The sequence below is a fragment of the Brassica napus genome, chromosome C4, assembly GCF_020379485.1.
Source record: "Brassica napus cultivar Da-Ae chromosome C4, Da-Ae, whole genome shotgun sequence".
NCBI lineage: Eukaryota > Viridiplantae > Streptophyta > Magnoliopsida > Brassicales > Brassicaceae > Brassica > Brassica napus.
The window spans coordinates 10,320,387-10,391,094 of record NC_063447.1 but is presented as its reverse complement, the minus strand read 5'-3'; the positions used below and the strand labels follow the sequence as shown (position 1 = coordinate 10,391,094).

The 70,708-nt window shown below is 37.6% G+C and overlaps 7 protein-coding genes across 13 annotated transcripts; 3 read left to right on the top strand and 4 right to left on the bottom strand.

Annotated features, from left to right (window-relative positions):
- The first annotated feature begins 13,630 nt into the window (after positions 1-13,630).
- Positions 13,631-15,190, top strand: LOC125585780. The gene is made up of 2 exons (XM_048755449.1): positions 13,631-14,332; positions 14,717-15,190. The coding sequence occupies exons 1-2, from the start codon at positions 13,631-13,633 to the stop codon at positions 15,188-15,190; spliced, it is 1,176 nt and encodes a 391-aa protein (XP_048611406.1).
- A 2,602-nt stretch (positions 15,191-17,792) lies between these two features.
- On the bottom strand, positions 17,793-19,866 carry LOC106396602 (nuclear transcription factor Y subunit A-4). 3 transcript variants are annotated; one of them, XM_048753544.1, is made up of 6 exons: positions 19,561-19,866; positions 19,273-19,345; positions 19,064-19,179; positions 18,567-18,650; positions 18,320-18,484; positions 17,793-18,247 (listed from the first exon to the last, which is right to left on the bottom strand). In XM_048753544.1, exons 2-6 carry the CDS (start codon positions 19,298-19,300, stop codon positions 18,050-18,052), a joined length of 591 nt encoding a protein of 196 aa, XP_048609501.1. In that variant the 5' UTR covers positions 19,301-19,345; positions 19,561-19,866; the 3' UTR covers positions 17,793-18,049. The 3 variants fall into 3 exon arrangements, with proteins under 3 accessions (XP_048609501.1, XP_013692494.1, XP_048609502.1); XM_013837040.3 differs by having other exon boundaries at positions 19,611-19,856; XM_048753545.1 differs by having other exon boundaries at positions 19,463-19,849.
- A 546-nt stretch (positions 19,867-20,412) lies between these two features.
- Positions 20,413-24,296, bottom strand: LOC106392368 (RNA polymerase I-specific transcription initiation factor RRN3). Of its 2 annotated transcripts, XM_013833191.3 has the most exons (16): positions 23,892-24,296; positions 23,388-23,555; positions 23,234-23,311; positions 23,076-23,147; positions 22,938-23,009; positions 22,625-22,849; positions 22,420-22,530; positions 22,244-22,348; positions 22,061-22,177; positions 21,910-21,978; positions 21,725-21,828; positions 21,551-21,634; positions 21,357-21,444; positions 21,159-21,272; positions 20,889-21,046; positions 20,413-20,802 (listed from the first exon to the last, which is right to left on the bottom strand). In XM_013833191.3, the coding sequence occupies exons 2-16, from the start codon at positions 23,511-23,513 to the stop codon at positions 20,547-20,549; spliced, it is 1,779 nt and encodes a 592-aa protein (XP_013688645.1). In that variant the 5' UTR covers positions 23,514-23,555; positions 23,892-24,296; the 3' UTR covers positions 20,413-20,546. The 2 variants fall into 2 exon arrangements, with proteins under 2 accessions (XP_013688645.1, XP_013688644.1); XM_013833190.3 differs by lacking the exons at positions 23,388-23,555; positions 23,892-24,296 and having other exon boundaries at positions 23,232-23,306.
- A 174-nt stretch (positions 24,297-24,470) lies between these two features.
- Positions 24,471-26,927, bottom strand: LOC106396411 (tubulin beta chain). Its single transcript, XM_013836794.3, has 3 exons — positions 26,342-26,927; positions 25,618-25,887; positions 24,471-25,340 (listed from the first exon to the last, which is right to left on the bottom strand). Exons 1-3 carry the CDS (start codon positions 26,733-26,735, stop codon positions 24,664-24,666), a joined length of 1,341 nt encoding a protein of 446 aa, XP_013692248.1. The 5' UTR covers positions 26,736-26,927; the 3' UTR covers positions 24,471-24,663.
- A 5,566-nt stretch (positions 26,928-32,493) lies between these two features.
- On the top strand, positions 32,494-36,120 carry LOC106391109 (dihydroceramide fatty acyl 2-hydroxylase FAH1-like). 3 transcript variants are annotated; one of them, XM_048753542.1, is made up of 7 exons: positions 32,494-32,663; positions 33,626-33,694; positions 33,830-33,922; positions 35,071-35,267; positions 35,357-35,462; positions 35,557-35,703; positions 35,780-36,120. In XM_048753542.1, the coding sequence occupies exons 2-7, from the start codon at positions 33,644-33,646 to the stop codon at positions 35,897-35,899; spliced, it is 714 nt and encodes a 237-aa protein (XP_048609499.1). In that variant the 5' UTR covers positions 32,494-32,663; positions 33,626-33,643; the 3' UTR covers positions 35,900-36,120. The 3 variants fall into 3 exon arrangements, with proteins under 3 accessions (XP_048609499.1, XP_013687128.1, XP_048609500.1); XM_013831674.3 differs by having other exon boundaries at positions 32,546-32,668; XM_048753543.1 differs by lacking the exon at positions 32,494-32,663 and adding an exon at positions 32,702-33,340.
- A 1,074-nt stretch (positions 36,121-37,194) lies between these two features.
- On the top strand, positions 37,195-42,433 carry LOC106396239. 2 transcript variants are annotated; one of them, XM_013836584.3, is made up of 9 exons: positions 37,195-37,445; positions 37,552-37,666; positions 37,875-38,981; positions 39,106-39,143; positions 39,393-40,624; positions 40,742-40,872; positions 40,981-41,675; positions 41,774-41,886; positions 41,974-42,433. In XM_013836584.3, the coding sequence occupies exons 1-9, from the start codon at positions 37,392-37,394 to the stop codon at positions 42,284-42,286; spliced, it is 3,798 nt and encodes a 1,265-aa protein (XP_013692038.1). In that variant the 5' UTR covers positions 37,195-37,391; the 3' UTR covers positions 42,287-42,433. The 2 variants fall into 2 exon arrangements, with proteins under 2 accessions (XP_013692038.1, XP_013692039.1); XM_013836585.3 differs by lacking the exon at positions 39,106-39,143 and having other exon boundaries at positions 37,875-39,001.
- A 39-nt stretch (positions 42,434-42,472) lies between these two features.
- Positions 42,473-45,327, bottom strand: LOC106396240 (berberine bridge enzyme-like 15). Its single transcript, XM_013836587.3, is given in 4 exon segments — positions 42,473-43,294; positions 43,548-43,672; positions 43,675-44,033; positions 44,746-45,327. Coding segments are annotated over 4 exon segments (1,596 nt in total). The 5' UTR covers positions 45,237-45,327; the 3' UTR covers positions 42,473-42,673.
- Positions 45,328-70,708: the final 25,381 nt, after the last annotated feature.

Below are 70,708 nucleotides of genomic sequence, written 5' to 3'. Positions count from 1 at the left end.
CTCCAAAAATTGACTATGTTTGTGATAACTGATTTGATAAGCTGTAGCCACCCTGCAAATGAGAGGCTCTTGTTTGACCAGACAAGCATCCTACTGAGAACCTTATCAATTAGTGACTCATAATCGTGCTTGGTGAGGGTCTTAGTAGTCAGAGGAAACCCCAAATATCGAATAGGCAAAGTCCCAACACTGATTCCCTTAGCAACTGCGGTTGTTGTGAGGTCCCCTGAAGTATCTCCAGAAATAAAAATAGTGGATTTCGAAACATTGATATGAAGTCCAGAGACATTAGCAAACTGTTCCATGACCTCCATTATACCATCAAACGAACGAGCTTTACCATCGGAGAAGACAAGGATGTCGTCCGCAAAACTCAGATGAGTGAGTTTAACACCTACACAGTTCGGGTGGTAGCCAAACTTCCCTGCCTCAGCTGCTTGGTTCAACATTTTGGAGAGGACATTGTTGAGTATAACGTACAGATATGGAGATAGAGAACAGCCCTGACGGATTCCACAAGCGCTTGTGAAGAAGCCTTCCAGACTTTTATTGACGGCGACTGAGAACGAGGCTATTGAGATACAAGTTTTGATCCACATGATGAACTGATAAGGTAAATTCATGGCTTTAAGAACAGAGGCGATGAAGGACCATTTGAAAGTGTCAAAGGCTTTTGCAATGTCAAACTTGATGGCGCATCTAGAGGAAGCAGTGGTCTTGTGATATCCATTGACCAATTCAGATGCAAGGAGCACATTTTCTAGGAGGAGATGGCCCTTTATAAATGCACTCTGATTCGGTTTGATAGCTTCTGGAAGGATTTCTTTGAGGCGGCAAGCAAGAATCTTGGAGATCACCTTATACAAGAGATTACAGCATGCTATAAGACGATAATCCTTCATGGACTGAGCTGCTTCAGATTTTGGTATCAGCGAGAGGATGGTAGCATTGATACCCGAAGGCAAGAAGCCAAACAAGAAAGAAATATTGTATTGCTGTAATAAAATCTTTTCCAATAACAGGCCACGCAGCTACATAGAATTCCTTAGTAAGCAAGATCTAGTTTCTTCCCAATCGGGTCTCCCTCTCTTTTGTTCCACCAAGTAAATAATGCTCCAACATAAGCAAGATCAGACAGCTCACAGTCACCTACAGCCTCTTGAAAATCCCTCGTACCACTCTGATATGTGAGATAGTCCATAGCTCTAGAATGCTTCGCTGAAGCAAGTGTGACGTTGAAGTCGCCAATAAGGATCCATGGCATATCATGATAAGAGTACGTCGTACGGGTTCCTCTAAGCTCCTCCCAAAGCTACCTCCTTTCAATCATACAGTTTGAAGCATAAACAGCCGAACAAATAAATTGCTCCCTAGTCTCTGGGATTTGGATTGCACATGTGATAATCTGAGAACTCATGTGCAACTTGGTGACCACCACCTTGTTAGACCAGCAGAACCAAATACGTCCCAATCTATGGTAATCATAGTTTGTTAAAGAATTCCAACCCGGCATTGTAACATTCAAGCACTTGAGATGGTTCTCCTGTTGCACTCTTGTTTCAATGAGACAGCCGAAGGATGGCTTCTCTATATGTATCCAACTGCGGACTGCTTCATGCTTGCACGACATATTGAAGCCGCGCATATTCCATGCAAAAAATGACGTCATAACTTCCTAACGAAAGTTTTTTTGGATGAGGGTGGGATCTGCGCAAACTTGAGATCCTTTGAGCGAGCAAACGTCTTCTTAGTAGACTTCACAGCGTGGGTACCATTCTTCAGACCTCTATGAGCCGCCGTAGCAGATTTTAGCTGACGTTGAATGCTGTCGAGGCCCGTTTGTTCAATGGGATCCACAACTATCTCCCCCTCCTCCGTGTCTGAACCCTCATCAAACTCTTCCTCACCCTCCTCATGTATGTTCGCAAAAGCTTGGAAACGTGAAGGAGAGATAGATATTCCACCTTCTGCTTTATCTTCCACCTCTGCAGACGTTGACTCAACCAGCTGATCTTGCATTTCAGTGACCGCACTCTTACCATTAGCATCAGAACCGAGCTTGTCTGAGACAAGTACTCCAGACTGACCCACTTCAGCCAATTCCGCTTGAACAACCCCAGACTGGCCCACTTCAACCAAACCCGCACCGAGGACAATAGAGTTAAGCATATTATTCACTGCCACTCCATTACGTAGAGAGCATATGGAGTAAATTCCTCCAGCTCCTGCAGTAAATCTGAGACAGGGTTCTTTTTTAAACTCTGCTCTCCCTCCACAACCACAATAGCTAAGTCATAGCCCTTATCTTTTTGCAAAATGCTAATGTTCTTCGCAGAACAATCAGAGCCCTTATGTCCCCATTTACGGCACACTTCACACTTTGGAGGCAGCCATGGATAATTGTCTCCTAACACAACTTCAACTCCAGCTTTATCAATGTAGGTGATTTTATCCACCAGAGGCTTATGGAGATCTACCTCAACAAGGAATCGAGCTACATCGAGACGGGTGCATTTTTCAGTATTCGGGTGAAGCTTGACAAAAGTTCCCACAGCGCGAGCCAAACACTTCAAACCTTTATGCGAGAACATTTGATTTGGAACTCCTTTAAGATCAACCCACATTGGGAGAGCCGGCATATCAGGAGGATTCATGGCTGTTTCCGGAGACCACTCATGAACAACCAAAGGAACATCGGCAACGTGCCAGTACTTACGCTGAATGACCCTCGATCTCATCTAAGGATTATCAATTCGAAAAAGAACCGTCTTTTTCTCAATGAACTGCACATCAATCCGGGAACCAGAGCGAGGAGTAGACCAGATACGGTTTACAGTCGCGTGGATGGAACCGACGTGAGGAGCATCACCCATGAAATAACCCACCACGAAGCTCTTCCAGAGGGGGTTAGGGTCCTCAAAAATCTCATCGGGGATCTTCATTGAAGCAACACCATCAACAACGACAATAACCGGGTGAGTCGTTTTGCCTTGCTTCTTTGTCCAAACCGTTTTGGAGGGAGACGCAGCGGTCTGGAGATCAGAATCACTAAGGGGAGGGACAGCGAGAGGCGGAGGAGAGGAGGCGGAGGCAGGAGACGGAAACTTTGAGGAAGGTGAGCCCGGCGGCTCGTCGCCCAAAACCCTAGGAGAAATCATCGATAAATGCTTTTTTAAAATAATATTATGCAAAGTATTAGCCCTATGTAATAACTAATGACTGGCATTTTACATTCTATCTTCTTGGCTCGAATCCTCTGAAAGGAAGAGAGGTATAGCACCCATGATACATTATACATTATGCAGTCCTCTTTCCTCAAAGGCTTTGGATGCTTTAATAATAAGGGAAGAATAAAAGTATAAATAGAGTTGGTATTTTGAGTTGCTGGAGAAAAAAACAATGTCAAACCTTTTAATTTGACAATATCTATCTTTACAAAATAATAATTGGCTTTATTAATATATATTTTTATTTGTTTGTGGTGCCAACTTTTATTTTAGCAAGAGGCATGGAGCATAAGAGTACCCCACTGGGCCAAGTCCACTTACTCTTGTTCCCATATCACACACTACATACATTGCTTGATTTCCCAAATTTTGAATGTTTTCTTTTCTTTTGTTGGTCTCATTTCCACCATTGATATACCTCTTTTGGAGCTACATATAACAGACATATAAATATGCATACATACAAATGGACGTGTAGCTCTACGCTTGTATTTCGTTTCATGTTTCATTAGTTTCATTTTTGTATGTCTTTTTTTACAGAACACTACAAGAAAACATCGTAATTCTGACGGACATTCTGACGGAAAATGAGATCCTCAGAATATTCCGACGAATTTCCGAGGAAATTCCGAGGAAATCCAAATTTGGGTTTCCTCGGAATATACCGATGAAATACCGAGGAAGGCATATTCCTCGGAAACCACCGACGAATATCCAAGGATATATTATAGCCGTTGGAGAGCCGTTGGGGATTTTAACAATTCCGAGGAAAGAGCCGTTGCTGTCGGTATTCCGTCAGAATTTCCTCGGTACTGTCGGCAGCATTTCATCTATAAATACCCGCACCCCCGCAACCTCTTCATTCACTCCATTTCTTCATCCTCTCACATACTATATTTACACACGAATTTGATTAAAAAAACCATGCCTTCTTCAAATTATTATCGTTCTTGGATCGATCGACCTCATTTGGATCCGAACACGAGATTGATTACGGAAGAATACCAACGAGGTATAACCGAATTCATGGGGTTAGTTCAACAACAACCGGAAGTTGAAACGGGTATGTTAAGATGTCCTTGCTCTAATTGTAAGAATAGAAAGATTATTAAAGAGTGGGATGTTTGAACTCATCTATATTTGAATGGGTTTACACGAAGTTACAAAATTTGGTATCATCATGGAGAAACTGATTATGAATATGATAGTACTAGCGAACCTCAGCATGCGGTTAGGTTAGAAGAACCAATTAGAATGGATGTAGATTATGGTGTAGGTACTGAGCAGATGGTAAATGATCATTTTAGAGGGGAAGATTTACCCAATGCAGAAGCTATGAGATTTTATGATATGTTGGATGCTGGAAAGCAACCCTTGTACGAAGGTTGCAGAGATGGTCATTCAGCTTTATCATCTGCAACAAGACTGATGGGCATTAAAACATATTATAATTTGGCTGAAGGCTGTGTGGATGCGATTGCTGATTTTGTACAAGGCATTCTACCTGAGGATAATGTAGCCCCTGGTTCATACTACGAGGTTCAGAAACTGGTAGCTGATCTTGGTTTATCGTATCAGGTAATAGATGTATGCAGCGATAACTGCATGATTTATTGGAGGGCGGATGAAGAGCGGGTTACATGCAAATTTTGTGGAAATGCTCGTTATAAAGATACGAGTGGAAGAGTTCCAGTGCCATTTAAAAGGATGTGGTATTTGCCTTTGACGGAAAGGTTGCAGAGGTTGTATCAGTCTGAACGCACAGCGCAACCAATGAGATGGCATGCGAAGCATTCAACAAATGGTGAGATTAGACATCCTTCAGATGCAAAAGCGTGGAAGCATTTCCAATCAAAATATCCCGACTTTGCGTATGAGAGAAGAAATGTCTACCTTGGATTGTGTACTGATGGTTTCTGCCCGTTTGGCAAGAGTGGAAGACAGTATTCTCTATGGCCAGTCATTCTCACACCATACAACTTACCGCCAAACTTGTGCTTGCGACGAGAGTTTTTGTTTCTCTCCATTCTCGTTCCCGGACCAGAGCATCCTAAGAGATCATGTAAAGAACTATGGGCTCAAGGTGCTGAAACATACGATGTTTCATGTAAAGAAAACTTTCAAATGCGGGCAGTACTTATGTGGACAATAAGTGATTTTCCAGCATATGGTATGTTATCTGGATGGACAACGCATGGAAGGCTATCATGTTCATATTGTCAAGATGACACAAATGCTTTCCAACTAAAGAATGGAAGGAAAACGTGTTGGTTTGACTGTCACAGAATATTTCTACCACCTGATCATCTATACCGCAGGAGTAAGACTTCGTTTACGAAGAACAAGCAGGTGTTTGATGGTCCACCTGAGGAAGTTAGTGGGAAAGATTCGTTGAAGCAGTTTAGGTATTTTGATGCAGAAATGACGCGAGATGTAGGTGGACATGAAAACATTCGAGTCAGTGCGGTTGGAGAGCTACATAACTGGCACAAAAAGAGTATTTTTTGGGATCTGCCACACTGGAAGGATCATCTGCTGAGGCATAATTTAGATGTCATGCATATTGAGAAGAACTTTTTTGACAATCTTATGAACACGATCCTTAACGTTCAAGGTAAAACAAAGGATAATTTGAAGTCAAGACTGGATTTAGTCGACATATGTGCTCGTTCAGAACTTCATGTTGATGAGAATGGTAGGGCTCCTTTTCCCATATACTGACTTGATGCAGAGGGAAAAGATGCATTCTTTGATTGGATTTCAAACGATGTGGAATTTCCAGACGGTTACGCATCTAATTTGCATAACTGTGTCGACAGAAAGAATGAAAGTTTATCGGCTTGAAGAGTCACGATTGCCATGTAATGATGCAGCGCCTCCTTCCGTTTGCCTTCAAGGAACTATTACCACGGAATGTTCATGAAGCAATTGCAGGGATTAGTGCTTTCTTCCGCGATTTATGCACGAGATCAGTGACTCTTGAAGGTATCAGTGCAACCTTGAGAAGATATTTCCTCCATCATTTTTTGATGTTATGGAGCATCTTGTTATTCACCTGGCAAGAGAATTAGAACTTGGTGGTCCTGTGCAGTATAGATGGATGTATTTGTATGAGCGGTATATGTACCATTTGAAGAAGATGGTGAAAAATTATAGTAGGGTGGAAGGTTCTATAATCGCACAGATGATAAATTCAGAAACTTCAAACTTTGCCGAGTTCTACTTTCCAGCAGAAGTGCAGACCAAAAAAAGAAAACCTGCTCGGCATGATGATAGAGGCGAACATGCAACATATCATGTTACGGTTCCAGACATCTTCACAGATGTTGGACGACTTAGCGGAAAACCAAAGGACCGCCGACTTACTGAGCAGGAGCGCAGTCATTTGCAAACATATTTGCTCACCAACTGCGAAGATGTTCTTCAATATGAGAGGTAAATAAATTAGCTTACAAATTTTTATTTTAACAAGTTGAAATTTGAATCTTAATTAATTATATTATTGTCAACATATGTACAGGATTTTCATGGCAGAAAAGCGGTTCGAATATAGATACGCCATAGAGGAGGAACTTGAAGAACTGAAGCAGAGAGAATTTTCTGGATGGATGCTTACTTATGTGAGTACTTTACACAAATTAAAATATTATTTATCACATATTTATACTAATTCACATATATTGATATAACATATATATGTGCTATTAATAGGTGTCTGCTGGTATGACCAGAGGTGAAACATTTGACGATTGGATACGCGAGATGGTGCGTGGAGCAGAGTATGTTGTGAAGTCATATCCGAGATTTTGTACTCGAGGATATGCATTCACAACTCAAAAGAGGAGACGTTCGAGTACGACTTATGATGCTGGCGTTTGTTCTGCATCTGGAGATGATGTATACTACAAAACATACGGGAGATTATGGAAATCAAGTATCCGGGCATGGTTGGATTGCGCTGTACTGTTTTCTATTATGATTGGTACGACAACACTCCAGATCGAGGTGTGAGAACAGATGCATTTGGTGTTACATCAGTACATTCGAGGCAAAAGTTGCAATATTATGATCCTTTCATTCTTGCTTCTCAGGCCGATCAGGTAATTAAATATACATATATCAATTATTCATAATGATTTATCATCATGTGTATTAATAACACTTATTTACAAATTAAATATTTTTTTAAATGTTACAGGTTTGTTATATCAAGTACCCCCGGGTTAGGAACAAAGATGATCCACGGGTCACTGTTACATCACTCAACCCGAGAGGCCGAGTTCAGGGAAGTTCTGAGCTGGAAGACCCATTACAACCAAGCACATCCGGTAAGTTAAGTACAGCAGAAGATTTAGCTGCAGTTGGCCTTGTAGTCGATTTAACCGACTTTGGAGAGGAAGCCGTCGTTCACGTAGAGGATGAACAAGAGATTGGAGAGTTTCACCAAGATCCATATTCAGATTCATCTGGTGATGATGACTCGGAAACAGAGTAGCATCGCTTTTTTTTTTAATATAAGAATACCGAGGAAATTCCGAGGGATAATAGGATTTAGGGATTTCCTCGGAATTTTCTCGGAATTTCCTCGGAATAGTTCGAGACTTTTCCGACGATTTAAGGCTTTTCTTTTAGGGTTTCTGTTTCCTCGGAAAAGCCTCGGAATATTCCGAGGAAATCCAAGTGTTCCTAGGAATTTCCTTGGAATATTCCGAGGAATTTCCGAGGAAGTAGGGTTTTTAAACCGAAAGCAACGTTTTGCGGTTTGAATAACACTTATATAACCCTTATTAAGTGTCTTAGACTCATTATGAAGTCAAAAATTTGTTCCTTACCCTATAATAAACACTTTTCCGATTGTATGAACGAAATCCCCACAACATAAGAGAACCACTTATACACTTTAATGAACGGTAAAGGGAATACTTACAATTCGTTTTGAAATTTTGTTATTTCATAGTTTATGATCATCTATACAAAGATTCCTCAATGGTATGCATTGCATTTGTATAAAAAATGATATAGGGCAAAAAAATTTGATGTTTTGAAACCCCAAACATGTGTTCCTCGGAATTTTCTCGGAATATTCCGAGGAAATTCTGAGGAACAATATAAACCAATAGAAATACATGCATAGGATATTCTTTTTCCTCGAATTAATGAAATATCCGAGGAAATTCCGACGGATATATTAGTGTCCGTCTGAATTTCCTCGGAATATTTTCATTTAACCGGGCAAACCAGCCACGAAATATTTCGCGAAAATTGAAATTGAAAATACCGAGAAAATTCCGACGGATAGTTTCCGTCGGACCCTAGGTTTTATAAAGACGAAACACTTCTTCTTCCCCATTTCTCTCTTCTTCCTCTCCGGCTCCTCTCCCTCCCCTCCGGCGATCTCCCCCTTCTCTCCCGACGATCTCTCCGGCGAATCCTCTCTAAACCTACACAAATCATGTAAGGACCGTATCCCGCTCTCTTAGGTTCTATTTGTTAGGTTTTTGTGTAGATTTGGTGATTTTAGAAGTTTTTTAAAAGATTTTTGTTAGGGTGATTGGTTAGGATTGTGATTTGGTTGTATAATAGGTTTAGAATTGTGATTAGGTTGGATAATTTGTTGTGTTGAATTGATTTAGAATTGTTTTTTAATTTTTTTTATTATTTTTGTATTTATAAAATCGATTTTTGTATATAAATTCGATTTTTGTATATAAATTCGATTTTTGTATTTTACAAAATGTTTTTTGAATATAAATTCGATTTTTTGGATTTTACAAAACGTTTTTTGTATATAAATTCGATTTTTGGATTTATAAAAGATGATTTCACATTTATAAAAATATTTATATTTATTAAAACTAATTTTGTATTTATAAAACATTTTTTTGATTTATAAACACTATTTTATTATTTTTTGTATTTATAAAAACTATTTTTAAATATTTTTTTCAATTAATATTTATTAAAACTATTTTTAAATATGTTTTTTTTTTTAATTTATATATTTATTATAACTAATTTTAAATATTTTTTCAATTAATATTTCTTAAAACTATTTTTAAATATTTTTTTTTAAATTTATATATTTATTATAACTAATTTTAAATATTTTTTCAATTAATATTTATTAAAACTATTTTTAAATATGTTTTTTTTAATTTACAGGTCTACTGGTGATCAGACCCGGTCTCGATCTCGTCGTGCCTCACCACGAGGTCGTAGTGGTACGGGGAGCCACTCTCAGGGTTCGTCCAGCCACTCTCGGGGGTCGAGCAGCCACTGTCGGGATTCTTCATTTTCCGCTCCGGTTTTTGCTCCCGCCGCTGCACCCCCTCCCGTTGCTGCACCCCTCCTGCTCCTCCAGTCGTTCCGGGAGTGATGACTGTTGCCCAGTTGGTTCAACAGCCCGGTCGTGAGCATCTTCCCTATCTCACTCCGTTTCCAAAGGGACGACGTCAAACATGGTAATTAAAAGTTTTTTTTTCCTTTCATTAAAATTTGATTCATTATTAATAATTTGTTTCTTATATTAGGTTCAACCGATCCGGGAACGAGATTAGCGCATGGATCAAAAATATGATGTACTCGAACCTCTGCAAGGGATATCTGACTTTCTCTCACTTCCCTGCCGAGGACCAGGAGATGTGGTTTCGTAAGTTTGCAGTAAGTATTCTAATTTTTTAACTTATATTTTTAATCTTTAATATAAAATTTCTACAAATTGTGTTTTTTTCAGCAAGAGTTCACCTGGAATCCCGATCACACGAACTTTATCCGTGACGCCTTCGTCCATAAAGTTATGGACAACTATGGGAAGCAGATCTACGAGTGGAAGCAGAAGTGGCTCATCAACCAGGTTCTTTTTAATTTATTAAACAATTTTTTGAATTTATTAAACTATTTTTGGATTTATTAAACTATTTTATATTTTTTTTTATTAAAAGGTCCCGAAGTCGATCAACAGCACGGTCTGGGAGGAGTTGTGTGTGCATTGGGATAAGGACGAGACGAAAGCTAGCTCCGTGACCAACTCCGCCAACCGCAAGAGCGATCGTGGCGGGAAGGACATGTACAAGCACAATATGGGTGCCCAGACTATTGTCACTCTGGGGGATCGCTTGGTAAGTTCAATCTTTTTTTATAAATTATTTAAGTATTTTTATTTTATTTTATGCATTTCTTCTAATTTCTAATGTTTGTTTAACTTTTATTTTTTTCAAGGCGGATCAAAATGATGGCGAACCGGTTGATGATTTCGTCCTAATGAAGACGGCGCATACCAACAAGCACACCGGGGAGATTGATGATGGTGTTGTGAGGGATGTGCTCAGCCTGATCGAAACTCAGAAGGAAGGCGAAGAGACCCGTCTATCTCAGCTTCAAACCGACCTGGACGCCACTTCGACGGCTTCGACCAACTTGTCCCGGATTCGAATCAACGAAATCGTTGAATCGGTATGTTCTTTATATAAAAGTTCAATTCATTTATTTCTTTATTTTCATTTTATCATCTTTTCTATTATTTAAATTTGTTTATTTTCTATTTCAGTCGGTTCCAAAGAAGAATGGACGTTTGGTCGGTTTGGGTCGTCGAGCCCGGTCGGTTCCTCCTTCTGCACCACAGACCTATGTTGATCCAGAAGTGCTGGACCAGTTGAAGGACAAAGATGACCGCATAGCTGCGTTGGAGCAAAAGATGGCGGATCAAGAGGCGGGATGGGAGGCAAAGAGGAGGCAGAACGAGCAAATGATGGAGATGATGAGGAGGATGTACCCGAATGAGCAGTTCCCTTAGTTTCTTTCTTTTTTTAAAAAAACTCTGAATGTTTTATTTTGGTACGTACAACTTTGAATATTATCTAATATGCTTTCTATTTCAATTTTAATTTTATATTTTCGAATTTCAATTAAAAAAAATAAATTTTTAATTTTAAAAAACAAATTATTTTTGGGAATATTCCGAGGAAGTGTATCCCTCGGGATATTCCGACGGATACACTTCCTCGGAATATTCCGATGGCCGTAGTTCCTCGGAATATCCCGACGGATACACTTCCTCGGAATATTCCGACGGCATAGGTTTCTCAGAATATTCCGACGGCCAAAGTTCGTCAGAATATTCCGACGGCCAAAGTTCGTCGGAATATTCCGATACCTCTTTTCTCTCGGAATGTTTCCGAGGACCGTTCCATCGGAAATATCCGAGGAGATACCGACGAAAAGTCCTAGGAAATGTTTTTTCGGAATGTCCTCGGAATCTTTGATTCTCGGTATTCCCTCGGAATTTTCCGAAGAAATTCCGAGGAAATTTTACTTTCCGACGAGAAATTTCCGACGACCATTCTCGTCGGTATGTCTTCGGAATACCGTTATTCCGAGGACATACCGACGATATTTGTCGTCGGAATACCGATGTTTTCTTGTAGTGGAACATGCATCATTTTTCTTTTTATTTGTCAACAATGGTATTTTGAAGTTCGAGGTTAGAGAGATGCCACCAAAGAAAACCCTAATTTCATGGAGCCAAGGTTCGAACAAATTTTTTGAAAATGATATAAAAATACTGATGTGATATTTTTTAATAATTTGATATAAGCACAATGAGTCTAGTTTAGTGTATAATTGAGATTTAGACTGATCAGTAGAATTGAAACTTATTTCACAACCTCAACCCAACATTTGTACTAATGGAACGGCCGAGTTTTCATCTAAATATATGTCATCACTTGACAGATAACATCGAGTGGGAGAATGAAAGTTGATTAGGTGATCCATCGCTAATACCTAATCTCATTATATATTCAGTAAGTACGATGCAAAGTATATACTGGTTGGTCAGAGGTGGATCGAAATCAGATATCAATTTGCGCTGAACACTACTTTTCCATTATGACTCCAAAATTTACTTGGATTTGTAACTTCTAAAATTGTTTTACATAATACTAAAATAAATCTCTTAAAACTATAATAAATGACGTTCTTAGTTAACTATAAATTAGCACGTATTAACTTATTCCGCTAGAATTATTGTTATATAATCTATAAATTGTTATATAATCTATAAAACTATATACAACAACAATCATCAATAATAGCTTATCAAACTTTATATATAAATAACTTGTAAATTGTAATGTAGCTTATAAACTAGATAAGCAACAACAATAAAGCATTCATAATAGCTAATCAAGCTTTATCATGAACTCCAAATATATAACACAAATAAACCGAAAACAAAACATGAGTTTGCTCCATAAATGGGAAATCGACGCAGCAATGATATTGAAATAACATAGTGGAAAGGAAAAGCACAAGTGTCTTTTTACACCATTCTATGGAATGAAATGAAAGTTAAGGAAAAAAAGTCAAATGAAAAGCCTATTTTTGACACAAGTCACAATTGTGTTCTTCTTGCTTTGCTTCAATCTCACATCTCTCTCCCTCCTGTTCCTATTGTGTTCGGAGAGAGACAGGGGTGGAGAGAGGGACCCATGCATGGGCATTATAGAGGTGTAAAGTCAGGCATGGATAGAAAGCAAGTCTCCAAGTTTGATAGGCTGCTCATGCATATATCGTAACGATCATATAATATTCGCAATATGTACATATAATATTTCTGAGTGGGATTAAAGGTTGCGAGGTTAACAAACTGAGCTTATAAAAGAAGTAGCTCAAGTACAATTGCTCCATTACGTCAGATGACATCATTTGATTTGAAGAATCACGAAGAAGATTAGAAGAGAATCGTTTCCATCAAATAAGGGATCCGTTAGTCAGAAGCTTTTAATATTCTATCAATCAAATAATGGAACCCTTAATTCGGCCTTAATTTATATCTCAACCAAATTACATCTACGCATCTACCGCTGATTAATGGTCTCCTCTCACATCTCGGTAAATGATATACCAAGAAGAGATTGCGAGTTGGTTTCGATTTCTACTAGTCTTAACTATACTCTATCTAACAAGAAGAGATTGGGAGTTGGCATCATCATATATATACATCAAAACCAGAATTTTGTTCTTAGCGCTACTTAAACGTCTTTTGTTCAATATAACATAGAATCGAGATGCAGATTGTGCGAAATGGTATGCTGCCTGAGCAATTTAGATAGGAATTAAGAGAAACGTAGCAAAAGCAATATAGTAGACCTTCCATCGTACGTATAGATCCCACACCTCAAAACCAATGAATATGACGGAAATGCATTATACTCTGTTCTCTTTACCGAAATGGTTAAGCAAACTCTAGGAATAAGTAAGGAGGGGGAGTAGGAAAATACCTTGGTCTTCCCGAACACTTCGGGAGAAGGAAGAATGACTTACTTTCCTCCATTGTGGATAGAATGCACCAACGTTCCATTAGCTGGTCCACACAATTCCTTTCCACAGCAGGGAAAGCAACTATGCTGCAGTCTGTACTTTCACTGATCCCTAACTTCGCCATGACTTGCTTCCTACTGCCCGTGAGTCTCTGCAAGCGTATCCAGTATGTCCTCACCAGGTTCTGGTGGGATCAAAAACTAGGAGAAACCAAGATCTGTTGGGTCTCCTGGGAGAAGCTCACGCAACCGAAAAGCCTTGGGGGTCTTGGCTTCTATGATATTCAAGCTTTCAACCAAGCTTTCCTTGCTAAGTTAGCATGGAGATTGATAACAGCTCCAGACTGTCTCTTCTCGCGGATCATCCTCGGTAAATACTGCCACAAGACGTCCTTTCTGAAGGTAGAAACCAATACAAGCATCTCTCACGGATGGAGGGGTATCCTCAAAGGCCGAGACCTTCTCCTCCAACATCTTGGTAAAGTTATTGGCAATGGAGAGACTACGAGTGTCTGGAACGACTCTTGGATCCAACCGAAGAAAAATCTGAAACCCTTTGGCCCAGTCTTCGAACAAGATAAGGATTTGATGGTGGCTGACATCCTCACTAGAGAAACAAAGGAGTGGAATGTGGAACGCATTAACAGGTTGCTCCCGGAACTAGCCTCCTTTATCTTTTCCATCAAACCAAGCGTTCTTGAGAATCGAGACTCCTTCATATGGCCTCTTCAGAAGTCAGGTGTCTACTCGGTTAAATCAGGCTACTTCTCCCTTCAGGAGGCTCAAGTTATTCATTCTAACCTCACCTGGCTCCCAGAGAACTTTAATTGGAAGAAATTTGTATAGAACCCACCGCTTCTCCCCAAGATTAAATTCTTCCTTTGGAAAGCACTTCAGATGGCTCTCCCCACCGGTGAGAATCTCCAGAAGAGAGGCCTCCTAGCACATACTCTCTGCTCACGCTGCGGGGAAGTGGAGTCCATTGATCATATCTTCCTCCATTGTAGTTTCGCTGCTGAAGTTTGGAGTTTCAGCCCGTGGACCACCCAAGTTCAGATCGATGCTCACACAACCTTCCCCACCCTCCTGCAATCGTCCCAAACATGGAAGAACCTTCCCCCCTTTGGGTGCCGGGGTAATCTATTGCCCTGGATCTGTTGGAATCTCTAGATCACCAGGAACAAGCTCCTCTTTGAAAACCGCCTCTCAACTACCACGGAGGTCTTCCACCTATCGATTCGAGCGCTGAAGGAGTGGGAGCAAGCCCAAATCGCAAATCCTACGCTGTCTGGTCCCAGACTGAAGCCTCCCCTGCAACTCTCACCACTCCCGGATTCCACGGTCTTCTGTAATACTGATGCTGCCTGGAAATCAGACTCCGCGGGGATCGCATGGATCTTTACGGATTCATCTTCGACTGTTTTGCAGCAAAAGGCTCTGTCTCTGAACCATGTCTCCTCCCCTTGCATGGCTGAAGCAATCGCCATCAGAGGAGCGCTCCTCAACGCCGCTTCTCTACACTTCACTAACATCTATCTTCGCTCAGATTCACAAGGGCTCATCAAAGCCATCAACCAGAAAGTTTGGACTATCGATCTGTATGGAATCCTTTCAGACATCGACTATCTTGCTTTCTCTCTATAATCTCCGTTTTCTTTTGTTCGTTTTGTGTTTATTTCGCGTACTGCGAATGAACCTGCTGACTGTTTGGCAAAGGCCCATCTTCCTCCTTTTATTGTAACCTAAACATTTGGGCTTCAGGCTCAGGCTTTTTAATTTAAGTATCTGTTGAACAAAAAAAAACTTTGTTCTCTTTACCAATGTGAAACTTTCTTTGCAATTATTCCCGATAATTTGAGTTATATATCTTCACTCACACCAAAGTTATGTACCATACTTTTCTACACACACACGACACCACTTAATTGCATGAGTATGTGACCTAACTTAGAATGCATGGAGCATTAGAGCTTTTGATCGATGCAGTCGACATTTGGATCAAAAATATCTTGTATTCTTGTTATTTATTTTATGTTATTTAACATAATTTTCTTTCTTTATTTTTCTCTGATAAGAAAAAACATATTATTTTCATTTGTCTAATACTTGTCTTTTACAAAAAGTTGTAGTCCAGATTTTATATGTTTTTTTTTTTTTTGATAATCGTAGTGTAATCGCAAAAGTTTTTTAGGCCCAATGACTAATCACTACGAGGCCCGCAGGATCCGCGTTTTTTTAGCAGACATCCCGGGTAGCCAAAGAGAATCAAACCCATGGCGGTACTCAGATTTTATATCTTATTTATTTAAGGTTTTCAATTTTATGGCTCACTAGTTTATATGAATTTTTTATGTCCACCAAATCCCTCAGTAAATTATTACATATTTATGTCATATTTTGGAATTTTGCTAAAGAACATCATATCATAAGTTTGACATGATTAGTGAGCAAATTGATATATCTATTTATAGAACTTAATATCGTGATTGTCAATATTTTCCTTAACATAGAGACTCGAGAAGGAAACACATGTGTCATTATTCTTTCTTTGTGTGTTCAAAGTGTCATTATTCATTACACTATTACTTTAGTTTTGATTAAAAAGTCTTTGAAAATTTCAACTGTCTAACTTCAAAGAGAGTAGTAACTAAAAGCGCAATAAGCCAACAACCCAAACCTTCAGTCAGAAGCTGTCTGAAAACAAAGCAATGCTTTTAAGGAACCTTATTAAATCAAAATTTATAAATAAATACTATATAGAAAAGGAGCAAGACAACAAAACATGACTTGAGAAATATAAATTGTCTGGAAATGAAATGATTAGGCTTAGTGCATACATAGTAAAGTGACAAATTAAGAAAAAACATTCTACCTAACGGATGTGGTAGAACAAAAGATTCAAATTAAGAATGAACATTAAAGTCTTACTTGAACTTGTTTTATTCAAACACAGTTCCATCGAACTAAATAAAATAATTGTTCTCAAAAACTAGTCAATTTTATTCTAAAAACCATTTAATCTTTAGTTTTTGGTTTTAAAGTACCGTATTTGTCTTGTTTTTGATTTTAGATTTGCTTAACTAATTTAAAAGTTTAGATATTGGACCTCGAATGGTAAAAACAATTCAACTGGTGCAGATCAAACCGTTTATTTCAATTTTAAATAGTAAAAACGTAATATATATATATATATATATATATATATATATATATATATATATATATATATATATATTTAAATGATAAATTACCATTAAAAAAACAAAATACACGCATAATATATAATATATAAATAACAATAAATATTGCACTAAACCATTTTATTTTGATTTTAGAATCAAAACATGAAAAAACAATAACAATTAATGAAATACATCTCTCTTCTATTAGTATTAAATATTTTAAATACAATATTATATATATATATATATATATATATATTTACATAATACATATTATAATTAAAACACACATTATGTAAATATAATAGTTTAAGTAAATGTAAAAATTATATCATGAAAATAAAAAAGGGAACTAAAAAGACAATAATAATTTTATATTGTTAAAGTTGTAAGTAAAATATAATAAAAATATTATAGTTGTAAAATCAGATAAATATATTTTAAAATTAATTATTTGTAACATAATCATTTATTAACCAAGAAAAAAAAAGGAAGAACTACATGAAAAAATGGAAAAATATTGAATTACACGTAAATCTTTCACCAAATACATTTTAAAAACAGGAAAAAAAACTTAATAGTGAGTTTAATAAGGGAGAAATGTGCATATGGTTTGCACTTCTCCCACTACACGATTCTAATCCTTAGGGCATCTCCAACACCACTCTATTTTTTACTCTAAAATAGAGTTTAAAGTAAAAATGCTTCAATGGTTCTCTATTTCTCACTCTATAATAGAGTAAACAATAGGTTTACTCCAAATATAGAGTAATTTGTTTTTTTGTTCTATCACTCTATTTTCTTTTTTAAAATAGAGTATCATTGGAACAAACTCAAGATATATTATAGAGTTATTCTGTTTTAGAGTAAAAACAGAGCAAACCATTGGAGATAGTTTTAGAAACCATAAACTATTGCATATACCAAAAACTAAACCTGCAAAACTCATGTTTCCTTTTCTTTTTGTGCCTGCAACGGATTAATAATGCATAGTAACCATTCAAACTCTAAATTTAATCCTCAATCAAAGTCAAAACCATAGCAAACAAAGTTAAGAACATTGGTTAAGTTTTCCAAAACATCAATTCATTGCCAAAGAAGATTGTTTTGGTACAGACAATACATTCAATCACACTATTAATTTCCTTTCTCAGTTTTATTTCTAAACACTAAAACAAAACCACCACCCTATCTGCTCCAAGCAATAATAAACCTATACACAGTCTACAGAGAGTGTCCAAAACAATAAAAACAATATTCCACTGATACAAACATCCACCCAAAATATAAAACTAAACTTGTTGTTGTGCATGAACTTTACTCAAGATCTACTGACATTAGGACCCATGGCTGCTTTCTCAGACCTGATGCTAGAACTTGCTTCTGAAGTGTTCTCATCAGAGGTTGCCTCCTCCTCTTCCTTACGCTCTCCATTCTTCTTCTTGGCATTGAGAAACCGGCCTCCACATCCTCTAGGTCGGTTTATCGCATGCAAATGCCGAGACTCATGCATATATGGCTGAAAACACATGTAGATAAGAACAAATATCAGAGAAGGAACCAACCAAACAAATCACAGGTTTTACTTCACCTTCTTTGACTTGATGGCTCTGTTCCGAGCCTCAAGTTTTGCCCTGGATTGCCTACGCCTGAGTATACCGTGGTATTGCTTTGCGTTAACAAACACAGGCTCCTCGACTGCATCACACTGTAATGGAACCACTTGTTGATGCATTCCCATTAACTGCATTTGGACCTGAAAAAATAAAAACTTACAAAAGTGTAAAACAAAAGCTTCAGAAGGCAAGACATCGATGCTGAGGGGTACTAATACATACCCCAGGATATGGATGTGGAAGATAGGCTTGATGTGCAAAGACGCTTCTGTAGTAAGGATCTGGATACGGGTAGAGCCCATGCGCCTTCAAAACAAATACCTTAGCATCTCAAAAATCTCAACTAGAAAAGGTTGAAAAGCTTAGCAATGCTTGAGATTCAGTACTATTCAATTGCATCTGAGGGCTGTAGTGTAAAGCAATCAATGTTTACAACAGGACGAAAGAAATCAAAACAATCCTGTCTGTATTATTACCTCAATTTTTTTTATTTTTTTGACATTGCAAGTATCAAAGCTAAAGCTTGTAGCATATAGATGAGTGATGTTGTTAACTGTTATATGACAAAAGGCAGGAGAATCACTTGAAACTAAACCAAACAGCACATAACAGAAAAGCAAGATCACACAAAAGACTAAACCAAAGATCACATAGCAGAAGCAATATCACTTAGTCCGGCACAAATACTAGAGATTTAGTTTAGGGATGAGGGAAGTCACAATCGGTTCTGAGTAGACGGAGCTTGTATCTATAGATTCAGAACATGGTCCTGAAGGAACCGGTGGTGGAGTTTGGGAATCTGGACGTTCTTGCTTCTTATGACTTTCATTGTTATCTGGCAAATCAACATACCCCACCAAGAATCAGCTCACGAAAAGAAACAAAACAAAACCAGAGCATAAGAGAACTAGGAAGAAAGAAACAAAACCAGAGAGCTCATGCACTGAAGAAGTCATGTCTCATGAGACTGTCCTTATCTCTCAAAGCTCCAATGAACCAAACTGTAACAACAACAAAGCACAACAAAGTCAGTACACGAATGAATCTCTTGGAAGCTAAAAGCTTGAGAATTTAATCGCAACCCATCAAGCTAAACCCAAAAGGGTACCAATCTTAACCTCTAGTTTCACAGCAAAAGCTTATCCAAGAAGCAGTACAAGAACACCAAAGCTAGAATTTTTAAAAAATCGTGGTGGGAAAACAACAAAAGAATTACCTGGATTTTATAATAAAATTGTTTAAGCTGATGCAATCTCTGGATCTTACCCTCACAAAATCGATAAAGGTCTCTCCTTTTTCTTTTGGTTCTTAAAGAAAGAGACGAAATGACAAACAGATGGTCTGCCGTTTCAAAGATTAACCTTTACACTTCAGAGCGTTCTTCTACACCATTGATAGACACCATGCCGTTTTGACACTCTCACTGGATAGGTCAACTCTGGAAACTACGAAACATATGGAGTGAGAGAGACGATACGTAACGCTGTGTAATGAAATAAACCCAAGGCAATTGCCATTAGGACAAGTGGCGAACGGAAGAGACAGCCACTAGTAGGTAAGGGCGGGCAGATCTTGAATAGTTGCCCGAATATCTTCTCATTTTGTTCATCTCCACTAGTTTCACTCGGCCCCATCTCTGCCCGTTGCCCTAGTCTCTAGCATACACCTTTCGCTTTGTGCGAGTCATCAATCATGGAAGCTTCCGGTACGGTTCGGTTTAGGATTTGTTCTAATTTGAGGTACATTAAACCAGGTGTGGTATTCAGTATCTCACTTCAACTAGTATTTACATTAGTAGCATCATATAATAATTAGATATTTGGTCCTTTTTCTTGATAAATTTGCAATTGTAATCATTTTCTTGAATTTAGTTAAAAGGCTCGAACGATATTGTTATTCTTTCTTTGTCTTTTCAGAATCAAATGTACGTTCTTGATATCTTGTTGCAGAATATTTGGTTATGGTACTTGTCATAAACTGAAAAATGTGTAATGCGATGTTTGATATCACTGAGTCTTTTTCATCTTAGAATACTATTGGATTACACATTTCCTGATTCAAAAACATCTTCTAACCAAAGGCAAATATATTGAACTGTTATCTTAGAATACAATTGTTTCCATATATTATAAATTCTAAGTCTATTGGAATAACTGTTAAATATCGCTACAAAATTGCATATAGAGACCCTCTCCAACAAACTTAAAAGGATTGAGGACTAATGGAAGGTCTGATTAAGGAAGACATTTTCAAAAGCCTATCTCTTTCCATCTCGTTCATGAAAGAATGCTTAGGCGTTATGGACATCTTGTCTATGACATGATCAACATCATCTTCCTCCTCTTCACCGCTCTCCTCATCTCCGTTCACAATGATCTCAGCATCTTCCTCATCATCATCATCTTTGTCATAGGTCGGTCTCACCATCGACCAGTAGATGAAATTCCGGGAGATAAAGCTTCAATATCAGCCAAGAGCATGAAACCACCATTTAAGATTGCATGAACGAGCAAAAAAAAAAAAATCATAGAAAGTGTTACAAACCTGTTAGAGCTTTTCAGCAAGCAAGGGTCAAAGGGGAAGAATGCATCAAGCCTCTTAGACTCAAGTAGCTTATCGAAAATGAAGGAGTCTGAGACGACGAAGAGACCACCAGCTTTAGCTTGTTTAAGGAACTCTGCAACTACCCATGGAAGGCATTCCTATTCTCAAAAACAAAATCGATTGCAAAGCTTATTATCATCATTTGATACTTAACAGTTGAGTTTAGTTAAAAAAAAACACAGATGGGATCAGAGTATATATATAACTCACCTTTAACGGGTTTAGTTTGTGCATTAAAATTGACTCCAATGGTATAAGCTCAGACCTAAAGCAAGGAACAGCTAGGATGGATCTCATCCGGAAGCAGAGCACATACATGATCGCCTGTGTTCACAGAACATGGTCTAAGCAGATGATGAATGTGTAATTTTGTGTCTGGTAGGGCTTGGGATAGAAAGCAGTATATACCTGGCATCCGGAGTAGAAAATCTGATTGGCATCAGAGTTAATATCATCATTGCAAGTTCTACAGTAATCCGCACACTCATCTACCAACCTAAAATTTTTAGACAATAGACACAATTGAATCAATGTTGTAACAGACTTAAGTTTTCAATCAGATCATACATTTATGTTTTGAGGTATTAGGAATCGTTTTAAACCTTTTTAATATGCTAGCCACATAGGAAACAGGCAAAAACTTCCCACGGGCCAAGTAGCTAGCTAGATAAGCCATCGCACTCATCCTGTTATTAAAAAAAAGGAAGAAACAAAACCACAAACCAAGTTTTCAGAATGAGATAATTTTTGACCATAGAAGAGAAGGTGAAACTTGCCTTGTAGTTGGCTTGTTGCTGAAGAGGAAAATGTCCATCAGCTTACTCGCAAATTTCACACCACAATTCTCAGGATCCAGTGAACATGCATAGAACATCAGAAACTGCAGATGATTTTGCGAAAAGTGAGTCTAAAACATGAGACATTTCATGTGGGGACCGTGATTTATAGCTGTGTGGCCTACCTGCGAAACTTTTATTTTGTCTATATCAAGAATGAATTTCTCAAATGCCTCGAAGAGCTTTTCAAACACCTAGCCAAAAGCATTTAAAACATATCATGAGAACATGAATGAGAAAAAGCAAATGTCAATGAGTTATTATTTGGTGCCATACCTGATCCAAACGACCATCAAGTTTACAGGATTCAAGATGATCAAAAGATAAGACCATCAATTTATCCAAAGACTCAAAAACTACATTTCCATCCGATGTTAGAGATCCCACTGGAAGCTGCAATAGATACTATATATCAGATTCAGAGGCTAGCTTTATAGTCAAAACAAACACTGAGCCTACCTCGTCTCCTTCTTTCATATTATCTTCAACTTCATCTTCAAGTTCCATATCAAACATGCCTCTACTTGAGTCATCTTGTGGAATATAATCCCAATCAATCTCCAACTAAATGAATACACCAGCATATCATTAAATTACTAAGTTACTTAATGGCGTAAACATATTATGTAACTTACATCCATATCTCGCAGCCTCTCCATCACCATCATAAAAATCTTGCTGCCATCATCTTGTCCCATTAGACTGTTCTCGAGCTTTAATAAGTTCTCCACAAATATCTCTACCACCTGCAAGACGGTAACATTGTTTGTTTTTCCGCTGAGTTATTTTTCAGCAAAAGCTAGCCACTACATAATCAAATAAAAATAAAAATAAACACACTTGGCCCTTTTTGTTTATTTTGGGTAGCATGTCTAATATTCTCGAGGGAGCACGAGGAAACAAAATACAGATTTTCAGAAGGGCTTCATGAACACGAGAAAGAACTTCCATCTTCTGTTTCATTACACGGTGCTGCGAAAGTCTTTTAACTACCCAATCCGGTGGCAAAAAGTGGCGTACGAGCATATTCAGACAAGGGTCCAGATACTTTCCTGTAGTCACAGCCTGTTATGACAAAACAAAAGCTTGGCTACCTCCTCATCCAGATTATTAAATGATACTCAAGCATGAGGCTAAGTGTTGAGTTGTGTACCAGTGATATGAGTAGGGCCACCAAAGCATCCATGACATGAGGTTTGAGATCCCACAATGACATTCTAAAAACCTGTAACGTAATATAATTATCTTAAACATAGTTTAATTAGAAAGCAAATGTAAGCTAGAAACTTACCAAACAAAGAAGCTTTTCATGGTGAATGATATCTAAGTAAGCCACAGAGGCTGACAATGCTTTCAATGCTGTCTGCCAAACCAAACCAAAAAAGAAAACACTTTAGCAAAAAGGGAAGACGCAGAAGAGATTCTCGTTGAAAGAAAAAGGAACAACACCACAAGCTGCGCCTCAAGATCAGAGTTTTTGGTAGCTTGCATAGTTTTAACGAGCTCATCGTAACGGTATGATTCCCCCTAAAAGCATAAAACAAAAAATAGCATCAACATATGTAAAAACACATAAGCACAAGAAAGAAGCATACACACTCACGTTTTGGACAGAAGCAAGGGTGTTTCTCACGGTAATCACCATATCCGTGTCAGACAAATCACCTTTACCCATATAGTTAGACTCATATAGGCTTGAGGGATCAGTTAGAACCTCCGCTGCTCCCATCCTCTGTGCTGCTACTTGGCCAAGATTATCTTTTTACAGTACCTACTCAATATCAAGACACTCTTATCAAAAGGACAAACCTTTCTCTTTTAACTTTCTACACGATGATGCAGTAAACAGAGAACTAAAAAAGATCAAAACTTTATCAATTTCCCACATCAACTAAGGAACGATAAACACTCGGACACAATCTGGAATAATCGAATTCGAATTTAGACCGTGAAAAAAATTCAAATTGCTAAAACAACCCTAGATAAGGATCCGTCAGACTACATAAAGGTTTCACCTTTGCTAAACCTAAAATCTACATTTGACCATAGCTTTTCCGACATCAAACCACCGTAGATACACGAAAATAAAAAGTTAAGGGAACTTCACCTGCGACTGGGAAGAGACAGGGGGGGGAGGCTGGGAAAGAGAAGATTTGCGTTGGTCGGCTCAAACCTTTATAACTTCTCAATCTTATTCTATTTGTTAATATAGTCCTTTTAGTTTATAATTTAGTACATTTTGGGATTCATTTCCTATAAGTTTATTTAAGACCCCTTTTTATTTGCTTCGAAATAGTCTCTCAAACTTTGGGTATTGATTATTGAATTGATATTTGGATTTAGCCACACCGAATGGTTGAGGAGAAAAAACTATTTTTGAATTGTTTAAATAACGCATCCTTTGTGGTGTTCGATTATAAAACACAGTTATACCATGTTTGCATAATCTATAATTCATCTAGCATCTTGAAAACTAAATTCATTAGCTCTAATGTAATGTGGTTTTTACTAGTTGATAATTAACTAAATTCATTCCAATAAAGCATCACTTAGTCCATTCAAAATATATGGATCAAAGACAAGGGAAAATGTAGACATAACTCGACCATTGATGTTTCTCGGCAGTCTTCTTGAAACCACAGTTGAATGCTTCCATGGTGATGAGAAGTGTTGGGTAAAATAGAGCTTAAAACCAAACCTTAACCATATATATAAACCGAAACAAGAAAGATCAGGACCAAAACGGCAAAACCTCATCTTCTGTTTTACAGATTCACCCACAAATTAGTTTTCATTACAATTTACACCCAAAACAACAGACAATCAATCAAAGATAGCACAAAATACGAAAACAAACTTAATCAACGATCTAAAAAATCTCAAGCCTCGAGCTCTTCATCTTCCTCTTCCTCTTCATACTCCTCCTCATCAACTGTAGCGTCCTGGTACTGCTGATACTCAGCCACAAGGTCATTCATGTTGCTCTCCGCTTCGGTAAACTCCATCTCATCCATCCCTTCTCCTGTATACCAATGCAAGAAAGCCTTCCTCCTGAACATCGCCGTGAACTGCTCGCTCACCCTCCTAAACATCTCCTGGATCGAAGTCGAGTTACCAACAAAGGTCGACGCCATCGAGAGACCCTTAGGAGGAATGTCGCAGACGCTGGACTTGACGTTGTTGGGGATCCATTCAACGAAGTAAGAAGAGTTTTTGTTCTGGACGTTGATCATCTGCTCGTCCACTTCCTTAGTGCTCATTTTGCCGCGGAACATTGCTGACGCGGTTAAGTAACGTCCGTGTCTTGGGTCAGCGGCGCACATCATGTTCTTGGCGTCCCACATTTGTTGGGTGAGCTCGGGTACTGATAAGGCGCGGTATTGCTGCGAGCCGCGGGATGTGAGAGGTGCGAAACCGACCATGAAGAAATGGAGACGAGGGAAGGGGATTAGGTTGACCGCGAGCTTGCGAAGGTCGGAGTTGAGTTGACCAGGGAAACGGAGACAGCATGTTACACCGCTCATGGTTGCAGAGATCAGGTGGTTTAGATCTCCAACTGTGAATGACCAAAGCAGAACACAAGTGTAGTGTCACATGTAAGAAATTAAAGCTTGGTGGTTAAAAAAAACAAAGTATAATGTTTGTTTAATGATAAGACATGAGAACATTTGAGACTACTTTTTATCTTACAGGAGAGCAACCCAACTAATACCACTAATGAATGTGTAACGTCATATTATATAGTCAGTAACGTCATATTTCATCTTTAACACAATTAACATTTTAATATATTAGACGCAAGTAGAGGTCATTTGATGGAAGATATGACTTACAAGTTGGAGTGGCAAGTTTCAGGGTGCGGAAACAGATGTCGTACAGAGCTTCATTGTCCAAAACCATGCATTCATCGGCGTTCTCGACAAGCTGGTGAACAGAGAGAGTAGCGTTGTATGGCTCCACGACTGTGTCAGAGACTTTAGGAGATGGAAAAACCGAAAACGTGAGCATCATACGATCTGGATACTCTTCTCTTATCTTTGAGATGAGAAGCGTTCCCATGCCAGAGCCTGTTCCTCCACCCAACGAGTGGCAAACTTGAAACCCTGTTCAAGAAAATCACAACTACCTTTAGAAATCATGGAACTATGAAAAATGAAAGTACAATATTTTCAAATTTACAAAATTAATAGGGAGAAAAGGAACAAATGTTTTCAAATTCATAATCTATATACACCCTGGTATTGGACAAAATATAATGTTGAAACATTAGCTAAGTACTATGATCACCAAAATATAATATTAATAATTAAATTTTAAGTGTTATAATGGTCTAACTCTCAAGATCGGCTATGCAATGCTCTCTTTTGAAAGATTATAATTTTTAATCCTTAAAAGAGCCATAGCCGATCCTGAGATTTAGAAACACTTAAATTTAATAAAAAGTAGTATATTTTTGTGATCGTAATGGTATAATAATAAGAGTATGTTTTCATCATGATCGAACTACTCTAGACAAGCTTGATCGAATAGGAAAGGGACAATCAGTTTATGTCTTACCCTGTAAGCAGTCACAATTCTCAGCTTCCTTTCTAACAACATCGAGAACTGAATCAATAAGTTCAGCTCCCTCCGTGTAATGACCCTTAGCCCAGTTATTACCTGCGCCGGATTGTCCGAAGACGAAGTTATCCGGTCGGAAAATCTGTCCGAAAGGACCAGATCTAATTGAGTCCATGGTTCCCGGCTCAAGATCCATCAGGACAGCGCGTGGTACGTACCTCCCACCGCTTGCCTCGTTGTAATAGACGTTGATCCGCTCCAGCTGAAGATCGGAGTCGCCGTCGTACTTTCCCGACGGATCGATGCCGTGCTCGTTGCAGATCACCTCCCAGAACTTGGCTCCGATTTGGTTCCCGCATTGTCCGCCTTGTATGTGAAGGATCTCTCTCATTTTTTCCCGGGAAAATTTGAAAAATGGAATATGCTTTGTGTCCGGAGAAAGAAATGTTTTTCTGAATTGTTTCCCGAGACAGATGAGAAAATAATTTATGCAGAAAATTTGGAAGGGTACCGATTAAGTTCTGGATGGTTCCTGCTTATATAAGAAGAGGATGACAAAGAAACAGGGGCATTTTTGGAAAATCCAATATTTGTTCATTATTGATTTTGTTTTTGTTTTTAAAACAAAAATATGGTTGTTGTTCTGTCTTGGAATGAGCTGTAATAGTGACTGTTCATTATAGAAAGGATAAGATGGTTAGATTGCAATCAGTTGTTGTGATCTTGTCACACTAGCTTGAACAAACTTTAATTATTAGGTCATTTTCAATGGAGCATGTTAGTGTCTTAAACCATTTTTAAAATCAAATAACCAATTTTAGTTGTAAATGAGATGGTTTATAATTTGTTGGTGAGCACTTTGCCCTCTACTTCTATAGTTGGTAAATACATTCTTCACGCCCATAAACGTATTAGCAAAATCAGTTTTTATTGTCAACCTGTTTATTTATAGTTTTAGTATATATAAATGACAATAATTAGGTATGACATCATTATTGTTGGATATTTAAGATTTATCATGTTCTTATTGAAGAATACAACATATAAAGCGCTTTCAAATGAAGAATTAATCTCTCAAGCAAGAATAGTCAGGCCATTGAAATAATGAAATGAAATATGGGTTAATTTTTTAATTCTATTGTATTTGATAAATATTTTATCGTAAGCATTAGAGAATGTCATTTGTTTCTCTAGCAAATAAAATAAAAAATAAAAAAATTAGAGACAGCGGCATGGAGGTTGTTCACATGACAGTTGATACTGACAACATATTAGTGGTGAATCATAAGCCGCATCAAATTAAATCCTACAAAGGCTTAATCAATTTTAATCATATCAACTAGTGTGGATTTTACTCAACAAACCGTCAAAAGTATGATTAACATCCGGCGGCCAATCTTTGATTTTAATATTTAATTATGAAGATATCTTTATGGTCTGCTCTTATGAAGTGATGATTTATCATCAATTTTCTCGTGGGTTCTATTAGAGAATGATTAAACCTAATTGTTTTGTATTAAATATACTAATGCACAAACCGGTCACTACTCCCCCACTGATTTAAATGCGGCGGTTGTGGTTTCGGGTGCGGGAGTTTGCGAATGCGGGTGGTTACGGTTTCAAGATATCTGGTACAACGTTTGAAAATTGTTGCATTTACGGGATATTTGTGACTGGTTGATTATAAGATATTGCGGCGGTTTAATAATAAATTACTCATATTAACATATTATAACATTAAAAAAATATAAAAAGATACTATTGTAATAAAATATAATAATTATCAATATAATATAATTAATAAAAATATTATGTTTATTTATAAAAAAATTAATTATATAAAATATGTATATATTTTTATTTATAATATTTCCATTTTAAAATTAAAATTTTAAAATTGTAAAATATTTTGAAAATAAATTTATATTTATTTTTCCGTCCGCAACCGCAAACGCTAGTCAGAACCAGTTTTTGATTTTAAGAGGTTCAGAACGGTTTGGAGCGATTTATAACGGTTTGTATGATTGTTTCAAAATGCTACCAACCGCTACCAAACGTAAAAGCTGTGTTTGTAGGTCGTAGCGGAAAAACCAGTCAGGCCTTATCCTATACTCTTTTGTGGCCATTGAAAGTGGACCGTAATGTACCTTACGGGCGGTCCGCAGTGGATCTCCACAGGTTCAGCATTTTGATCATTACGATATATCATGTTCATTACGATATATCATGTGTGAACTATATTCTTTGTTAGAGAAAGGACTACGTAGGCTAAACGGTTTTTGGCATAAAAATACTAATACTCTGAAAAGCTTCATATATATGTAGGGTGCTAGAAACCAAAAAATTAATGAAGACGGCACAGTTTAGAATTCAGATATCAATTTTTTCTCCCATAACAATACACATTCAGAAAGAAAAAAACAATACACATTCATCTTTAAATTCTGCCGGCCTTAAGATTGTTGGTGCCTTAAACAATTTAGGAAGGATTTTAGTAAAAAAATATTAAACAAAGTATGTGCAATTCCATTGCCAAGACATTCCATTAAACACAATTTTACGTAACCCATCCATTTACGTAATCCAATTGACACATGCATTAGGGCATCATTATCCATTATCCATTGTCCTTAGAATGGTGTCCTAATGATTTTTTATTGTTATTTTTAGCTTAGGACATTTGTAAGAACTTTTTGTTGAAATGATGATTATTGGTGGGACTTAATCTTGGTCCTTAGGAATTTTTTTTTTAAATAACTCGTAACATATATATAAGCTAAAACTTATTTCCATTTTACATTTAATATAACACACAAATTGTCGAAATATATTAAATTTAATAGAAAATTACAAAGTTCTTATTACATTACATTGTAAATAAAAACATACAGAGAGAATTAAAAGCAAACACACATTTTATTCAATTAATAGAAACTTTAAAATTACATTGGGAGATGTCCAAATTGATCCCATATATTTTCAACCAAATCTGCTTTTAATTGGTGATGATCTGGTGTATCCCGAACATCTGCTCGACGTCCCATTGTAGCACCGAGATTTGTAGGCCGTCTGACTACAAAAGTGGTATCCTGATCTTCTCCTTGTTCAAATACTGATGTGTTACCGTAGGAATCTCGTTCATCTTCGACAATCATATTATGGAGTATGATACATGCTCTCATAATATTTCCTATTTTGTTTTTATCCCATAAACTAGACGGATTTCTAACAACCGCGAATCTAGCTTGCAGGACTCCAAAGGCACGCTCAACATCTTTACGCACAAATTCTTGGTGTTTAGCAAATAAACAATGTTTTGGACCTTGTGGGAGTCGGATAGATTGAATAAAAATAGCTCATTTCGGATAAATACCATCGGCGAGATAGTAAGCCAAATCGTACTCCCTTCCGTTGACATGGAAATTGACTTCCGGAGCGTTTCCGTTAATAATTTCATCAAAAACATGTGATCTATCAAGTATATTAAGATCGTTCATAGTACCTGGAGCTCCAAAAAATGCGTGCCATATCCAGAGGTCTTGTGAAGCTACCGCCTCCAACACAATTGTGGGTTTTCCGATTCCTCGTGAATACATTCCTTTCCAAGCGGCTGGGCAATTCTTCCACTCCCAATGCATACAGTCGATGCTTCCAATCATTCCTGGGAATCCACGTTGTTGTCCAATATATAGTAGCCTTTGCAGATCCTCCGGTGTTGGACGTCTTAGGTAGTAATCGCCAAACAACTGAATTATTCCGGCGGTAAAATTGTGCAGACAATTTCTAGCTGTTGTAGGTTGGGAATCTGATACACCGGTTTTCCGCTTTGAACTTACAGTCGTGAGTGGTGTTGAGGTTAAGCCATTTCTGCTCATACCTCAACACACACCACGCATGTTCAAGTGTAAATTTGGACTGGTGATCGAGGTAGAAGATCTCATGGGCCTTCTTGAGAACATCATTCTCATGCTGACCACTACTTATCTGTCGCTCCGCAGCCGCATATGAAGCACAAAACCTGTTGGTTTCTATATTAATCTTGTGCCACCTCTGCTTGTAATGAACATGTTCGCTACTTTCAACAACATTTCCGCCATCTCCACCATTCAGAGCTGCGAAGAAATAATCTCCCACTTATTTCCAGAACGTTGAAAACTTTTGGTTATTACCCACTATAGCATCCTTCGATGTATTTAACCAAGCACTGATCAGCATCTCATCCTCGGATGGGGTCCATTTATGTCTCCTCCCACGCTCCACGGGTATCTCTGTAGGTGGAGTTGGAGCCTCACTTTCTTGTGAACTAAACTAAGGGAACTGTTGAGATACAGAAGGAAATGTCTCATAAGGAGAGTTCTCAGGACAGACACTTCCTTGTTGACTGTGAAGAAGGCCCATATACCCAGTGGACTGGCTACACGGAATCCTTGGATCCATAGAAATTCGAAGAGAGAAGCAATAAGAGAAAATAAAGCGGAAGAGAATACAAGATAGAAAGAAGATGATGGAGAATGAATGAGCTCTATGAAGGATGGTTTAATACACAATTCCAATTAACTCAACCATAATGACCTATCTACCACAGTACATATCACTTAATACGCATCCCACAACCATAATGTGAGAAAAATAACAGTGCATTAACTACCTAAAACAAACTAGACTATCAAATCAATATGCAAACAACAGTTCAAGTCTACTACAAGTCACAGCAATGAAACTAGATAGTTAATAATGAACTAGACTATCAAATCAATATACAAACAATAGTTCAACTCTACACGCTAAAGTTGCAATCAAACTTGAGTGTTCAAGTCTACACGCTTTGGTTGCAATCAAACTAGAGAGTTCAAGTGTACCACAAGTCGACATCAAGTCTACTACAAGTCTACAGCAACTCTACATCAACTCTACTTCAAGTCAACTTCAAGTCTACACGCTGTGGACGGAGATTAATTACCTTGAACACTGGACGAAATGGTTGTTTTCTAGTTGTGTATCACTGGCTCTCTTTAGACGAGCCTCACCTCACCTAGTTACCTCAGAAGCAAAGGAACACACATCAGAAAAAGAACACACATATCACCCCAAAGAACACATTTCACTAAATATACACGATAACAACAGAACATGAAATATAATTTAAATCCATAAATCAACACCAGTAACTACAATTAAAATTTTATGATGGATTAATCAAGTAATCAAAGCAATGAACGAGTAGAAAATTTATTTCAGATTAATCAATTAATCAAAGCAACCATCGGGTAAATCTTTCTATCAGATTAATCAACTAATCAAAGCAATGAACGAGTAAAAATTTCTATCATCAGAGTTTAAACACAAACCGAAAACAATAAAATTCCCAACCAAGTTTATCGAGAACCAACTACATGCAAATACTGAATACAGAGGAGGAACACCCACCCTTCCACCTTCGAATAGCAGAATATGATGTTGTTGAGAGGGGAGAACCGTCGACAGAACCGTGGAGAGATCCGTCGGGAGAAGCGTTGAGAGACCGGTCGAGAGATCCGTCAAAGAAATCCGGTGGAGAAGAGAGGAGAAGCCTCGGGAGGAGATCCGTCGGTGGAGAAGAGAGGAGAAGCCTCGGGAGGAGATCCGTCGAGAAGAGAAACCTCGGGAGGAGATCCGTCGGTGGAGAAGACAGGAGAACCGTCGGGAGGAGATCGAAGAGAGGAGATTCGTCGGTCGAGAAGAGAGGAGATCGAAGAGAGGCGATTCGTCGGTCGAGAAGAAGAAAAGACGAGAAAATCAAATCACAACACTTACCCAAATCGATTATCTCCTCCCCGGTTTCATCGCCCAATCACACCAAGCCACATATCACCTAACGACGACAACAAAAACATCTTAAGTTAGATATGTCCTTAGATCATTCTCTCTTTTTGATTTAAATTAAATGTCATTTATGCTAAGGACATCACATTAGGACGCCGTTAATCTTGCCCTTAGACATCATAACAAATGACTCAACTTACAATAGAGAAAAAAAATTACATATTTTGTCTAACTTATGCGTAGATGTGGAAACATACAGCTAAGATATTCTATGGAAGGATCCAAAGAGAGAAACAACAACCTGGCACAGCCGTCGTTGGTTTTGATTTTCCAATTCAATGATTCGTTGGCTTTTAAGTCTTCACCGATATATACGGCAACTCTCCAAACCAACGGTCCATATTCGATATAGTACTTGTCTCTTGAAAATGTATTTAATACCGACATTGTCCCTTAATATACAACAACAAAACACAAACCACAAAAAAACAGAATTGCTGAGATCCGGCATTTGAAGGTTAGGTTCGTTGCTTCTCTTCTCTCGCTCGTTCGTTGCTTCGTGTTTTGTTACCTTCGATCCATGTAATCTGAATAGTGAGGTTGTTTGTTTTGATTTGGTGTTTTAAGTGTTTTGGTGTTTTAAGTGTTTTAAATCGGATACTTTTTGCTCCATCCTTGGAACAACGTACACAAAATCATAAGTCTCTCTTAAACTTGAATATGCATTGTTGAAGCCCTACATGGTTGTCAGAAGGAAGGTGTCTCGGGATGTAGTTATGTAATAATAGGTGGTACACGTGAATTTATTTTCTTGGATGTGAAAACTGTGAATGGTTCAATGAGAAGTAGAACTTAGATTACAATCATGGTTCTAGGCTAAGAATATTTTGGATTTTCTCAAATCAACAACCATGAACTGTTCGTAACCTGACAGCTACTGAGCTGTATGTTTTTGTTTACTTGATGTGTTAATCTGTGACTTGATTGACGATGCATATGTATTTGGTGGTGGTGGGGTCTTTGGAGTGACAAGCACACATAAGCTGTATCGTATCTTGTAGTTTCTTGAATGATTAATAACTAGTTTGTATTTCATTTGGATTTCAGCTAACACTTGCTTTTCTGCCATGATATCATTTGTTTTCTTGGGTTTTCTCGTGGGGCCAAGTAGCATAACTTGTATACGTGATTTAGGTAACATATTCAAGAACAACAAAGTTTAACTATCTTCTTAACAAACAATAGACCCATGTTTTTCTTTTTAAATAACAAGTCATGAATAGGATTCAGGCATCTAATAATCTGGCTCTTAAAAAAATAACAAATTTACATTTGTATATTTGCCTAGTTGAAGAAGCAGACATCAGGTGTTTCATTATGTCACTATGCGCTCCTCTTTGAACGAACTACGCTACTGTCGTAAGAGCGTTGCACCTTGTCTGTCTTTCTCTTGATAGTCTTTATATTCCATCTTTTCAGTTGTAAAATGTCTGCAAAATGGTTGCTGAGGGATTCACTGTGGATCTTAATAAGCCCCTTGTATTTCAGGTAAATACTACTGTTTCCTTAGGATTTAAATAGTCTATGTCAATGTTGCCTCTAATCACCCAAGATTTTGCTCTTATTTATTAGTGATACTTAATGATGTTCAACCCTCTTGTCGTTGCTTTGGATGTTTTACAGGTTGGTCATCTCGGTGAGACGTACGAGGAATGGGTTCACCAACCCATTGTGACAAAGAAAGGCCCTCGGTTTTTCCACAGTGACTTTTGGGAGGTATATATAATTCTCTTTCTCCTTTTACAATTCTACATACTCTTTTAAATAATTGGCAATGTCAATAAGCCTCTGAGCATATATATATTTTTTTTTCCCAAGGATTTTTTGATATTATATAAATGGGCCAAGCCCAGTCAAGAGCCGAAGCCCGATTACATAAAAACGACAAGAAGCCCAATAAACAACAACGGGCACAATGAAAACGCTAAACGGGCCTTCAGCCCAAACTCAGAAACCACGCGCGCCAAGTGGAAAGCGCGTCAAGGAGGCTGGCTCGACACGTGGGGAGATCTGTTCCCTTAGCGCGTTACGCGTCGTCGCCGACTCGACTTAACCGCCTCCACCTTAACGCCACCGGAACAAACACCGACGAAATCCTCGTTCGTTGGAGCTCAAGACCTGACAAGCCTCCAACGAACGCAAACCATTCTTCTCCGCTCTGTCATCACACCGGAGAGTTCCATCGAAACTCGAGATCTCCTCCGACTTTAGAAACGCTTCAAACCCTAGACTCGCGAGCCCTGACCCATCTCTTTTCTTTTCATGAAAACCGTCACCTCGCCGGAGAGCATCATCTTCCACTGAGATCTCATCCGCCGTGATCCAAACCCACCATGACGACAACCACACCGACCATGAAACAAATCTAACCTAGTAACCTTTTCCCAAAGAACATCGGGATCCCAAATGGAAGCGCGGAACTTTGGTAGCCTCCGCTCTCCATAGCTGAAAGCCGACGAAGGCGAATCTGAAGAAGACTCTCTTCCCGGAAGCTCGAACCGGCGGCGGTGGAGCTGCAGAAGCCTCCACCTCCCGGGAGATACCACAACTATACATGCAAGCCACTTTCTCCACCGTGGACCTCCCGGCGAGCGCGTCTTAACTCCAGAACCGAACCACCGTAAGAGATGAGGGCGGTGCCAGAGGTCGGACAAAGCGCTTGTTGACAGGACGGCGAAGAATAAGCGGAGGGGAACCCTTACGACGAACAAAGAAAGACTCCGGCGCCGGCACGGACGCTCACGCGCCGGCCGAGCACCGGACTCCTAAGTAGATCTAACTCCAATGTTACTTAATTAGCTTCCAATTTCAGCAACAGTCTATTTTTAAGTAAAATACTAATAACATATTTGCAATGGAAACAGTTCTTGACACTTACAGTTTGGTGGGCGGTTCCCGTCATTTGGTTGCCAGTTTCAGTCTGGTGCATCTCCATGTCGATAAGCAGGGGCCTTTCACTTCCAGAAATCGTCCCACTGATAGCCTTGGGGATATTTATCTGGACGTTGATAGAATACACTCTTCACCGGTTCCTTTTCCACATAAAGACCAAGAGTTACTGGTTCGTTACACACACACACTCTATTTTCTCTATATGTCACATTTCATGTACATAGTACTCATGCTAATGTTATTGTGGAACCATTTCAGGGGAAACACAGCACACTATCTTCTTCATGGATGCCATCACAAGCACCCAATGGACCACCTTCGACTCGTCTTTCCTCCTGCTGCAACAGCGGTTTTATGCTTTCCTGTAAGCATTTGATCATCATCTACACTGCCCCCACCATCATTCCTGTTTTCACACAAAAAAACTTACATCGTCTTATTATTATATTGTGTCTCAGTTCTGGAACCTTGTGAAGCTTTTCACAACTCTTTCAGTCACACCTGCTTTGTTTGGAGGCGGCATGCTTGGTTACGTGATGTACGATATTACTCACTACTACCTTCATCATGCACACCCAACTAGAGCAGTGACCAAAAATCTCAAGGTAAAACAAAGCCAAGTCATTAAATAAGACTTTACTAATCGGCTATAGAGAGTTTATGTTTTTATGATTTGTTCAGAAATACCATTTGAGCCATCACTTCAGGATTCAGGACAAGGGGTTTGGTATTACATCGTCGCTATGGGACATAGTGTTTGGGACACTTCCAACCACAAAAGCTCCCAAAACAGAGCAATAGGAAGGATCTTGGCAATACAGTTAAATCTAAAATTATTTATCATCCTTCAAGAGTTTTGAGATTTTATCTGAAGGGGTTTCATTTAAACCAATGTGTTTGTAAATCAATTGTGTCACATCCTATTTAATAGTCTTGGTATGTTTCTCACCGAAAGCAACCAACAATGTATACTACCTAACGTGTAAAATGTGTGTTTGATCTTATATCTTTTGTTACTCTTTCTCGTATGGGAGTGCATATCATGACTAACATTTGAAAACAGAAATGCCATTATATAATGGGGAGATTTTATGTTTACCACTTTCGTATTACTACTTTTCATCTTTACCATCATTAAAGGAACATTTTCAAAAATATATTCTTCATTGAGTGGCAAAAGACTTTTATACCTTTGTTATCTATATATATAATAAATCATTATTTAAATAAAAATAAATAAATTTTTTTATGTTTTCGAATTATATTTTTTTCAAATTCGAACTTTTTTATAAATTTTTTTTTTAATTTTTTCTTTTCGATTTTTTTTTTCAAAATTTCTTTTCGAAAATCAAAAATTATGTTTGAAAATAATTTTTTTTTTAAGTATTTATTTATATATTTATTAGAATCCTAAATTTCACATTCCAAAAACTCTACCCCACCCCTCAACTCTAAACCCTAAGTCTATATTATTAACCCTAAATGGTGTCTTTTACCCTTCATTAAAAGTGAGGGTAAAAATGGTTAGTGTAAACATGAAAAGTGATACTATGAATGTGATATTTGTGGCAATTTCCTTTATATAATCTGATGAATACGACGAATATCACTTATAAGATATTATGAAACTAAATATCAAATTTCAACCATTTAAGAATCCTCAAGGGAATTAGTGGGATTTTGATTTATATAGTGCTAATTGATTTTAAAAGTTGTGTGTTTCAAAAATTTGAAACTAGTTAGCGAAAAAATTTTATATTAAAAAAATCTTATTATAAATTTTTAAAAATATTTTAATATTTTTTTTAAAGAATATTAGTATTTTTAAAACCTTATTTTAAGAGTTAAATTGTTTAGAATACACTTCTCAAACACTAATCACTAAAAACCAAACTTTTTTAATACAATAGATTTTGAATGAAATTATAAAATCATCAAACCAATAACACTAACTTTTAGTAAAAAAATATGTTACAAAAATATACCAAATAGGAGGAATAAGTGAGAGAAACATAAATTTAGTGGGCTGGGCCTAGTTTTTTCTCATCAGACTGGGCCAAGTTAAAGATATTCAACACTAACCGACCCGCCCGGAGATCCAATTGCTGGCGGTCGCATCTTACTCTTTTTCCTTTCTTCCCAAAACGCTAGGCTTCTTCTCGCTTCTGCTCACTGAAATTAGGGTTCAGGGTTTTCGAAATCCGTTTTCTAAATCTTTTCGCCTCTGTTCAATGAAGGGGACCTTCCAGTCTACGTGAGAGTTCGTTAAAGAATCGGAGTCGCTCTTCCCGCAATGGCGGCTAATGCTCCACCTGAGGTGGCTTCAGGGAACCCTTGCTGCATCGCGGTACGTCTTTTGTTCCCTGAATAGTATAGTTTTTTAATCCGTTATACTGTTTATGAATTTCTGAAAAGGTTTATCTTTCTAATCCCCTTGACTGTATTTTTTTCAGTGGCAAGGGAAGTACCTAGGCATGAAGAAGAGGCGTGATGCTTGTAAAGAAGCCATAGAGATTCTCCAGAAGGCCATGGGAGCTGCTAATGATGAGAAAGCCAATCTACAGAGAAGTAAGTTGATACTATTCTCAATTTAATTGTTATGTCTTTGATTTTGAGTAGCCAAATGATGATTCTTTGGCGATTATAACTGAATTGATCTATTCTATTAGTGATGTGTGTTATAGTCTTCAAGACTTGGCAAGATGTTTTTCTCTTACTATAGTTCTCAATGCTGCTGTGATTTTTAACTGCTCACTGCTTACTTTCTATCTCACAGAACTTAGGGAGATGGCGGACAACAGGGACACTAAGGAACATGACTCAGTGGCAAAAGCATCTCTGGAGAAAGAAGTTTCTGTTTTGAAGTCTGAGATATTGTCTTTGCAACAAAGATTGAAACAGAACCTGCAAGATAAAAATGAACAAATGAAAATTCTTCAGGATCAAGCTTCTAGCAGAGAAAAGGAGATCAATGAACTGAAGAACCTCCTCAAGAAAGAAACACTAAGGGCTGTTAGTTCCGAAGAAGAGAGGGAACAGGTTTGTAAAGAACTGAACAAGGCAAAGGCTCTCCTGGTTAAATCTGAGGATATCAAGCCGGACGTTCCTGAACTGAAAGAGGAAATAAATCTGGTTAAAAGTCTTCTTGTAAGCGAGAGGCAGAAGGCAGAGTCAGAGAGGAAGAAAGCTGGTCAGTATCTTTCCGAGTTGGAGGTTTTAAGAGCTACAGCTCATAAGACTAGTTCTGATCTGCTTACTTCGACATCCAATCTCGAGACTGTGAAAAAGCAGCTTGAGTCTGAAAGACAAAAGACTCTGAGAGAGAAAAAACGTGCAGATATGGAGAGTGCAAAAGCTAAGGAACAGATGAAGCTGGCAGAAGGTTTGTCTAAGAAGTTCGAAATCATTAGAGTTAGAAATGAAGAGCTCAAGAAAGAAGCGGAATTGCAGAGCGCTAGTAGCAAAGTAAAGTTTGCTGAAAACTCAGCAAAACTGGAAGAGAAGACGAGACTCCTTGAGATGAATAAGAAAACAGCCATGGACTGGAAGTCTCGTGTTGATGACCTGACTCGACAATTGCAGGAGTCACAATTAGTGACTGAGGGTTTGAAAAAACAGGTCCATGAGCTTTCTCTCTCTCCTAAATCGACTCGCTCTGTTTCTCCTCATGAAGCCAGAGATCTGGAAAAAGCTGAAATGAGGCTTTTGAAAAAGGAGCTGAAGTTTCAGAAGAAACGTGAAAAGCACTTCAATGAAGTGGCTGAGTTTGAAAAATATCGAAGGGAATTTCAGGCAGGAGAGCTGAGTCGGTTAAAACTTGAGTTCGGTGGTTTTACAAATCGCATGAGTCTTCTGGGTGAGTATTTTTCAAGAGACGTTGAAGGTACAGCTGTTCTTGCAAAGGTTTGTTTATGCCATAAATTTCTGACTCTATTCCTTCCCATCCTAATTTAATATTCTGCTTGATGATTTGACATTTGATACTTTCTTTGCCTCCCGGGTTTCAGACATTAGGCTACATGATGGATCTATTCTGAATGACATGGTAAATTAAAAAGAATCCTGGTTTTCTATTTATCCTAGGTTTATGATTGTGGCTTAAAGCATTCTCAGTTAAGCTGAAATAGTCAGTTGAAGTTATCTGAGTATGAACACTTAGGCTCTTGTCTGTTGAAGTTGTTAGTGTCATTGAATCTTACTATAGGTAGATTATTCACAACATATATCGCCTTTATGCTTTGGATCATTTTAATTCCTTACTACTTTACTTATGTTTCATTCCATTGCTTTTTAGGTGGAAGGCCGCAGGAAACCCCCAAAGAACCGTAGTGGTGTAAAGAATTCTGACTCAAGATGCCATTTGGGAACCAACCCTGGTTATCAGGACCAAGCTTGCAAGTTCTCTGCCCAGTTAATCGCTAAAGCTGGACGGGGCTTGAGTGAGTCTGTCTCAGGTCCTATTTCTCAATTGGAGTCTCCTACTGGAGGATCTAGAGAGTTACAGACATCTGGGGTAGTTTCCAGCGCAACATCTTTTTCTGAGGGGGAGTTACTGGCCTCACAGGGAAGAGAGCAGTTCGCTTTTACTACTTCAGCAGCAATAGCAAAAGACAAACCAAATATCCAACCAACAAAATCAAGTATGTTCCAGAAAGTCGATACCGGGAAAAATGGAAATCCCTGTTTTGTGGCTGAAAACTGTGTTCAAAGCGGTCAAAAAGATAGGCATGAGGTAGTTAATGAGCACTCTCGAAAAAGAAAAAGATTGTCAGAGGCAATGGAGTCACGTAAGCATCTGTCATCTGATGATAAAAAGAAGAATCTACAGATTAGAGAGAAGCTGGGTGCCTTGCAGTCTATGGTAGCAGAAACTGGGTACAAGCCTTTAAGAGAGAAAGAAACTTTTGTTTCTTGTCAGAAGAAGACAATTAGGCAGAATTCTATTGAGTTTAACCGGTTAACCAAGACTCGAGGTAATAAAGCTGGAAGTACACAAGTGGCTGGAAAAACTATGTGCCTCTCTACTGCTAAAGCACATGATGCGGCAACATTATTTCTGGAGGAAGATGCTGCTACAGATTATATGAAATTGCTGGAGTTGGATCAACCAGAAGAAGAAATTTATTACAAGATTGCAAGAGAATCGCTCATGTCCCCTGATCTTCCGCAGGTAAACTTTTTGGGTGATGAGATTATGAATGAGGACAAAAATCGTACTACTGCTCTTGACTTGGTTGCTAGTAATAGCGTGGATTTATGTGACAACATAAATTCTAGTGAAGCTTATAGTCTCAACACTGAGAATGCTTCAGTGACAGTCAAAATGCCACCTGAGTCGCCAACATCGGATGGTCATATTCTTAAACACTTTGTTGTGTTTTCAAATACTGAAGACCAGAACAGTATCATCAAAATCTTCCATGCTGCAAACAATTGTGCTCAGCGATGCCCATCAGTTGCTACAGCACAGTGGGCAGTGCCGGCGATTCTGTTCGCTTTGAAAATGGAAGAAAGCCTCTTAGCACGGTATGTTGTTATCCTCTCTAATGTGTTTTCAATTCATAATGTTGATATATAGTAACTCTTTCAACTCCATCAGTAAACTAGTGTCTGGGTGCTAATATATGCTTTATTTTTTCTTAGGGAAAGGGTGTGTGTGTTCCTCTCCTTGCTGCTTCATAACTTCTCTATGGTTTCCTCGATGAACATTGGGAACACTCTGGATTATGATTCTTGCTCCTGCTTGGATTCTTTCTCGACGCATATATCTAGTGGTATGTCCCGAATCCATTTTCCTTTTCTTTTCCTTGTTAAAACCAAATATTTCGATCTGTTATTGATTTGATGTTTAAATTAATTGAACTTGGAATTTTATTGTGTAGTTATGGCTGATACTGAAGCTGGAGGTATTCTATCTGAGTTCTTGGAAGAACTCCTTAGCCTTCTTCAGGACCTCCTTTCAGAGCAGAGGGTATTGTATTCTGCTAAATCCTCAGAAACAACTGAATCTGAATTTAGCATCCCTGTCACCCTGAATGGTGAAAATGTAGCTCTCTTCAGCAGAGTCGCTCTAATTGATCATTTGGTGGCTGGAAGTGCTATATTGGCAGCAATATGTACTGTAGTGAACCGTGAGGAACTAATCCATGAAGCTGCCTTTGAAATCCTGCACAGCCACAGTCATGAGAAAACCCCAATACCACTGACCATTCTTCACGTTTTTGCTTACATTGCTGGCGAGAAACTGATGTCCTCTAGTGATCGTGATATATCAACTTCAGTGTTGAAATCCATTGTGATGTTTCTAGAGAACATACATTTTGGTACAGTAGAGGGAAATTCTAAGTTGCACCCAGGGAAGAATAAGTGTCCATTCTCAGACAAGTCTTCCTCGCTGGAGGCTATGGGATCTATGCTAATGGAAATTGTTCACGAGTTTGCTCACTCTAATACTGTGCATCAGAGCTTGATTGAGTTTAGGCCGGCACACAAAGGTTTCCAGTGCGTATTGGCCAGGGATCAAAGTGTTACTTTATATGACATTCTGTCATTGGTGGACCTTATTGCTTGTTACACGGTATGTAGTTAAAAACTTTTCAAGAGCATTTACAACCTTCACTTGATGTTTTGTTAAATCTATTGTACCAATTTGATCTTATATATTTATATATGCAGGCATGGGATTGGACTAGTGCAAACATTGTTTCTCCACTGCTAGAGACGCTGGGAATGCCATTGCCAACAAACGTTTCTGTTGCTATCATCTCCCTTCTTGGCCAACTTAGCAGGTAACATTTTATTAGTTTGTCTCTTTATACAGAAGCAAAATGATGTAACTAATATCCAATTCTTTCTTTTTGTTTTGGATATTGCAGTATTGGAGTGGATGCTGGTGGCTATGAAAATGAAGGAATATCAAACTTGAGAGAGAAACTGTCATCATTTCTGCAGTGTGAGACGACACTAGAAGCTGGTTTTGGAGTTCAGATAGCAACTGTGAGCTCCCTCTTGAAGACGCTTCAGCTGGATCTCGCAATAGTCTTACAAGGCGAAACCACCAAGCTTCTGGGTGGTGTCGACCAAAGCTCATCTGTTCCAGCCAATATGGTCGCCAAGTGGTTCTCTTTATTGAGCGACGAACAGCGAGCTTTCGCAACCGAGTTCTTACAAACCTCTGTTGTTAGATAATTCCTTCGTTGAAAAATTCATCAAAAGCAGTACAATTTTGGGTATGTCTCTCACTGCTTGATTCTTCTTCTTCTTCTTCATTGACTGATGTTTTTTGGTTATATGATGGAGATATTAATGGAGCTTGCATTGAGGTTCCAAAGTTTATACTTTTTGTATTTTCTTAACCGGCCTAAACCGAACGAGGAATGTTGCATAGGTTTATTTTAAAAACAGATTTTTGTTTCAGACAAAGCCTAATCACACCACCACAAGCAAAGATTGTTATATCAAGATTCAAGACAGAAAGCACACAAACTAAAATGCTTCCTATCAAGATCCAAAACCCATAGACATCACTTGTATATATTTGTTAGAACATTTAATGTGAAACCCATTTTCAATCCATCAACCAATCTTTGTTGGAATACTCTGTTCATGCCTGAAGAAATTCTCAGGATCAAACTCAGCCTTAATCTTGACCAACCTCTCGAAATTCCCCTTGAAATACTTACTCCCCCACTCCCTAGCATCACTCTCTTCCTCGTTCACCCCCAAATCAAGATCCCTGTAATTCACATACGCACGTCTCGGGTTCTTCGACACATACTTCTCCATATAACTATACATCTCCCTCATCCACTTCATATGCTTCTCCTCGCTCGCTTTCCCATCTGACCAAGACGATAGCCACTGAATCTTGAACAAGGTCCCTTTCCTGTGAGGGAACGGTATCTCTGACTCTGGAATCCTCGCCATCATTCCTCCGTAAGGGTTCCATATCGTTAACGGTGAATCCTCTTCAAGAAGCTTCTTCCATAGTCCTTCTAAGCCTTCTACAGGTATTGGCTCTTCCACAAAGTCTGACTTGGCCTTGAAGTAGCTCTTGAAGAGTGATTTTCCGTCGAGTAAAGCCTCCGGTGCTGCGCTGCTTGGGAATCCAGCAATGTACATTACTGATTTGATCCAGCTCGTTTCGGTGCAGTCCTTCTTGGTTAGTCCTAGCTCAGGGAAACTCTTCTGCATCACCTGTTTAAAAAACAGGTTAAATTTGTCAAATTTCGAAGTTCACCACCCAAAAAGAAAATAAAATACTTTCGAGGTTTTAAATTTAGACCCCTAAACTTTATATAATTCGAATTTCCCTGCATCGCCTGTTAAAAACGGTTCGAATTTGTCAAGTTTAGAAGTTTACCACCCAAAACAATATAAAAGCATACTTTCGAGGTTTTAAATTTTGACCCCTATACTTTATATAATTAAAATTTCAACCCCATTGTACCTGCATAAGCCTATTTGAGTCACCGAGAAACTGTCCTTGGTACGAAGTGGAGATGGTTCGGTTTCCAGGTCTGGTAGTTTTGCTCGCTGTCTGAATAATAACACGAATGAATAGATCTTCGTCAGTTTGTCAGCGACTTGTTGCCATTTGTACAAAACCTTGGTACCGTCTTGCTCAAGCGTCTTCGTGACTGTGAATACGGTTACGGTCGCCGGAACGGGAACAAGTTTGATTTTCCAGGCGAGGATCACGCCGAAACTTCCGCCTCCGCCGCCGCGAAGCGCCCAGAAGACGTCCTCTCCCATTGCAGCGCGATCAAGGGTCTTGCCGTTGGCGTCGATGATTCTCGCGTCGAGGACGTTGTCAGCGCCGAGACCGAACTTACGCATCATGGAACCGTAGGCTCCGCCTACTAAGTGGCCGCCGATGCCTAGGCTGGAGCATAGACCCGCCGGGAAACCATGGGTTTGGCTTTTCTCTTGGATCCTAATTAAACCGCGGGAGAAGTAAAAAAACTGTTAATTAACGGATCATTAACCAAAGCTCAACCATATTCAGTTTGCTTTTACTTCGGTTTGGTTTTATCAACTGGTTGAATCAAGGAAAACCGGTCATTTTAAACCTATGGCCTCTATCAATCAAGAATGAACAAATTGAAAAATTCATAATACATTTTTGTTTGAGCATGAAAGCAATACTTTACGTAACCGGCAATAAATTAGGTGATAATCGCATCTGGCGGAATAAATCATTCTAATGGATTTTAAACAAAAGCAGCTTATAAATAATAAACATTTGAATTTGATCTAATTGCAACGTTATGTAAAAATAAAATAAAAAGTAATCAACATTATCAATACATAAACAGACGAAATATGAACAGAAATTTTTTATCGTATTTGTTCATCAATTTTTTTTAATTATTTTGTTGGTTTTTCGTCAAAAAATTCCTGACAAAACAAAATCATCTTATAAGCTAATAGCTTCTCATGAAATTCAAATTCCAACTGAAATCCATGGATATTTATATATATTGAGCCACTACATTTAATCTATTTTGTCTCTTTTTGGTTGTTGAAAAGTAAAGTAGTTTATTTGGTATGATGCTTCAGTTTTTCTTTCTTGTGAAAAAAGACTAGTTTAGAAAATCATGCATGGGTGTGTCGTCCAATAGTACAAATACATGCGTAAGCGTTACCTGTAGTAAACCTCTCCGACGGTGGCACCCGCGTGAGCCCATGCGCTGTTACTGTCCACATCTACGTCGATCTGTCTAAGCTTGGATAGATCAACGATCACAAACGGCGTTTCGTTCTCAGCAACGAAGGAGAGCCCTTCGTAGTCATGACCGCCGCTACGTAGCCGCAGATGAAGCTGGAGTTTCTTGGCACACACGACTGCTGCTTGTACGTGTGTCTCGTACATGGGCTCGAATATGAACACAGGCTTCGGATTTGATGGCGTCAAGTAACGGAGATTTTGTGCCGTTGATTCGAGCTCCTCTTTAAACAAAGTCGCGTTTTGGTCGGGTGAGTAAAACGCCGCCGTTATGGGGAACGATATGTCGGAGTTCTCGACGAGGCACTGCAAGAAATCTTGTTGTAGTGTGGATGAAGACATAGGAATGGAAACTAATAGTAGCGTCACCGCAAACGCCATTGCGTTTCTCTTTGAAACCGCAAACGCCATATTGTTTCTAAAGAACTATTGTGTGGTGTTTGTTTTTGGTTGCTGAGGTATGTGTTTGGGTTTTATATAGGAGGTTGATGTGTTTGTGAAGCTGTGAATGTCTTATACGTAAAGTTGGTGTAATAATTACATCATGCCTAACATTTTCATTATATTCATTCATTTATTGCTAAAACTGTATAATTTTTTTATTTCGTTGCTAGACTTCTATCTTTTGTATTTTGACTACTTGAAAGATTAGGATTTTCGTGGAGTTTATTTACAAGTAAAGTTGGTGTTGTAATTACATCATGACTAAAAGTTTTCATTATGTTATATTCTTTCATTTATTGCTAAAAATGTATCAAATTTTATTTTATTGCTAATCTTCTATCTTATGTATTTGACTACGTGAAAGATACGGATTTTCTTGGAGTTTATATATTCCTTAATTATGCATATAACCAAATAAATGTCTCGCCAGTCGCCAGTCGCCAGTCGCCAGTCGCCAACCATACAGAAAGAAATAAATGAATTGTTAGAAATTAGAAAATGACCAGGGTCGTTGCATTTCCTTGTACTTCATTGCTATATAATCTGAATCTTTATATAGACTTTTGATGTCACATATTTTGTGCTCTGCATATTTTCTATTTCTTTCTTATCTATCCCATTTAGCGATAAGATACTTGGGTTATGTTTGGTGAACTGGGCCGTGTTTTATATCCTCCTTCCCCACGGGAAAACGTTTGCAGATGCAATCATGAATCGAAGCAGATCCAAATATAGCTACTGAAAGTCTGAAACTGCCATACTGCAATGTTTGCACCATAACTAAAACTATATATAGTTTTAAATTCATTGCTACAGTTATCTATTTCTTGCAATGTATGTACGATTAGTAAAACTATATCCGTTTTAAATTCAATTGCTATAATTATATCTTTCTTATTAATTGTACAACCCCCAAGTTTTACTTTTAATATACTTGGATTTTTTCTTAAACAAAAAGTTCCAAGTAATTCGCTGACCAAATAGCCGCCAAATACAAAGTTTCGCTGACCATAAGAAAACAAATTAGCTCTTTAAAAGTTACTTTAATTGTAACAACCGTTGTCCTAGAATGTATTGATAACGAAACCTGAGTTTTGTGTGTATTTAAATGTATTGTTATTGTGAAATTAAGGGTTCTGAAGAAATGAATGTCTTTTGAAAGTAAGGAAACAATGCTGATACGCAATAACTTCGAAGATACCAACACCGGCCACTTTCTTTACATTTCAACATCTAAAGATATCGATGCCATTTATCTTCAGTAATTGTAGCGTGAAGGTAAACACATTTTCTTGAATTGTAATATAATCTCTTATGTTATTCGTACACAAGGGTCCTTTCACACTGTGCATTATTATTGTAGGCGATTTCTATTTATTTGAAATTTTACTAATCTGTAACTCTGCACATACACGGCCTTTTCCACGATAAACCTGAAATTTACTAATTGTAATTGTAACCACGATTTATTAAAAAAATTCATAGTGGTATAAAATGTGATTGGGTTCAACTTCTATCTTCGTTAGACAAAAATCACATTATGTGTATTGCCAACATTATTTGGATACATATAGATTGCATTGTGGGATTTTTGTTGTCACAAGAAGATTGCGATAGGTAATGTGATTGATGATGATATTGAGAGATGTGTAGCTTAAAAGCAACAAAGTGACAATGTCTGAAGATTATGTAATAACCGTATGTGTCAAAAACTTGCTTCAAAGTCTCAATTTGTATCTACTTATATAACATATATACAACATTTGCTTCTATTATTTTCTACAACTCTATCAAACATGTCAATCAAGAGTTGAATTTGCGCGCACACATACTACGAAATATATTTGACTCCGACGTTTAATGTAGGGGATCTGTAAGTTTACACAAGCTTCGGTCTCACAAATGGCTATATCATTGTAAATTCACATAATTTGGTTCCATATATAACTAAGTTACTAAACCATTGTAACCTACAGAAGAGTAGATTTCTCACATATCTTTTGGCAAACTTATTTGTATGACTGGTCAAATTTTGGCCACCTTACTTACCATATCAAAGTGCATCTGAATTAAGTTACAGTCAAAATATATTTCTAAGAAATTTTGACAAAAATTGGCAACAAAGTACATGAATGTCGCATTCACATAACAAATATAGTCCCAACGAGGCAACGACTCTGTCAAGGCCATGCCACCTTAGCCTACTACATATTCTTAATAGCTTTATATAAATTTGATTTTGACGATATTGTCAAAGGATTAAATTTTTATTATTGCATATGGAAAACATATAAGTGGATTTTCTTTTCTTTTTGATGTGTTTTGATCACTTTTGTAAAGAAAATATATAGTAAAATATTTGTTTTTACAGACAGATTTAAAATTTTACTGAGTGACAAATGATAAACATAGTCAAAATAGTAAATCCATCCCTTTTTAGTGAAAAGTTAAGTCTTTTTGTAGGAATATCTAATTCTAAGTTTTAAGTTAAATTTCAGACTGTTAAGAGAGGCTAACCCAATAAGTTCTTCTTCTTTTTTTAGATTTTAGCCACACAAACATTTCAACAGTCTGAACTATACCAAATTGGTCCTATTTCAGTTTAAATTCAGATCTATTCATTCATCCTATAACCAAAAAGCCAAATGCAAAATATCCAAACTGAACTGCACTGAAACTCAAATGCCAGATCTAGTGATTGTTTTTGGGAATATATATCGCTTCATTTTTTTTGTGTGGACAATATACGGTATAGAATGTATATACCTAAACCTCATTAATTACGGGTTCGATATAGAATGTATCCACTGAATGAGCACATTGTTAGGATTTTTTTTTGTAAAGATGGCAGTGACAATTATCACCAAAATCAGGATATTTTACGTGATATGATATTTTTCTTAAATATCACCTAAAAGGCTAAAATTATACTTTATGTATTTATATGAAGTTTTTCCCACGTTATTTTGCAAATAAATCTCCAAGATATGATTGTTTAACAAATTAACTATGTAACTATATAAATGAAAAAAAAACCCACTAAAAGATAGGAAACCACGAATTTTCGTTTTAAAAGTTGAGTAGGTTAGATAGATGTGTGTTAGTTTATTTTGGATTCATACTGGTGTATTTTTTTTCTATATTTGTTTCGTTAGTTCTTATTGTTTATAATTATTTTCCTAGAAAGTTTAATAATACAATCCAGTGACAAAAAAAAGTTGAGTAGGTTAGATGATTAAGGAAATTGAATGTATTTGTTTTAAACAAAAGTTATGTAAAAAAAATTCTAATTGTTATGGTGTTAAATGGGTCTGACCAGACTAATGAGCCTTAACAAATTTGGTCCGCTGAAACCCTAGGTTTGTTTCATGACCATCAATATCTGTATCTCTTTTTTTTTGGGTCAACCAATATGTGCATCTCTTTTTCTTTTGAATTTCTTTTTGTAACATTTTGGCATCTCATTGTGTGTGCAATGATAAGATATGAAGATTTACATTGATGACAAACAAAAATGGCATCCTCTCTGGCAAGATCTCAGATCCATTTATCCAAGACGCATTTAAATTTGTCTCATTCATTTTGGCATCCTGTTCGATATTAAGAATTTAATAGATAGGTCTTTATTATATCAGTCAAGCACACATGGGAAAATCATTTACAAAACTGACGTTGATTATGAAGGTAGTTGGGGTAACTGGTAATCAGAAGAAAGAACACATGAGCAAGATGAATCTATTTTTGTGAACAAAGTTTGACTGGAATAGTTTGAGTGGAAAGTGCTCCAAGTAGTTTTAGAAATCCCCTTTCGTGAATAATTATTGATTGTATGAATTTTCCAACTTTTTTTTTGCTAAAGATACTGAAATTTGTAACTTCTACAGGAAAACTATAGTATTGAAAAGTGTGTTGAGGCACTTTGCCACGAACGAATTATGAAAAATCTCTGATTGGTAACTATCGAGTGACTGCAAGGGACTTGTAAATTTTATAGAACGTTCAACATCAGGCTATAAGAGGTTTTCTTATAGCCAACATATCTTCTAATAAGGTATAGGGAATGCATCATTGATTGCTTCCAACGGATGTGATTGTTATTAACATGTATTTTATCTTATATATTAAAACATTAGTCAAATTCATGTGTGACTTTTTAAAAAATGATCTAATGGACCTATTTCTAAAAAATCATGTTACATTTAGTCTCTAATCTTATCATTTAAATTTTGGATCTGCTAGAAATTTTTATTAGGGTATCAATAATTGGATTTAAACAATAGATGATTGAATTTATAGATAGTATAAATTAAATAGATATAATTTAATGTTGTAATACTATACCTCTTCGGAAGCCTCCTTGGTCCAGTGGTTTGACCAAAGGTTCATTAATGCTTCTACACCAGGATATCTGGGTTTCAATTCCCGGAGAATGCGGAATTATGCGAATTAAAAGAGAAAAAAGCTTACAAGAGATCTATAACATGGCACAAGGAATACCGTCAAGCGTGGATCCGATAAGGCGGCTCAGGTGATGCAGGCAGACGTGAATCCTCATACGGCAGGCAGAATTGTCGGCTGTAGAATCGTCTGTAATATTTCTCATAGTTATAATAGCATAATTATCCAGCGTTAAAAAAAAATACTATACCTCCATATGTTAATTATTTAAATATTTGTCGATGTTAACTTTTAAAATTAAAAAAAAAAAAAAATTAAATAACAAAAATCATATTATCTAACAATGATTAATCTTTACTACCTTAAACCAATGAAAACAAATTTTAAACTATATAGTTTATTTTAAACCTTAAACAAAAACTAAATGTTTAATTATTTACTCGATAATATAAATCTATGAAGGGAAAAGTTTAATTTTTAAAAAACTTTCTAAATTTGTGAAATGTTACAATATCTTTGAATATGACAATAAAATAATATTTTACTAATCTTTATATATATAGTTACGATTTTAATAATGAAATAATAATCTGAAAATATATATATAGAAAAAGATACAAATACATGTGAAAATTTGAAACAATCTATTCAATGAAAAAACTATACTGTAAAGTTATTTTGTTTTAAAAATTGATAGACACATATATATTACAATATATACCGATTTAGAATTGAAAACAAAATATTTATATAAAAATAAATGAAAACAAAAATCAACCTGCGCAACCGAGATCTAGTTATATTTATAGTTGATTTAGTTTGAGTTAAAACTTGAATTCACTAAATAATATTTCTAATAGAAGTGTTTTTCGGAGAAATATCTCGTCTGATCAGAACTTTGTCTGACCAATTCGACAGCTGACAAAAAATAGAAGTGATTGAAGAGAGCATTTTGGTGCATCTGTGTGTTTCTTAATTTCTACAAGATATTTGGTTACGACACCTAAAGGAATTTTTTTTTTCCAACTTGTTATTTTTATTGATCAAACGGGCCTAGCCCACGGCCGAAGACCGAGTACACCAAAATACAACCCAAAAAGTCCACAGAACTAACGGGCAACTAAAAACGGCCGAAGCCCAAATAATGAAAATGGCCCACGGCCCAAACAGCTACGTCGGGCTTGACCTAGACGCGCTTCAAGGAGGAATGGGCTTTAGCACATGTAAGAATCTGACTCATCAGCCCGCCACGTGTCGCCCGCCTCGACTTGAACGCCCCATTCTCGCACAGCCACCGACACTTACCACCGTCCCCACGTTTCGCCGGAGATCCGAGACTACAGAGCCTCCGCGAGACCATCGCTCTTCTACGCTGCCTTGTCTTCCGGTCGGAGAGTTCAATCGTTTGAAAGAGATCTCTTCCGCCTATGAATCACCGGAAATCCTAGACAAGCAGGACGAGAGCCACCACCATCCTCCTCTTCACCCTCGTTACCGTCGCCGGAGAGCTTCATCTTCTTGAGATCTCATCCGCTACGACCCACATGACCAAATCTGAGCCACGAAACACATCAAACTTCATAACCTCGATCCAGTCACCACAACCCAAAAGACATGGGGTTCCACGACGGCAGCGCAGAGCTTTGTAAGCCTCCACTCTCCGTAACCAAAAACCGGCGAAGAAGGAACAGACTGAGCCTCCTCTTCCCGGAAGCTAGAGCGGCGTTGGTGAAACTGAGAAAGCTTTCACCCTCCCCCGCACAATGACCGGCGATGATGGATCTAGGGTAGCCTTCATCTCCCGGGTAAACCGACTGAACATGCAAGCCGCTCCATCTCCACCGAGAGCCTTCAAACGACCGCGCCGTTACTCCAAAGGCGAAACACCTATGATGGAGACCCTCGGCATCACAGCTCCGACAAGGCAATCGTTGACGGGACTGAGAAAACGAAACGGAAAGGACCAGAAACCATAAAGAAAAAAAAGTGCTCCGGCGACGGCATGGACGCTCACGCGCCGACCGTACGCCGGAGTAGACCTAAATAAATTTCTATTACTGGAAATTTAAAAGTAATGGTGCACAAAAAAGGATAATTTAAGTAATTATATATACGGTATATAGTATACTACGTACATTTTTTTGGGCAAACGGGTATATAGTATATATACTAAAGGGGATGTTTATAAACAGATCTTATAATTCCATGAACAGAGAAGAAAAATTAGCTAACCAGGCCATAATAACTAAGGAGAAATTGCTTAAAATACTCTGCATTGACTAATACTTTTTAAAAATACATCCAATCAAAAATACTTTAACATTTGAGTTTATAGTCAATTGCACTATATTAAAACATCACTACAAGAAAACAGCAAGGATTCTGAGGGAAAAAATCGTCGGAATTTCGTCGGAATATCGTTATTCCGACGACATACCGACGAAACAAGTCGTCGGAAATAATTCCTCGGAATTTCTTCTTTCCTCGGAAATCCCTCGGAATTTTCCGACGGAATTCCGAGGAAACAAACTTCCGAGGAAATTCCGAGGATCACTAGTTTGTCGGAAATGTCCTCGGAATATACCGAGGGAGAACTTCGTCGGGATATTTCCTCGGACGTTCATCATTCGATGCGTTTTTGGACATATATACATCGATCGATAGGAATATACCGACAGACATATTCCTCGGAATATTCCGAGGGAAATGTCCCTCGGTATATACCGAGGGAACAGTTTCTCGGTATATTCCGAGGAACAGGTCTCTCGGTATATTCCGAACGTTTTTTTGTAAACAGATCGATCGATGGATTTATGTCCAAAAACGCATCGATCGATCGAGTAAAAAATATAATTAATTTCCTCGGAATGTAAAAAATATTAATTTTTTTAAAAAAATAAAATTTCTGAAATTTAAATTCGAAAATATGAAATTAAAATTAAAATTGAAATCATATTAATTAATATTCAAAGTTTCACAAATAAAAATAAAACATTCCGAGTTTTTGGAAAAAAAAAAAAAACTACGGGTCTGGCACGTCTGGGAACACCTCGTTCGGGTACATCCTCTGCATCATCTCCATCATTTGTTGGTTCAGCCTCCTCTGTGCCTCATAGCCCGCCTGTTGAGCCGCCATCTGGGTCTCCAACAAAGATATACGATCATCTTTGTCCTTCAACTGAGCCGTAAGTACTTCTGGATCAACAAAGGGCGGTGGTGCAGAAGAAGGAGGAACCGACCGGGTGCGACGACCCAAACTGACCAAACGTCCCTTCTTCTTTGGAACCGACTGAATAGAAAATAGCCAAATTTACAAATTTAAACCAAGAAATAAATGAATTGAACTTTAAAAAAAAAAAACTTACGGATTCAACGATTTCGTTGATTCGAAACCGGGACAAGTTGGTCGAAGCCGTCGAAGCGTCATCCTCGGTTTGAAGCTGAGACACTTCGTCTACCACCTGAGTTTGGACCAGGTCGACCACGTCCCTCACAAGACCGTCATCAATCTGGCCGGTCTTCTTGTTGGTATACGCCCTCCACATTAGGGCGAGATCATCAACCGGCTCGCCATCATTTTCTTCCGCCTTGAAAAAAAACATAAATTAAAGAAACATTAGAAATTAGATGAAATGCACAATAAATTAAAATTCTGAAACTCAAATAATTGAAGAAAAAGCGGTTGAACTTACCATGCGATCTCCCAGAGTGGCAATAGATTGAGCACCCAAGTTATGCTTGTAGATGCCCTTCCCTTTACGGTCGCTCCTGCGGTTCGTGGAGTTGGTGGAAGAAGTTTTTTTCGTCTCTTCCTTATCCCAATGCGCACACAACTCCTTCCAGACCGTGTCGTTCATCGACTTTGGGACATTTTAATAAAAAAAGAAAAGAAAATAGTTTAATAAATTAAAAAATAGTTTAATAAATTAAAAAATTGTTTAATAAATTAAATCGAACCTTATTGATTCCCCACTTCTTCTTCCACTCGTGGATCTGCTTCCCATAGTTGTCCATAACTTTATGGACGAAGTGGTGATAGATAAAGAGCGTCTCATCGGAATTCCAGTTGAACTCTTGCTGAAAAAAAAACACAATTAGTAGAAAATTTATATTAAAAATTAAAAATATAAGTAAAAAATTAGAATACTTACCGCAAACTGACGAAACCACAGAACCTGCTTGTCGGTAGGGAAGTGAGTGAAAGTCGGATGTCCACTGTCGAGGGCCGAGTACATCATACGGTTGATCCATGCACTGATCCTGTTCCCGGATCGGTTGAACCTAATAAAAATAATAAACGGTTAATAATGAATCCAAATTTAAAGAAAAAAAATGTTTAATTACCATGTTTGACTCCGTCCATGTGGATACGGAGTGAGATACGGAAGATGGTCACGACCGGGCTGTTGAACCAACTCCGCAACACGCATCACTCCCGGAGGTCCCGGAGGAACAGGAGCGGATGCAGCAGCGGGAGCGAGAGGAGCAGGAGCGGGTGCAACAGAGGGAGATGTATGGTTGGAGCTGTGGGGCGAAGGGGAATCCTGAAAATGGCTGGAATCCCGAGACTGGCACCCCGTACCACCACGACCACGACGCTGTCGAGGCCGGGTCTGATCATCATGAGACCTCTAAATTAAAAAAATATATTTAATAAATAGAGAAATATATAAATTAATTTTTTTAAAAAAAAAATCCCAAATAATTTAATCACAAAAAAGATTTATATATATTAAAAATATTTAATAAATATATAAAAATAGTTCTAATAAACAAAAAATAGTTTTAATAAATAAAAATAGTTTAATAATTACAAAAAAATAGTTTTAATAATATATATATATATATATTAAAAATATTTTTAAATCCCAAATAATAGTTTTTAATCACAAAAAAAGTTTTATAGATATTTAAAATGTTTTGTAAAATCCAAAAAATTGAAAATTTTTTTTATAAAATCCAAAAAACCGAATTTATATAGAAAAATCGATTTGTAAAATACAAAAATCGATTTTATATACAAAAATCGATTTTATAAATACAAAAAAAAATAAAAAAAAATAATAAAAAAAATTCTAAATCAATTCAACAAAACAAATTATTCAACCAAATCATAATTCTAAACCTATTATACAACCAAATCACAATCCTAACCAATCACCCTAACAAAAATCTATCAAAACTACACAAAAACCTAACAAATAGAACCTAAGAGAGTGGGATAGGGTCCTTACATGATTTGTGTAAGAGAAGGGGGAGATCGCCGGAGATATCGTCGGATTTCAGGGGGAAATCGCCGGAATATTCCGAGAAAATACCGAGGAACTAGTGTTTGGGGTTTCAAAACATCAATTTTTTTTGCCGTATTTCATTTCTTATACAATTGTAATGCATACCATTGAGGATTCTTTGTATAAATGAGCATAAACTATGAAATAACATATTTCAAAACTAATTGAAAATATTCCCTTTACCGTTCATTAAAAGGTATAAGTGTTTCTCTTATGTTGTGGGATTTCGTTCATACAATCGGAAAAGTGTTAATTATACGGTAAGGAACAAATATTTGACTTCATAATGAACGTAAGACACTTAATAAGGGTTATATAGGTGTTATTCAAACCGCAAAACGTTGTTTTCGGTTTAAAAACCCTATTTCCTCCGAATTTCCTCGGATTATTCCGAGGGAACTCCGAGGAAACCCTCTTCTTCCACGAAATTTCCTCGGAATATTCCGAGGAAATTCCGAGAAACTAGTGTTTGGGGTTTCAATACGTCAATTTTTTTTATAAACGGATCGATCGATGTATATATATCCAAAAACGCATCGATCGATCACTAAGATGGACCGGACCGTAAGAATGTGATCGATCGATGAGATTATCCCATCGATCGATCGAGAATCTCAAGTGTTCCTCGGAATGTCCTCGGAAAATCTTGTAAGTTTTTTTATAAACGGATCGATCGATGGATATATGTCCAAAAACGCATCGATCGATCACTAAGATGCACCGGACCGTAAGAATATGATCGATCGATGAGATTATCCCATCGATCAATCGAGAATCTCAAGTGTTCCTCGGAATGTCCTCGGAAAATCTTGTAAGTTTTTTTATAAACGGATCGATCGATGTATATATATCCAAAAATGCATCGATCGATCACTAAGATGGACCGGACCGTAAGAATGTGATCGATCGATGAGATTATCCCATCGATCGATCGAGAATCTCAAGTGTTCCTCGGAATGTCCTCGGAAAATCTTGTAAGTTTTTTTATAAACGGATCGATCGATGGATATATGTCCAAAAACGCATCGATCGATCACTAAGATGCACCGGACCGTAAGAATGTGATCGATCGATGAGATTATCCCATCGATCGATCGAGAATCTCAAATGTTCCTCGGAATGTCCTCGGAAAATCTTGTAAGTTTTTTTATATACGGATCGATCGATGGATATATGTCTAAAAACGGATCGATCGATCACTAAGATGGACCAAAGCGTAAGAATGTGATCGATCGATCCGTATTTGTTCAAAAAAGCATCGATCGATGCGTGTGCGGGAAACAGAATTATAAGGCAAAACCCGACCTTTTTTGGATCTAAACCTCAGAACTCTCATCCCCTCCGATTTCCCCTATAATTCGCCCCCTCCCTTTCTCTCTCTATAATCATCCGATTTGAACAATTTTGGGCTCTATCCCCCTTGATTTTTCGAGCTCTACATGATTCCTACACTCGTTTTCACCCTAAGGCAGGTATACTCCGCGAATCTCCACATTCTAAAATCGTGTTCTTGAGCAATTTTTTGGGTTTTGTGAATTTCTTATTTCCGTGTTGATTCCTTGATCCAATATGCATGAAACAGATGTTTAAACATGGAATAGAACACAATTGTCTGTGATCAACGAGTTTGGAACAGGATTTGAGATGATTTAGGGATTGAGAATTTTTTTCAATTTGGTTTTTTTTATCACAATTCGATTTCACCTTTCATTTTCATGTTGCTTTGAGTTCTTAATTGATTATAACCATGTTGAGAGCAATGATTCTATTTTGTAGAGAATGAAGCGCACGAAAACATCAGCAAAGAAGAACACACAAGAAGAGGGTTCGTCTCAGCGAGAGAATCAAAGGCCAAAGAAGTGGGATAAGTCTGATACCACCCACTACAACAACATGAAGAAGGTAGCCGTTCCGGCTACACAACTAGCATGTCCTGAGACGATGACAATATTGGGAATCAAATCAGACATTGAAGGGCTGTTCCAGAACATGGGTCTAGGCCAACTATGCAACCTCAACGAACCCACTTATCCGGAGTTGGTACGCCAGTTCATAGCATCCGCATACGTCAGCCGTCCCGATGATAGCCATCAGGAAGGTTTTCTGGCATTCGTAGTGCAGAAAGTATACTTTGAGGTATCTTTCACAGACCTCTGCGGACTATTTGGATTGAGTGCAGGGGAGAGGACATCTGGTCTTTATTGGACTTCAGAGCTGTTGAACTTCTGGGAAACGATTGGCACAGGGGTTTATAGATCTTCTCAGGCAAAGGAGTCACTTATCCGGAGCCCAGTACTGAGATATGCCACACGCCTCATTGGCTCATTGCTATACGGGACAACCACAGCCGCATCAGTCACGCAATGGGAGTTGTGCCTCCTGTACCAAGGTGTGAGGCATTTGCTACCGGCATTTGGAAACTCTACATTCCCACCTGCTACTGCCTTCAACATGGGGCGGTGCTGGCCGCAAACTTAGCAGGATACAAGGGGAAAGTAACCAAATCCAAGAGCAATGCATGTGGATTTGGTGCAGTGATTACTCGGATCCTTAGACATGTGGGTGTAGACTGCGAGAACCAGCAGGTAGCACTGGACAGATCGAACAACATTGCTTGGAACTACCTGGATGTCAAAAATCTTGTAAGTAAGGAGTTCATAGCTGGTCCCCACTCGAGGATCGATCGGGATGGTCCTTACGTCTACGTATTCCAGGACCGAGCGAAGAAAACACTCTACTGCCACCTGCCTCAGATCGGCCTGACTGCTCTACTTTCAGAGGATGCAGTTGAGTTCCTACCCCCTGCTACCGCACTAGTAGACAAGCCATCCTTCTTCACGCCAAAATATCAGACCAAAGGCAAGGCCGTGGTTGATGAAGAAGGAGAAGATGAGGCTGCACAAGCCATTCCAGATGATTCACAAACCCATCAGCTACTCCCATCAGACTCCAGCCAGTACAAGCTGCAAGAGCTTCCACCGAACGCCACTTCGCGCCAGCAACAACATTGGAGAGATCAGAGCATAAAGACAAACAACGACATGCTACACAAGATCTGGGCTGCCATTTCACGTATTAGGCCGTGTCGTTGCCAAAAGGATGATGTAGTTCATCAGGACAACTCTCCATCCAGCTCTGGTTCGGGTTCAAGTGGTACACACAGGGTAAGAAAGAGGTCCAAGAGACCCAACGATGCAGGAACATCTGGAGCAGGAGACGAGGGGTAGGAGCTATCACCGGCCAGTATTGCCATTTGATTTCCGACCGCGCTATTTTATTTTCTTTTCTATTCTAACGTTTTATGGTCTTATTTTCTGTTAATTTTGAACTTAGTTTTTTTTTTTATTAATTATGAGTTCGTATTTCTTTTACATGGTTTCTTCGTTTTATTTGGTTGTGTTTTGAGTAGTTTTTAATTCGTATTCAGCTTTGCCTTGCTAGATAAACCAAATAACTAATATCCGAGGAAAGAGGTTATATCAAGTGTTCCTCGGAATTTCCTCGGTATTTCTTAAAAAAAAAAAAAAAAATCAATGGTAGTCTGTTTCCGAGTCATCATCACCAGATGAATCTGAATCTGGATCTTGGTGAAACTCTCCAATCACTGGTTCATCCTCTACGTGAACGACGGCTTCCTCTCCAAAGTCGGTTAAATCGACAACAAGGCCAACTCCAGCTAAATCTTCTGCTGCACTTAAGTTGCCGGATGTGCTTGGTTGTAGTGGGTCTTCCAGCTCAGAACTTCCCTGAACTCGGCCTCTCGGGTTGAGTCTTGTAACAGTAACCCATGGATCATCTCTGTTCCTTACCCGGGGGTACTTGATATAACAAACCTGTAACATTTAGAAAAATTATAAATTAATACACATGATGATGAATCATTCTGATTAATTAACATTTAATTACCTGATCGGCCTGAGAAGCAAGAATGAAAGGATCATAATATTGCAGCATTCGCCTCGAATTTACTGATGTAACACCAAATGCATCTGTTCTCACACCTCGATCTGGAGTGTTTTCGTGCCAATCACAATAGAAAACAGTACAGCGCAATCCAACCATGCCCAAATACTTGATTTCCAAAATCTCATGTATGTGTCCGTAGTATACATCATCTCCTGATGCAGAACAAACGCCAGCATCATAAGTCGTACTCGAACGTCTCCTCTTCTGAGTTGTGAATGCATATCCTCGAGTACAAAATCTCGGATATGACTTCACAACAAAGTTTGGTCCAACGACCATCTCACGTATCCAATCGTCAAATGTTTCACCTCTGGCCAAACCAGCAGACACCTATTAATAGCACATATATATATGTTATATCAATAAATGTGAATTAGTATAAATATGTGATAAAATATATTTTAATTTGTTTAAAGCACTCACATAAGTAAACATCCATCCAGTAAATTCTCTCTGCTTCATTTCTTCTAGTTCGTCCTCTGTGGCGTATCTATACTCGAACCGCTTTTCTGCCATGAAAATCATGTATATGATGACAATAATGTATTTACCTCTGATATTGTAGAACGTCTTCGCAGTTGGTGAGCAAATATGTTTGCAAATGACTGCGCTCCTGCTCAGTAAGTCGACGGTCCTTTGGTTTTCCGCTAAGTCGTCCAACGTCTGTGAAAATGTCTGGAACCGTAACATGATATGTTGCCCGTTCGCCTCTATCATCATGCCGAGCAGGTCTTCTGTTTTTGGTCTGAACTTCTGCTGGAAAGTAGTACTCGGCAAAGTTTGAAGTTTCTTCATTGATCATCTGTGCGACTATAGAACCTTCCACCCTACTTAAATTTTCACCATCTTCTTCAAATGGAACATATACCGCTCATACAGATACATCCATCTATACTGCACAGGACCACCAAGTTCCAATTCTCTTGCCAGGTGAATAACAAGATGCTCCATAACATCAAAAAATGAGGGAGGAAATATCTTCTCAAGGTTGCACTGAATCACGGCTATGTTAGTCTTCAAATTTTCAATACCTTCAAGAGTCACTGATCTCGTGCATAAATCGCGGAAGAAACCACTTATCCCTGCAATTGCTTCATGAACATTTCGTGGTAATAGTTCCTTGAAGGTGAACGGAAGGAGGCGCTGCATCATTACATGGCAATCGTGGCTTTTCAAGCCAGTAAACTTTTCTTCCTTTTTGTCGATACAGTTACGCAAATTTGATGCGTAACCGTCTGGAAATTCCACATCGTTTGAAATCCAATCAAAGAACGCATCTTTTCCCGCTGCATCAAGTCGATATATGGGAAAAGGAGCCCTACCATTCTCATCAACATGAAGTTCTGAACGAGCACATATATCGACTAAATCCAGTCTTGACTTCAAATTATCCTTTGTTTTACCTTGAACATTAAGGATCGTGTTCATGAGATTGTCAAAAAAGTTCTTCTCAATATGCATGACATCTAAATTATGCCTTAGCAGATGATCCTCCCAGTATGGCAGATCCCAGAAAATACTTTTTTTGTGCCAGTTATGTAGTTCTCCAACAGCATCTACCGGAAAACGCTCATGTCCACCGACGTCTGGCGTCCTTTCTGCACCAAAATCTCTTAGTTGTATCTTCAAATCTTTCCCACAAATTTCCGGAGGTGGACTGTCAAACACCCTCTTGTTCTTCGTAAACAAATTCCTACTCCTACGATATGGATGATCAGGTGGTAGGAATCTCCTGTGACAGTCAAACCAACACGTTTTCCTTCCGTGTTTTAGTTGGAAAGCATCAGTGTTATCTTGACAATATGGACATGATAGCCTTCCATGCGTTGTCCATCCAGACAACATACCATATGCTGGAAAATCACTTATTGTCCACATTAGTACTGCCCGCATTTGAAAGTTTTCTTTACACGAAACATCGTATGTTTCAGCACCTTGAGCCCATAGTTGTTGCAACTCATATATTAGTGGCTGAAGAAACACATCAAGTGATCTCTTAGGATGCTCTGGTCCGGGAACGAGAATCGAGAGAAACAAAAACTCTCGTCGCAAGCACAAGTTTGGGGGTAGGTTGTATGGTGTAAGAATGACGGGCCATAGAGAATACTGTCTTCCACTCTTGCCAAACGGACTGAAACCATCAGTACATAATCCAAGGTAGACATTTCTTCTCTCATACGCAAAGTCGGGATACTTTGATTGGAAATGCTTCCACGCTTTTGCATCTGAAGGATGTCTGATCTCACCATCTGTTGAGTGCTCCGCATGCCATCTCATTGGTTGCGCTGTGCGTTCAGACAGATACAACCTCTGCAACCTTTCCGTCAAAGGTAAATACCACATCCTTTTATATGGCACTGGAACTCTTCCACTCGTATCTTTATAACGAGGCTTTCCACAAAATTTGCATGTAACCCGCTGTTCATCCGCCCTCCAATAAATCATGCAGTTGTCGCTGCATACATCTATTACCTGATACGATAAACCAAGACCAGCTACGAGTTTCTGAACCTCGTAGTATGAACCAGGAGCTACATTATCCTCGGGTAGAATACCTTTTACAAAATCAGCAATCGCATCCACACAGTCTTCAGCCAAATTATAATCTGTTTTAATGCCCATCAATCTTGTAGCAGATGATAAAGCTGAATGACCATCTCTGCAACCTTCGTACAATGGTTGCTTTCCAGCATCCAACATATCATAAAATCTCCTAGCTTCTGCATTGGGTAAATCTTCCCCTCTAAAATGATCATTTACCATCTGCTCAGTACCTACACCATAATCTACATCCGTTCTAATTGGTTCTTCTAATCTAACCGCTGGCTGAGGTTCGCTAGTACTACCATGTTCATAATCAGTTTCCCCATGATGATACCAAATTTTGTAACTTCGTGTAAACCCACTCAAATATAGATGAGTCCAAACATCCCACTCTTTAATAACCTTTCTATTTTTACAATTAGAGCAAGGACATCTTAACATACCTGTTTTTTCTTCCGGTTGTCGGTGAACTAACCCCATGAATTCGGTTATACCTCGTTGGTATTCTTCCGTAAGCAATCTCGTGTTCGGATCCAAATGAGGTCGATCGATCCAAGAACGAAAATAATTTGAAGAAGACATATTTTTTATGAATCAAATTCGTGTGTAAATAGAGTAAGAGGGAGGATGAAGATATGGAGTGAATGAAGAGGAAGAGAAGTACTTGTATTTATAGTTTAAATCATGCCGATAGACCGAGGAAATTCCGACGGAATTCCGACGGAAAAGGCTAGTTCGTCGGAATTTCCTCGGAATTTTGTAAAATCCCCCAACGGCTCTCCAACGGCTATAATATTTCCTCGGAATTCATCGGTTTTTTCCGAGGAACCCATTTTTCCTCGGAATTTCCTCGGAATATTCCGACGGATTGATATTTCCTCGGAATTCCGTCGGTATATTCCGAGGAAATTCCGCGGAAACACAAAATGATTCCGAGGAAACCCAATTTTGTGTTTCCTCGGAATTTCCTCGGAAATTCCTCGGGATATTCCGAGGATTTCATTTTCCGTCGGAATGTCCGTCAGAATACCGATGTTTTCTTGTAGTGCATGTCCTATAATTAAGTGAGGAACAACATTTCTACCTTCCCGAATATACTCTTTTACCTTCTTTAATATGCCCGGAGGAGAGGATATAGTCCTAAGGTGATAATGACAATTTCTTTCTTTCCAAATCATATATATATATACAGTAACTTGCCAAGTGACGGTAAGCGTTTTCTTTATCTTCTGCTGTTGAGGTGGACGTAAGCTACTCGATTAATTGATTGCATTGGATGTGTTTTTCATGATCTGAAGGAGGAGGAAAGTCTCTCTGATATAACCGATGAATATGAACAAGCAACAACAACAAGTGTTCTTGGGATTTATCTGCACGACCGCAAAGGTCAGGCATTATCGGCCGGTAGGGTTCAAGGACAAGATAAGCGACACAACTCTCAAATGCAAAGCCTTTTGTCACCCCTATGTTTAGGGATATTTTTTCGGTTGATTTATTTATAACAATATAAAAATGCAACTTGAATGATAGATAATTAGACACGCAGCCTATTAGGGTGATTGGTTAACAAATAATTTACAAATGATTGCTACGTTCGTTATCACTACTTTTGCACCAACCCACGTTTGGTTTGATCTTTACCTATCGTTTAGCTGTTATACGAGATTCTCTGTAAATTTTGTCGTAAGGTTTCATATCTTAGTTGCAATCGCATATTCGTAATTGTAATATATTTGGGTACGTGTAACAGCAAAACATGCGATGCAGAAAGGACGTACGTGTAATAAGTTGGACCAACCGCTCTTCTCATTATCACATTAGTTATTGAATATATTATTGTTCTCTGGTCAAACAACGATATTAAATAAAAACCACACAATTACGAAATAATCCATGGAAATACAAAATGACATTACAGAAAGAAGGAGAAAATCACAATAATTGGAAAAAGAACAACCACTTATTTTTGATTTCGACTGGTAAAGCAAGTAAAACGACAAAACTCAAAAAGATAGTTGTTGTTTGATTGTCCTTTTATATTCGTTTTATTATAGAATTTCTATTGCTAAATTTTCAAAAGATATTTCACCCAAAAAGTATAATAAAAGAATAGTAAATAAAATAAAGGGAATTTGCACCAAATAACCAAACAAAAACTCAAAATTAACTAACTAACCAATTTTACACTCTCTCTCCTATTATCTCTTCCTATCTCTCTCTATCCTCTTTCTACAAAACTAATTTCTTTTTTTTTGTTATTTCACAAATAAACCCTAAAATAAAATTTGCAGGTAATTTTTGACCAGGAATCTTTTGAATATTTCGGACACACATATCTTAATATATGAGTGGCTGCATTTTATCAGTAACATTAAATAAGTTTTGTGGTTAAATATGTTAAAAATGTCAATAAATATTGATGAGAGGGTATCATATCAATTAAAATGTTCTTAGTGTTTTTTTCAAATTTTATACATTATTTTGTTTAAGGTGGTGAACAAATAACGGACAAAAACAAAAAAAAACACTAAGAGCACCTCCGATGAAAAAATTCCATTGGGTGTCTTAAGAATTAAAAAAATAGAAAAAATAAAAAAATAAAAAGACAAGGTTTATAGTTTCTCTGTACCGAGCTTTTAAGATACTCTCTACAGTCAATTCTGACATGTGTTTGTGTTCTATTGGTTTTGATTTTTGTAAAAATTAAACTTTGGTTAGACAATTATGTTTTGATAAAATACTAATTAATACTTTTGTGTTTAGACACTCATGTGGATATGTTAACCGATAAGGATGCTCTAAAAACAACCATCACTCAACCAAATTTAAGTAGGGTAGTAAGTAAATTAGTTTATTTATTTTGTAATCCAATATATGTTAAATGACTAAATGGTAAAACCATTATTATGAATGTCAAACAGGTTGATCCGTCTCATCCTGTCATGTACCGCAGCGGGCTCTTCTTCGAGCGGGTCACGGCGGATCAGGCCCGTGCGGGTTGCGGTCCTCAAAATGACTGACCAAACCCGTACCGCAAAACATGTAGGCCTTTGCCGATCGGCCCGCGGGACATATAATTACAAACGGACATATGGCTCCTGAACGCTACATGATTCAGGACGCTTTATCAGTTTCATGACGCATCAGTAAGTGAGTTTAGTCGAAGATTGAACTGGATAAGGCAATACACTTGTTAGTTGAAGATTTTAATTGGATCAAAACACTAGTTTATTTACTTTTGCCAGACTCTAAACATTTTAAAAATAAATAATACTTTAGTTGCTGAATCCAAATATTATAACTCATAAGTTCATAACAAATGCTTTAGTTTTCTGAATCCAAAATTAAATAAAACCAATACCAAATCAAAGATGCTAATTCCAAAAATAAATAAAAAGAAAACACCAATCACACTTCTTGTTCTTCATCTTTATCACCAACAAGCGACAAAAAGATGGAGATTTATCATCTTCACCATCAACTTCATCTTCTGCGAATAAGAATAATAGAAGTCAACTAAAGATATATTGAAACCTAAAACTCCAAAATATATGATAATGTGAACAAATACATATAGGCAAAACTATGAAGAACCCATTGCGGGAACTTTATCTTCTTCTTCAGTGGAAAGTGAGTTTTCAAATTTCTTATGATGACTCGAAGAAGCTTCACCGGTGCAGATCGAAGACGCTTGGGAGACCGGAAGCATCATCGACCCTGAAACCACCGTCACCGAAGCTACATAACGTCGAATCGCCTTCTCTCTCTCTCTCTCTCTCTCTCTCTCACACACACTCTCTCTCTCTCTCTCTCTCTCTGATTTAGGTGAAAGAAGAAATGGGGACTTAGGGTTGCGGGTCTTCAAAATCCCGCATGTTAACCTGTAGCCCATCCCGCTTTCGACCCATCCCGCTTTTGATCCGTCCCGCTTTTGACCCGTTCCGCGAGGCCCGCAATTTTGCGGGCTTACCAAATGGAGGCCCAATCCCATCCCGCAGCAAGCTTTTAGGGGCCAGGCCCGCGGTCAAGCTCCTTGATTGCCATCCCTAACCATTATAAAGATGTCGTCAGGTTTTAACACGTTTGAACATATTTTTTTGCATTTTGCATAATCATGTTGTTTTATGAAATAACATGCTTTAAATAAATTAGTATGGTCGCCAGTATACATGTAAATTTATTGATGCTTGCCATAAAAGATATTCATGTTACTTATTAGAACCAATCAACACACAAAACTGGAAGTGGGTGAAGAGATAGTCAAAGATAAAATCCGTCAAGCCTTTTGGTTTCGTATAAATGAAAATTATTTTGATTGTTATAAATAGAGAGAGAATGAGGGAATTAGTTGTTCTTATTCATAACATAATGTGCCCTTTATATATAGGGAATTACAAGAGGTATAGACCGTCATAGATAAATGAAAAGATTACAAATCCTAAACCAATAAGGAAAAGAAAATCCTAATCATACAAAGGAAAAGGAAACATGAGAAACGGAAAAGTCTAAACCGCCTTTGGTTGTGACATTCACTTAAACGGTTCATAACACTCCCCCTTGAATGTTATAACCATTAAGAGCTAGTAATACGCTTTGGATGTTGACTCATTAAAATCTTTCCAGTAAAACCCAAAGGGATAAAACCATGGTTAAGGAAAAAGAGTACAACACGTATTACTCCCCCTGATTTGTACCTCACTGAAGGTCTTTCAGTCGACGAATCCTAATCTGATGCGTAAGCTTTTTGAATGTAGAGGTCGGAAGTGACTTAGTGAATAGGTCGGCTGAATTGTCACTTAAACGAACTTGTAGCACTTGGACCTCGCCGGCAGATTTGACACTCCTCACTGAAACTTGAATATCTTGATGACCGTATGACCAAATGACTTCGAAACACTTGGAAATCGAAGCTAACATCCATGTATAACTTCAGGCACACGTCTAGATCTTGGAAGATGGGAATATCTAGCAATATTTGGGATATCGGTCGAAATTGGGTATTCTGAGACAACTTGTACATGTCTCACAAAAACAGTCATATCTCAAGTTATATCATCTGGAATGACTTGATTCAAATTGGAGATGAAAGTAGACTCAAAGATCTTTCTCTGGATGCCAAGTCCATATTTTAATTCCATCTAGAAGGTCTTTTTTTTGATTCGCAAACATTTGACCTTCGTTTCTGTCCTGCGAATGGAATGTGTTCATACCTTGATTCCTTTTAAAGTATGACTGATCTTTGATCATTCTCTTCTCAGTCTCAAAAATACATTAGAAGATTGATATCTTTATCACTTAAGTGATAACGTTCCTCTTTTGGTATCTATCATTAAGTGTTCTTTGTTGCTTTGTTAAAACCTTAACATGAAAACCCAATGGGACAAAAACCATGATAAAGAAAAAGAGTACAACTACGAAACATCATCATATTTCTCCCCCTCGAAGCATCATCTTAGGGAGATGTATTCTCATCATATATATAATCCTTATAGAAATTTCTATAAGCATATTCTTAGAGAATAAACTTGTTTGATTGTGAGATAATCTCTTAGACCATTGGACTCTTGCCCATAACATTACTTTCACATAAGATCATATATTGGTCTATTTGGAATCCATGTCCAAATTTCCTTTTTATAGACAATCTTCTAAACATGTATATTGTACATACGAGTTATTCCCCCTCTTCTTATAAAATTAAATAGTATGACCATTCATCTTATCATACAAAATCACATCTTTCAATCATGAAAGAGATCTGTAAATTTTCCAATTTCATGGTACTTCATGAGTAAGAATTATTTCCTTTATATAGTCAAAATACTCTCGCGGTAATGTTCTCGAAAACTAGTATTTACTGCTTTTAACAATCCAAATTCTTAGGAGTTTACTGCTTCTTGCAGTTTATATTATTTTGAATCATTGACATCATTGTCATTTTCCAGTGGCTTTTAATTCTTGCCAGACTATAGAAACTTGAAAGTTGATGCTTCCACCACATGATGATGTGTTTCTTATAACAATTTCATGTCTTTGTCAGAAATTTTGTGCAACTACTCTTTTGCACCTCACAATTTTTTTTCCATCATTTCATTGATTCTTTCACATAAGATCCATTTATATGCCACTTGTTTTACACCTTCAATTGTATGGACTACTTGTCCAAATACTCTCTCTTTCCAAGAGATCTGCATCTATTGATTCTTTTCATTTTCGACCATTTATCATATTGTGTACACTTTTCAATAGATGGTTTATGATCTTCATTCTCATCAACTGCTACATTGCATACATAAATATTTAACGACGTCAATTTGATATCGGTTCCATATTGTTCAAGAAATGACATATCTATTTGAGATTTCTTTATTCTCAGGTGCCTGAATTTCTTTCATGTCATGTTTTCTATCTCTTCTTGAGATTTTTAATATTTCATTCCTCGATTCTGCCATTCTCATTCATGCTCCCTTTTTTGAGGATTATTATATTTGGAACCGATAGGTCTATCACGCTTCAGGTGATCTTTAGACTCATTAGCAGTTTGAAATTATCCTTCTGGGACATCTATATTAACTGGAGCATTTACATCTGGTACTTGTGACTTAATCACTTTCTTAGGGTCAGTTAACGAGTCTGGCAACTCATATGTTAATCTTTGTAATAGAATTATCTCTATACATTCATTTTAGACTTCTATTCGCGCTCTTTAGTCTGAGGATCAATGATAATTCATTTCAACACATTAATTCTCCAGCTGATTATTTTCTTCTCCTAATTTTGGATAGACTAACTTTGAGTCTTTAAATAAATCTTGTAAAATCTTCTATAGATTTTATCATCAGTGGAGATTATATCCAACATATTCAGAACCTCCTTTGGGGTCCCATCTTTTATTGATGTGGTGGAGCAACTACAACTTATCCAAATTTTCTAGAGGGGGATCTTTGGTTTCTGACCCAATACCAATTTGATGGGGAGAGTTCTTAATTACTCTTTGGCATTATGCGAATCAATGCTGCTGCATCTTACGTATAAACATTAGATACAATATGTTCATCATGTATCCTCACATGCATAAACTAATCATCAAAGGCTTGTGAATTCACCAGTATTACCAATTAGTCTCGCAAACATTAGGCTGCGGATCTATGACAAGGATACATGCGACCTTCTTATCGATGCACTAATTATAAACATATGGTGGATGATCAGTCCACCAGTGGGTGATCAAGCCCACAACATCTCCTTGTATAAATAGACTCCAAATATTTTAATTGGTGAAAACTGTATTCTTATATTGCCTTATAAGCAAGCAGCATATAGAAGTTCATTCGTAAAAATCTTCTGGTTCTTCAATGAATGTCTATATGATTATCTTTCGCATTATTAATAAACCGGGATGGCATAACCGGCTTGTCAAACATTACACGTTCAGTAAACTTCTGGTTTACTATTACATTTATCTCTATTTTCTAATCATTGTGTGGTACAATACAATAGAGCCTTGGGTAATACTTGTGATTGAAAGTATTCAACATTTCCCTTTACTTATTGTCTTAACATTGTTAGATGTAAAATCCCTTGGTTTTATTTTATAAATGACTCCTCAAAACTATTTTCAGTATGAACATACTTCTGGATGTTCCACTTACTAGGGATGTGAGATTCTCTAATTCTCCCCCTCGAGATGATAACACTACATTTTTGTCAATCTCGAATAGAATCTCAACTGAAAATCAACAACATACCCAACTTAATGTCATGTGTTATATCTTAGATTCTTTTGATCTTTGAGACTTGGGAAAGTATAAGGTTCGTTCCCATAGGCATACATGTATCTGCTCTTCTAGAGCTTCTAATAATCTTGATACTACAAGACATTGTACTCACAATAATTTTCTTTCATCTTTAGATGGTTAAATCATATCATTTCTTTTTATTACCATCTTTATTTTCTCAACTTCAAGTGAGAGTATGAGTTTTAAAAAGAAACTCTTTGGATCTTGACCTTACATTAATAGCTCATTGTTTTTCTGAGTCTCAAAGAGACAAGATACAAGTATAAACTTCTTTAATCTCTTTTGTCTGTTGGACAACATTACTTGTTTGAATATGTATTCTCATCTTTGCATCATTAAATATTTTCCGAGAAATTTTACTTTGAACTGAACATCCAAAGTAGTTGAATTATATTTACAGAGTCAAAGGTCTTGTAATCTTTAGATGCAAAATACATAACGAGCTTTAAGTTATCACATTCGGGTGATTATACCTCTTTGGATTTGTTTTCCAAAACTTATGATTCTCTTAAGGTCAAGTCTTAAACTTAAAACTCTCACATATATAATAGTAATAATAATAAATTATCTCAATTTATATAAAAATGTGTATAATCACAAGTATCTTATTATACCAAAAAATAGATAATACTCTATGGACTAGATTATTACTTTCATGCTATTTAACAAGGTTTAACCAATCAATCAATTTAGTGATTAAATTTCATATCACTTGTACCACCTTTCATACAAATTATTTTATCTAATCAAGTTTTAGTTAACCTTGTTTATAAAGCATAAAAACAAAACACTTATCTTGGAGAACTGCAGCGAATATGGGAGATGAGATATTGTTCGCACTCCTCAAGTATTATATTCAATATGTCTCATCTGTTAATCTTAATTCATTTGAAATTTTGCTTATGACCATAGGGCATAGCAAAATTGTTAGTACATTAATATATATATTAATGTATAAGATACGTCCAAACGATTGAACTTTCTATATTTACCAATATACATATATATAAAATATTATAATATTTATTAGTCATTCATACCAATACCACATAATAATTACTTATCTCGATTGGAATGGAGATTACGTTGGAGAGTTTCAAAACTGAAAACGGAGGCCACATCAGAGACCACGGTCGGCAAAAGTGATGAGAGATTTTAACCAAGTCAATAATCTCTAAGCAGGACTGCATGTTACTTTTGGAGATTAGTCGAGCATGCCATGAACGATGTGAAACAAATAAAACTAGACGTAGTAGCAAAATTACGATGAATAATTAGACATGTAAAACATGACACCATAAATATAATATATCCTTTTAGATTCATTATACAACTTACGAGCACCATAATAAATAGTATAAACTAATAGGCTTAAGTAAATAGAAAATAGAACTTATCTTGATATAGAATCTGAGATGGTCTCGTAAAACAGAGATGGTGT

Bases quoted from the DNA above. Each gene is read 5' to 3' on its own strand.
- LOC106392368 (XM_013833191.3), bottom strand. From the start codon at position 23,513: ATGGGAGCAGCGGAGGTTCTAACTGATCCCTCAAGCCTATATGAGTCT. The intron at 22,531-22,624 runs GTGTGTTTATTT...ACCGTCTTGCAG, and splicing joins AAATAAACAAAAAGGGCCAA to GTGGTAGAGATATTTGTGGA. The intron at 22,349-22,419 runs GTAAGTTACATA...GTATTCATTTAG, and splicing joins AGAGGCTGCGAGATATGGAT to TTGGAGATTGATTGGGATTA.
- LOC106396602 (XM_048753544.1), bottom strand. From the start codon at position 19,300: ATGACTTCTTCAGTGCATGAGCTCTCTG. The intron at 19,180-19,272 runs GTTTTGTTTCTT...TTGATTTGCCAG, and splicing joins TTCAGTGCATGAGCTCTCTG to ATAACAATGAAAGTCATAAG. The intron at 18,485-18,566 runs GTATGTATTAGT...TTATTTTTTCAG, and splicing joins TTCCACATCCATATCCTGGG to GTCCAAATGCAGTTAATGGG.
- LOC106391109 (XM_048753542.1), top strand. From the start codon at position 33,644: ATGGTTGCTGAGGGATTCACTGTGGATCTTAATAAGCCCCTTGTATTT. The intron at 33,923-35,070 runs GTATATATAATT...CAATGGAAACAG, and splicing joins TCCACAGTGACTTTTGGGAG to TTCTTGACACTTACAGTTTG. The intron at 35,463-35,556 runs GTAAGCATTTGA...ATTGTGTCTCAG, and splicing joins CAGCGGTTTTATGCTTTCCT to TTCTGGAACCTTGTGAAGCT.
- LOC106396239 (XM_013836584.3), top strand. From the start codon at position 37,392: ATGGCGGCTAATGCTCCACCTGAGGTGGCTTCAGGGAACCCTTGCTGC. The intron at 37,667-37,874 runs GTAAGTTGATAC...TCTATCTCACAG, and splicing joins GAAAGCCAATCTACAGAGAA to AACTTAGGGAGATGGCGGAC. The intron at 39,144-39,392 runs GTAAATTAAAAA...ATTGCTTTTTAG, and splicing joins GATCTATTCTGAATGACATG to GTGGAAGGCCGCAGGAAACC.
- LOC106396411 (XM_013836794.3), bottom strand. From the start codon at position 26,735: ATGAGAGAGATCCTTCACATACAAGGCGGACAATGCGGGAACCAAATC. The intron at 25,888-26,341 runs GTAAGACATAAA...TTTCTTGAACAG, and splicing joins GAATTGTGACTGCTTACAGG to GGTTTCAAGTTTGCCACTCG. The intron at 25,341-25,617 runs GTAAGTCATATC...GGTCATTCACAG, and splicing joins GAAACTTGCCACTCCAACTT to TTGGAGATCTAAACCACCTG.
- LOC125585780 (XM_048755449.1), top strand. From the start codon at position 13,631: ATGCTGCAGTCTGTACTTTCACTGATCCCTAACTTCGCCATGACTTGC. The intron at 14,333-14,716 runs GTTATTCATTCT...TGGAATCTCTAG, and splicing joins TCTCCCTTCAGGAGGCTCAA to ATCACCAGGAACAAGCTCCT.